Consider the following 68896-nt stretch of genomic DNA (forward strand, 5'->3'; position numbering starts at 1 on the left):
CTGCCCACCCTCCCCGCCCCCGCCCCGCTCCACCCCTTCGTTCTGAGCAAGGCTCGGCCACTACCCACGACCCTGTTTCCACCCGCCCACCTCGTGGCCCCGCCCCGGGGTCCCTGGCCCCACCTTCTCCCGAGGAGCCCAATGAGCGTCCCCGCGCTCCCTCGAGCACCCGCCCCGTAGGCGGGAGGCCCCGCCCCATGGGCCGATTTAACCAATGGGCGCCCCACGGCCCCGCGGCCCCGCCCCACCCTCAGGTCCCTCCCCTGGCGCCCGGCCCTCCTTCCCCCCCAAATCCCCCCCCCACACCCCGGGGCCTTGCGGTGGCCGCGCCTCCGCCGCCCGCGCGGAGCCAGGTGCCGCCCCCTCCGCCGGTCCCTCCCCCGGCGGCCTGGCGCCTCCCTCCCTCCCCGCCGCGGTGACTCACGGAGCGGGAGGCGGAGGCTCTGGCGGCCGCTCCCGCTGCTGCTGCTGCCGCTGCTGCCGCCGCCGCCGCCGCCGCCACCGCCGCCGCCGCCTCTGCTGCTGCTGCCGCCGCCGCGGCTGCTCGGGCTGAGCGCGCCCCGGAACAGGCCGCCGCGCGCCGTGCGCGGACCCGCAGCCCCCGCCGGCCCGGCCGGGTCGGGCGGCCCAGGTAAGCGCCGAGGCCGGCCCCGCGCCCACAGCGCCGCGCCGGGGCTCGGGGGAGCCGCCGGCCCTTTGTCTCCCGGGGAGGGGCCGCGGAGGGCGCCCCTGACCCCTCTCGGACCCCCTGGCTGGCCCCCGGCGCGGCGCCCTGGTCTGGGCCCGGCCTCCTGGCCCCGGCTGGTCGCCGCCGCCTCCCGCCGCTCGCCGCCCCCGACCCCGCCACAGACCACCCTCCAGCCGTCCTCACCTTCGCCCCGGGGGCGCCTCCACAGGTGTCCGAGCCACCCACTCTGTGGTTCACCCCACAGCGTCGGCGCGGTTGTCACCGTCTGTCAGCACTCCAGGTCCCGTGCCCTCCTGACCGTCCCCTCACTTGCTCCCCACGCTCAGCATCCCGACCCTCTGTATAGAGCCCCTGCATATTTCCCCAAAGTAAATGCTGCCGAGGTCTGGCCGCTGGGCCGCCCTTCCTCTCTCTCGTGTGCCTGAACTGTCGCTTCCCCATTCTACCTCTCCCGGTGAGTGTTCCTGGAAGGTGCACATTGCGGGCACATGTTTCACCTGTATGGCGGGTGTGCATGCGTGAGCCTGCAAAATGAACCACTGGGAGCCCCAAACTAGTTGCACTTGTCACCTCCTTTTCGTCACCCCCACCCAACCACCTTCCTTATTCTTGAGCCTGGTAACCTGGACACCCAACCTCTGTTAGGCCCCCCATGCCTCCCTCTCTCGTGTGCTGAACTTGTCTGAGCAGTACCTGCTGTCAGGTTAGCCCCTGGGAAGGCGGGGGAGGCTTGCCTTGGCAGCAAATCAAGAGTTTTATGCATAATGAGATGTGTGGCTTGCAGCACCTCCTATCTGAGAATCTAAGTATGCTGTAGCTGTTAATATTTTGTCTCCTGTCGCTCAAAGAACTTAGCGAAGTGTGCCTGGCCGGCTGCTGGGTAAATTGAGGCACGGGCTGTGTCAGTATTGGACCTGGAGGCAAGTCAGAGTTTGTCCTGAGATTTTCTTCCCAAGTGCCTTGGATCTTAGCTCCCTGCTGCAACCACTGGGTTCTCGTTTCTGGTTTTGGGTAAACTGAGGCACGGGGTATGTCAGTATGGGACCTGGAAGCAAGTCAGAGTTTGTCCTCAGGTTTTGTTCCCAAGTGCTTTGGATCTTAGCTCCCTGCTGCAACTACTGGACTCTTGTTCCTGGCTTTAGACCCTAAGTAATACTCATCTTTTGGGCCATTAAAGTGTCCAAAGATACCAGTTTCCTCTGATTTAAAGCAGGACTTTGAATCATAAAAAAGGTGCTGGCTGTTAAATGTCAGTGTGTCATTCATGGTTTTCTGGTGGAGTTAGTGGGCCTTGTAAATACAAGTTGCCTCTATAAGATGGAGACTTATCCATCCGTGGTGAGTGCTCACTATGTGACATGCACCATGCTGAACACTGGGGCTCCAGAGGTGAAAACAGACCCAGCCCCTGCCCGCCCAAAGCGGACACTCTAAAGAGGAGGGAGTAAACAAATAAGCAGACAAAATAATTTTAGTGGCGTTAAGTGCTATGAAGGACCAGTTTGGATCTTATTCCAAGTGCAGTTAGAAGTTGTTAGAGGATTTTAAGCAGAGAGGTGATAAGATCTAAGCTTTCAAAGATCCGTTCTGGCTGTTGTATAGGGACTGGATTGTAAGGCACAAAGGTAGAAGCAGGGATACCAGTTGGGAGATAGACTAGTGCACCTTCTGGGCGAGAGACGGTGGTGACCTGGGGGACCAGGCTGGGGGTAGTAAAAGTGAAGTGAAAAGCAAAACTTCAGGAAACATTGACTCGGATTTATACGTCTAGCAGATAATTTCTAGATCATACTCAGGTTTAGTTCAGCTAACTTGCTCAGCCCCATATTGTGAGCCACGTACTGTGCTAGACTCTAGGGATATAGACAAGAACAAGGTGAATAGGGAGTGGGCTCCACGTTATAACAATGTGCTCACGGAAGGGTCACCCCCTCCTTGATGGAAGAGGGTTTGTGGGTTTAAAAACCAGTTAGAGGTGGAGGAGCGCAGAACACACTGGGCTTCGTTCCCATATCTGGCTGCATTATGGAAATGAGAGTATTTTTATTGCCCTGCCGATGCTGTAAGATGTTGCTCAGAGAAATTGGGACTGTTCTCATGGTAGATGAGACGACCAGTCAGTGGCCATGTACTTGAACTATTAACCAGAATAAAACTTGATCTCTGTACTGCTCCCAAACTGTGCTGTCAGAACATGTGAGAGGCAGAGGACCTTGGGGGTTGTGTAGGCCAGCCCCCTCTTTTCTGGCTGGGGACCTGTGGCCCCTAGAGGCTATGTGACTCCTGAAATCCCATAGCAGTTTGTACATTTTTTAGTGGCACCTGCCAATGTCGACTTCTCTTTCAGCTCCAAATGTACCTGCATGACTCTCAGCTTTCTGAGGCTAGGATCTCTGGTGGATTCATCTTTGCGTCGCTCCTAACATCAAGATCAGTGTCCTGCACAAAAAATAAACTCATCAAATATTAGTTGACTTGTCTGGGTGTCTCAGCACCTAGAACTAGAAGCCAGGAATCCTGGCCCCGTCCCTGTCTTGTCATCAGACCACACTTCCCTGCAGATCCCTTCTCATCCAGGGAGCAGAACGCTGGTAAAGCCAGCTGTCTCCACCTCACTGAGCTCACAGAACAGGGCAGCCCCTCCTCGATGGATCTGCTCTCTCTCCAGCCCTGCCTACAGAGAACAGCTGTGGGGGCCGCTGGCCGAGTCCTTATTCAACACTCAGCAAAGCTGAACTGTAGCTCTTCTTTTTTTTTTTTTTTTTAAAGAATTTATTTCTCGCCAAGCAGGGAGCCCGATGTGGGACTCGATCCAGGGACTCCAGGATCATGACCTGAGCCGAAGGCAGTCGCTTAACCAACTGAGCCACCCAGGCGCCCTGAAGTGTAGCTCTTAATCAGAGCATGGACTTTGTGCCGTGACTATCTGGGTTTGGATCTTGGTTTCTGCCATTATAAGCTACGTGACCTTCAGCAAGTAACTTAACCTCCCTGTGCCTCAGTTTCCCCATCTGTAAAATACTAATCCTTCAGGGAGTTGTTGGAAGGATTAAATTAGGTCATACCTATCAGATGCTTAGAACAGCACCAAAGACTTAGTATGTGGTTGGTTGAAGTAGTAGTTATCGTTTCACTGTTATTTATCTGTTTCTTATTTGCCACCAGAAGCTCTTTGAGGGCAGAGATTTTGTCTTTTTTTTTTTTTTTTTTTTGGTCTACTGTTGTAGTCCAGTGTCTAAACTTTGTAGGCACTCAGTAAATATTTGTTAAATTGAATGACGTATTGAACATCTACTTTATGCCAGGCCCTGTGGTAGGTGCTGGGGATAGAGCCAAGAATAAGATCACCAGGATCCGTGGTCTAATGTAGATTATATTCTGGTGGGAGAGACAAATAGTAAATAGGTAAACAAAATAATACAGGATGGTGAAAAGAGATATGGGGAGAATAAAACAGGGCACTAAGATGGAGATGACTGGGATAGGGGTTGGGATCAGAACTCTAGCTCGCTCTTAGGAGGTGACTTTGAACGGGGACCCGGCTGATGGGCACAGAGGACAGCAGGAGCCATAAGTCCAGTGGGGCTGGAGTGTGGTGACCGAGGAGTTGACAGAGGCTGGATCTGTGGCCATGGTGAGGAATTTGGATCTTACTCATCAATTCTGAAGTGGGAAGTCACTGCATGAGAACTCTTCCTTGAGGGTTCATGCTAGGACAAAGAGCAGGATGCTAGCAAGAGCAGTGAGTGGGTTCTCCTTGTCCTGAGAAGGCTTTTGGAGGCCAGCAGGCTAGCAGTGTTGACTTTATTCCCATCAGGTTCCTCATTTCTCTCATTTCTGTGTGTGTGTGTGTGTGTGTGCACGCATGCGCATGCACACGTATGTGTATGTCTTGCAGATTCCTTTGAGCCTTCTTCCCCCCCCCCCCCCGCCAAGAATGAGGATAATCAGTTTCTTGAGTTGAATGAATGAGCATTGCCAGCTCATAGCATCTTGCCTTATACCGTGGCGTGTCGTATGTTCTCTGCTCTTCTCTGTAGGAGTTAAAGCTTCTTTTTTTTTAATTAAATACCTCTCCCACCTTTTTATTTTTTTAAAGGTTTTATTTATTTATTTATTTAGAGAGAGAGCACAAGCAGGGGGAGCGGCAGGCAGAGGGAGAGGGAGAAGCAGGCTCTCCGATGAGCAGGGAGCCCGATACAGGGCTTGATCCCAGGACCCCAAGGTTGTGACCTGAGCCAAAGGCAGATGCCTAACCGACTGAGCCACCCAGGCGCCCCGAGTTAAAGCTTATCTTGGCAGTGACACTGAAATAACGGAGTTTTGCTGTTGGTCTCCATGTGTGCATCAGGGATGTCCACACACATGTATGTCACAGCATCTTTGTTGAGATTGACTAGGTAGCTGTCTCCCCCCAGCCCACCACCACTTCTCTTCCAGGCCCCTGCTCAGTATCACCTGGCCCTCTATAGAGGGTTTGGCCACACCTGTCACCCATGAACACCTGTTTGAGCAGGAACAAGGTGCTACCTAGAAGGCATTGGCTGTCTTTGGTCTGGGCTGAGTGCAGCTGGGAAGCTCAGCAGAGCACTCAGAGAAATGGCATTTAGAACCCAGGGGTTCGGTTGGCCAGGAATCCAGGGTTGGCCTCGTTAGACGGGGTGCTGTTGGCTGGCTTCTCATTCAGGCATCCCCTTTGTCAGTTGGTGTTCATGATGCCACTTGCTCTGCTAACCTTGAGGGGCCAACACACGTCAGCGGGGATCTAAACTTGGTGTTGCAAGTCACTTTCAGGCTCCTGGGACATTTCATTGGCAGAATCCAAAATGCCTGTTAGTTGTATGTCATCTGCAGCCTTGTAAAAACTAAGCCCAGGGTGGGTGCAGCCCTTTTTTCAAGTAATTTTTTTTTCAATGAGAGTGATGTGTGCTCATTGAGAAAATGAATGAAAATGGCATTTTACATACATTATCTCATTTAATCCTCACCCTGGTTTTGGAGATCGCACCATTAGTTCCATTTTACATATTCAGACGCTGAGGCCCGCAACAGTTAAGTAATTTGTTAGAGATCAAGCTAGTCAGGAACAGAGTCAGGATTCAAACCCAGGCAGTGTGTCTCCTGGTCATGAGCTCAGAGCCCCATGTTAGATACTGCTTCTCAGCAGAAACAGTAGAGAAGAGAAAAGTCTCTCAAGCCCAGCATGGGTGACACTGTTCAGGTAGCCAGAGTTAGCTGACTGCCTGCTGCAAAGGGTTTGAATCCTATACCCTTTCCCTGTCTCATCTGACCTTGGGCAAGCTAATTAACCTCCCTTTACCTTACTTTCCCCAACTGTAAACGGGGATAATGATACTTGTACCTTCAGAGGTCCCAGGGGCATTGTGATGTTTGAGCCAAAGTGCTTTTGAACTTCTTTTATGAAAGGGCGCCGAGCACCAATTGCTGTTATAACTCGGTTATTAAAGACCCATTATGCCCTGATCCTCCATGAAGCCTTGTTAAAAGGGAAAGACAACAGTCCCCAGAGGGAGAGGTGTCCTTGCGTGGTGGACACAACTGGACCAAAGCATTGTTTTCCTCCTTCCGAAGTTTCGTAAGGATTGAGGGTCATGATTGTTTCTTTGTTTTTCCTGGTTGTGTCGTAGTGTATAAGTTTCTGTAAGCAGATCTGCATGCCTCATAACATGATTGAGGACTACTGATGGCAAGGCAGAGAAGGGGGATAAAGGGCTTGGTTTCTAATCCTGGCTATGATGTCTTTATAAGATAAGCCAAAAACACAGAGATACCAAGAAGTGATGGACTTCCTCCATTTGTCCTTCTTCCTACCCTCCTTCCTTCTAATGAATCACTGATTCAATTAATAAATATTTACAGAACTTTTATTACGATCTGGGCTCCATGGTAGGCACTGGGGATATTGTGATGAGCAGAGTAAAAATAGTTCTTCCCCATGCAAAGCTTACAGTCTAGGGCCAAGAGGCTTATTATCTAGATAGAGTCATGTGAATAAAGAAAGAATGTGTTGGTGAATGTTTTGAACTCTCAGGGAAGAGTGAGGATATAATTTCCAGGTGTACACGTTGGCTCCCCTGGGTACCTGCCCTAGGTGGGCCTTAAGGTGGAGGACTGTGTTTGGCTTCCCAGAAGAGCAAGGGGAGAGCTAATAGATTAGAGCCCTTCTATGTCATGCTTAACAAAAGCTGCACTTGGTGTGGGCAGTAAGAACTCATTTCTACTGAAAGCCTCAACCCTTTGTTACATGAGTTCAAGTCAGGAGGGAATGATCATAGGCTCTTCCCAAATTTTTTTTTTTTTTTTTTAATTTATGCCACCAATCTGGTGCCTTTCTTTATGCCTTGTCTCTCCTGCCTGTCAGGTCTCCCTCTGCCAACTCTGGAAAGCAGGTATATGGCAGCGGGTGGGCTGTGGGGCTAGTGCTTGGTGCTCTCCGGCAGGCCCACGGGGTTCCCGAGGGGACTGGTGCCTGTAAACACCTGTGTGGGGTCAATTTATGCACAGTGGGGTGGGAGGGTTATTTCTTCCCCAAGTCTTCCCAGCATCAGGCCTCAGGATCCCTTCAAAGAGTGAGGTCAGGGAGGCCCAGCAGGTCATGGGAAAGCACACAGCGTTCTTCCTCTGTCCCTCCAGCAGGGCTGGGGTGGAGAGGGCAAAGGACTGGCAGAGGCATCTGCCCATATTCAGAGTAAGAGGAAGACCCAGGACAGCATACTCCTGGGTGATGTTACTTTCACCCGGCCCCTAACATGTCACTGCCTTCCTGGGGCTAATCAGCTGCCCCTTCCGCCTGGGGGCTCATCACCATTTGCTGCCGGATCAGGAGGAAATGGCCGGCCTGGCAAGAAGGCCAGGTCACTCAGTGTCCCTGGACTTTTTTTTTTTTTTTAAAGATTTTATTTATCTATTTGACAGAGAGTGACAGCCAGAGAGAGAATACAAGCAGGGTAAGTGGAAGAGAGAGAAGCAGGCTTCCTGATGAGCAGGGAGCCCGATGCTGGGCTCGATCCCAGGACCCTGGGATCATGACCCGAGCTGAAGGCAGACACTTAACGACTGAACCACCCAGGCGCCCCCCCCCAGACTTCTTTAAGTGTGGCTGGAGCCCACAGTGACGCTGGTTCAGCCGGGAGAATGTGACCCACTTCCATGTCCTCTCCCATGTGGAGAGCTGGGTGGGAGGCTTTTGGAGACCAGCTCCAATTAAGGTTTTTTTCAGGCCCGAGTATCTCCTGAGTATCCCACCCACATGTTTCTTGCTGCTGGAATCCTGTGGTCCGTGCCCCTGAGCTGAATAACAGCTCCAAGACAGATGAAGTTACTGCCTCATCATCCCGCAGTCCTGGATTCTGCAAGCGAGGCTTCCTGTGGGAGTCAGGATCCCTGTGGGTTCAAACACCTTTCCTGATGTGGGCCCCACCCTTGTTCTTCCTGCTAAATCACCAGGCAAACCAGAGGCCTGGTTTCCAAGGACATGGGTTTGCCTTGACAGCCCCCCTACCCAGACCAAGGCTCACAGCCCCCTGCTCCAGGCAGCCCTGGCTTCCCACAAACCCCTCCTGACCCTCGCCTCTCACAGAATGTTCTTCTGCTGCAGGAATATGAACTGAAACGTGTTTCGGACCTTCCAGGTTTCTTTTATTCTCTTCAGGTAGAGAACATTTGAATGATTTTCTCTTTGTGATTTTGTTTCTCCTGTGGGGATGGGGGGGTGGGTGGAAGAAGGCTGATTTATAGCCATGGAGATGTGAAAACTACCAAGATGATTTGGGGGTTTTAAGCAGGTAAAAGTGGTAGTTCTGAGCCCCGGAATGATCCAATCGTATTTACAAAGGTGGGAGCAAAAGGTGGTAGGGCAACCGCCAAGGTCAGCTTGGGTAAGCCATGACCTCAGACCGTGTGCTCAGCTTCCCAACTGAGACAGAGACTGTGTCGTCTCCCCCTCACCCCCCACCCGTGTCTGTCCCCGCTGTTGCCGCTGCCCAGGGACCTCTCAAGGCACACGGTGTTCCTCCAGCCGATCGCTGGAGTTGGAGGAAGATGGGGTGCCGGTGATTTTTAGGAGGACGTGGTGGGGCCTACAAGCCCGCAGGTCGGCTGTGGGGGTGTCTCTCCAGGGCCCTGGCTCTGCTTTCCTGCACAGAGCAGCCTTCTGGAGCTCACGGGAGAGCGGAGTCGGTCAGGACAAGTACAGAGTCCTTCTGTACCCCCCAGGGTGAAGCGGCCGCTCTGCCCGAGAGGCTGTGTGCCCCGTCACCTCATTTTTGCCGCAGCTGTCGGCTGCCCACGTTCTGTCTCGTAGGGCGAGAAGAGGTTTGTTAGGCCTGAGAGCCACGACAGAGGAGCTTGAATGCCCCCCACTAAGCACTTCCTGGGCCGGTGGGACCACCCAGAGGAAGAGCTCTCTCTTATTCTTGTCTTCGGACCCCCTTCCCCTTCCTTTAAAAAATAGCATTCATTTCTTTTGGCCTGGGTCATCGAGACATAGTATAGAATTCAAAAGGCCATATAGTCTTCCTTCCTGGCTTCCCAGCCCCAAAAGAGACCGCTCTCAGCCAGTGTCCTGTGTGTCTTAACCAGAGGCATTCTACATGTGTGCGCATGCTTCGTGCACAGGCGTGATCACACACGCATGCCTGACGTGCCCTGTTTGTTTGCACACCCGTCATACACAGTGTTCTGCATCTTGTTATTTTCACCTCACAATAAGTACTGGAACTCATTCTGTACCAACACCGTCATCACTGTCATCATTCAGCTAATACCTCTCCAGCACTTCTTGTGTGCTGGGTATTCCTTTCTTTTCTTTTCTTTTTTTAAATAGACTCCACGCCCTGTGTGGGGCTTGAACTCGTGACCCTGAGATCAGATGCCCCATGTGTGCTGGGTATTGTTAAAAGTGCTTTACTTATATTACTCATTTACTCACAAAAGTCCTGTGAACTAAGTACTATTATTGTCTGCAGTTTGCAGATGAGTAAACTGAGGCATGGAGAAGTTAAGTTATATCTAAGGTCATTTAGAACTGTCTTACTCATTTTAATGGTTCCATGGCATTCTTTTGATTGGTTGTATTTTATTTTATTTTTTTAAAGATTTTTTATTTTATTTATTTGACAAAGAGAGAGCACAAGCGGGGGTGGGTGCAGGAGAGGGAGAAGAAGGCTCCCCACTGAGCAGGGAGCCCGATGCGGGGCTCAATCCCAGGACTCTGGGATCATGACCTGAGTCGAAGGCAGACACTTGACCAACTGAGCCACCCAGGCGCCCTGATTGGTTGTATTTTAATTTCTTAAAACCAGTCCCCTGTTGGTGAGCTTTTAAAGTTTTCTTTTATTACTATTAACAAGGAATATTCTTATATACACATTTTTGTGCACTTAAGGGTATCTATAGGATAAATTCTAGCTGAATTGCCAGAGCAAAGGGTGCATCTGTTTAGATTTGCAGTATTGTCGGGGCGCCTGGTGGCTCAGTCGTTAAGCGTCTGCCTTCGGCTCAGGTCATGGTCCCGGGGTCCTGGGATCAAGCCCCGCATTGGGCTCCTTGCTTGGCGGGAGGCCTGCTTCTCCTTCTCCTACTCCCCCTGCTTGTGTTCCTTCTCTCACTGTATCTCTCTCTGTCAAATAAATAAATAAAAAATATTTTAAAAAATTTAGATTTGCAGTATTGTCAACTCATTCTCATGGAGATGGTAACATTTTATATGCCCATTAAAACTGTACATGAATACCTATTTCCCCCATCCCTTGGCAGAAGTTGTCAACTTTTTGGGGGGGGGGGGCGCCTGGGTGGCTCAGTTGGTTAAGCGACTGCTTTCGGCTCAGGTCATGATCCTGGAGTCCTGGGATCGAGTCCCGCATCGGGATCCCTGCTCAGCAGGGAGCCTGCTTCTCCCTCTGACCCTCCCCTCTCATGTGCTCTCTCTCTCTCATTCTCTCTGTCTCAAATAAATAAATAAAATCTTAAAAAAAATAAAAAAAACACTTTTTTTTTAAAAGATTTTATTTATTTATTTGACAGAGAGAGAGAGTACAGGCAGGGGGAGCAGCAGGGAGAGAGAGAAGCAGGCTCTCACAGGGAGCCCGAAGAGGGGCTCGATCCCAGGACTCCGGGATCATGACCTGAGCCAAAGGCAGATGCTTAAACGACTGAGCCACCCAGGCACCCCAGCTGTCAAACTGTTTAATTGTTGATAATCTGATAGGTTAGAAATGGTATTTCATTATCATTTTAATTTGCATTTTCCTTATGAAGAAATAGAGGAATTTTTCAGTTCATAGCTTCAAGAGCCATTTATGAGCAATGTGTTACACTGTTAGCTCATTTCTTTCTTGAGCTGGCAGTCTTTTCTTATTGATCAACAGATGTTCTTTATATATTAAGAAAGTTTGTCCTGGGGCGCCTGGGTGGCTCAGTTGTTCAGCAATTGCCTTCGGCTCAGGTCATGATCCCAGGGTCCTGGGATCGAGCCCCGCATCGGGCTCCCTGCTCAGTGGGGAGCCTGCTTCTTCCTCTCCCACTCCCCTGCTTGTGTGCTCTCTCTCTGTCAAATAAATAAATAAAATCTAAAAAAAAAAAAAAGTTTGTCCTATGGCTGTGATATACATTACACATAGCTCAACAATTGTCATCATTCTTTTGATTATATATTTCTTTCCATGCATAGAGTTTTGATTTTATACGATCAGATTTTAAAAGCTTTTATAATGTTTGGGTTTCATTTCATACTATTTTCTTGTCCCACTGTTTTCCTGCATTTTCATGCAATATACCTACCCTTTAGTTTAGATATTTATTATTTTTTTATAAGATTTTATTTATTTGACAGAGAGAGACACAGCGAGAGAGGGAACACAAGCAGGGGGAGTGGGAGAGGGAGAAGCAGGCCTCCCGCGGAGCAGAGAGCCCGACGCGGGGCTCAATCCCAGGACCCTGGGATCATGACCTGAGCCAAAGGCAGACATTTAACGACTGAGCCACCCAGGCGCCCCTCTATTTTAGATATTTAAAACTTTGTTCCACAACCAAGGGATCAAACCTGGCATCACCAGAGATGGGGCGAACCAGGATTGGGTGCCTCCAGTGGGGTGTTGGCAACAGCTGTGATAGCTTCTTGCCAAACAGTTAGTCTTATTCTTAATTCTAGGGATTCTTAGGCAAATCTAGATTGTGGGATGTCCTAAAGACTACGTTCCTGGACTCTAAAAAATGTTCATGTCATGATAGACAAAGAAAAGCTGGTGAACCATTCCAGGCTAAGGGAGGTGAAAGAGCGTGGGGATTGAATGCACTTGAGATCCTCCATTGGATCCTGGATTGAAAACCAGTGATGGCCGGAGCGGGAAGCCTGCTTCTCCCTCTCCCGCTCCCCCTGCTTGTGTTCCCTCACTCGCTGTCTGTCTCTCTGTCAAATAAATAAATAAAATCTTTATTTAAAAATAAATAGATAAAATCTTTAAAAAAATTAAAGAAAACCAGTGATGGCCACACAGGGCGGCTTGGAAACTGGGACATGGGTGTACATCACAGAATACTACTGAGTCAATATGAAATTCCTTGGGGGTGCAAATAGTGTCCTGGTTATATGTGGGAGGATGGCCTTAGGAGATAGCAGTGAGACATTTAGCAAAGTATCGTGATGTCTACAGCTTACTTTCAAATGGCTCAGGAAGAAAAGCAGGGTACACACCCTGGTGTGCCCACAACATGGAGAGACATGAGTGAGACGAATGTGGCAAATTGTTAGCGAGCGGTGACTCTAGGGTCAGGTATTGGGATGTTCCCTGTACCAATCTTTCAGCTTTTCCATGGCTTTGACATTTGTCACAATAAAAAGGTGAGGAGAAAAAAAACCCCAACTTTGTTCCATCTGGAATCTATTTTGGTCTGGTTCTCTTGGCTTTGCCTGGCGCTCCTGGGTTACCGTCCTGGATTTCTGGCTTCTTTCCCCTTCTCTTCCAGCGTGCACAGTGGTCTATTTCCCTTTCTCTTAGGAACCTTTTTTTTTTTTGGTGGGTTATTCTTTTTTTGGAGTTGGAAATTTTTATGACCTCGTATCTTTCTGGCAGACTTACGTGGCTTTTCTAGAAGCAGGTAAGAAGCGGTGCGCATTGGCGCTGGTATTCTTCTTTTGTTCCTACATTGCATCACGTGCTCCAGGTAAATTTGCAAGGAAGTTTAGTTCTCTGAGACCAAAAGCCTCAGTCCGTGAGAATACCCTCAAACTAGTATGTAGTGTCATTAACCTCTCCCTCTGCAAACCTTGATAGAAGCTTTTTCTTCTCAACTGAGAGTTTTTGCAAGAGGTCAGGCTGCACTTGCATTATGTAGATATGGTAAAAGACTCCTGCGTCTCATTTTATGAAATGTGATGGTCTTGGGGCGCCTGGGTGGCTCAGTCGTTAAGCGTCTGCCTTCGGCTCAGGTCATGATCCCAGGGTCCTGGGATCGAGCCCCGCATCTGGCTCCCTGCTCCGCGGGAAGCCTGCTTCTCCCTCTTCCACTCCCCCTGCTTGTGTTCCCTCTCTCGCTGCGTCTCTGTCAAATAAATAAATAAAATCTTTAAAAAGAAAAAAAAAAAAAAAGAAATGTGATGGTCTTGGGTGGGTAGCTGGCCTGTAAAACCAGGAGCCTTTTTGCCAGGGGAGTGGTAACAAGCCAGTTTTGCTGGGAGCTTCTGCTCCCTGTCCGTGGCTTGGTGACTAATGGTTTCGTGGCTTTGGGAATGAGGGATGTCGTTACAAGCGGATGATGGGGATTTGGCTGCTGAACTGGATTATCTGGGTGTGCCTGGCCTGGGTGTTTATGCCTACACCCATTGGGAATGGGGACAGTTTCTCAGCCCCTGCTCGGGCCCCAGCAGCCTCTAGTCCATCTCGGTCCACTGTTCTGAGCTTCTCTGGTGGCCCTGGCCCTGAGCAGACCCTCTAGGTGACCGTGGCTGGATTCCTGCTGTGTTAGGTGCTGTGTTTTCCCTGACCATCCCTCACCTCTCCAGCCGCCACCACATTTGTCCTCAGGCAGGAGCTTTGTGGCCCCCATCCGGGAGTTCTCGTCTTCATGTTACCCCCCTTCCCCCACCCACCTCGAGCTAATGGAATAAATGCATATGGATTCTGGAGTTGTCTTTGTTTGAAACATTTTTGTTTTTGATTATCAGCTTGTTAAACATTTAGAGAGGGAGGAAACTGAATCTTCACAGCCTCTTAGGGGGAGGTTTCCTCCTTCCTTGGATTATTTTTTTGTTCAGAGGTAGCTGGAGGGCAAGGAGAGGGGAGGCTACTGCTTGTGTCATAGAGAGCAGAAGCAGTTATCCAAACAAACAGTGTGGCTAATGGCACGTGTGGGTAGAATGGATCCTTGCAATTTGTAGCAATGGTATGCGTATGGTTTTGAGGTAAACAAACATGCCTATGTTTTATGCAAATTAACGCACACCTATATGTTGAAAGCTTACAGGAGAAAGGAGGCAGTAATCCTATAGCTTCTTCTTCTTTTTTTTTTTTTTTAAAGATTTTTAAATTTTATTTATTTGAGAGAGAGAGCGAAAGAGAGAGCAAGCACACAGAGGGAGGGGAGGGGGAAATAGGCTCCCCGCTGAGCAGGGAGCCCCATGCAGGGCTCGATCCCAAGACCCTGGGATCATGACCTGATATGAAGGCAGATGCTTCACCGACTGAGCCACCCAGGTGCCCCCTAAAACTTATTTTCTTAAGGGTCTGTAGGAAGAATTTTCACCCAGGAGGCCATGCTTCGAGCCTCCCAGCCGGATCCCAAGGATAGTCATCCCCAGAGCTGGGCGGTAAGGACCTGCAGGCTCTGGAGGCCAGGAGGCGGCCAGCCTGCTGCCTCTGGGGGAACTGAGCCCTCGCCCCAGCAGGCGACCCCATTGATTTAATGACCTAATTCTCACAACAGGAAGTTGGAGGCCTTCCTGGCCCTGGGATTCTGAGGGGATGCAGTGAACCCATTCAGGAAGCTTATTTACTTGAACCAATTATAAGAGAACTTTAATGGAGGGAAGGGATGGAGGGAGAGCTGAGGCAAAGGAAGAAGAGCTGGAGAGGCCAGCGCAGGGAGGGGCGGGGAGGGCCGGGCTGGTGCCATGCTTTTTGGCCTGCCATTATGAGGGTGGCATGAACGCGTCCATAGGCTTCTGAGTGAAGGGACCTCATGCAGCTCCTGAGAAATAAATAGCACTGAATAAATAGTCTTTCCCCTTCCTCTTTAGAAAAAAAATCTTTTAAATTTCTCAATTTAATTAAAAATGTTAAATGGTGACCTGCAGGAATTGACATAGCTGTGGGCTGTGGGGTTGACAGGACTTCCATGGGTTGAGATTACCATTCTCGCCTCCTTCTCTGGAGGTGACACAGGTCTGTGAAACCTCCTGGCCAGGCTCCTTCCCACCAGGCCTGCAGTGGACTTCAGCTTTCTCCCTCAGAACACTGACCAGCGATGCAAAGTGAGTTTTCCCTCGGTGGAGGGGAGCAGGGGCGTCAGCAAGCTGGGGGGCATCTCAGATGTCAATCTAGGTTACAGGAGAGAAAAAGGGTCCTTCTGTCATCAACTTGCACAGGGTGGCTTCGGACTCTGCCAGGTGCTCAGCCCATGGTGAGGGTCCTCCAGCCTGGGAGACCTCCTGCCCAGGACGGGGCACAGAGTGTGCTTGCACCCATTCGAGAGCAGAAGCTTCCAACTCCTCCATTCACTTATAAATAGACAAGGGCTCTGGAGTCTGCATTACCCACTCCCTGGAACCTGCCAGAGGCCGAGGGTCACGAATCAGACTGAATCAGAGGAAGATCCGGAGCCGCGTTTTGTAGGCGCGCTGGTTCCTGACTTCAGGTCTCCGGCTCTGGCTTGGCCGGGTTTCAGGGCTCCAGCCGTTCTCTGGGAAGAAAAAAGAATATTTTAAAATTAGGTCAAAAGATGCTTTTTTCCTTCTGTCCTCATTCCCCTGTTGTGCCGAGAGAACACCACCACCACCTGTGTGTCCCTTGGTCGGAACCACAGCCTCGAAACTTAGCCCGGGATCAGGAGTGTCCCCGTGCAGCTGGGGAAACTTCCTCCGGCCCCTCCGCATTCCCTTCCTGTTTGCATTGTTCTCAGCTGAACAGCAGGCCTGCCAGGTACTCTTTCTTAGCTGTAAAAAGAGGGGCTTCACGCCAATCAGGACTTGAAGAGACAGCAACATCCGAGTAACTTATTTTTATCAGTCAGGCAAAATCATAGGGAAAAAAATTTTTTAAGCCTGAAGTTCTAAACAGATGCCTTATATCAGTGCAACCACATCAACATTATATAGTCTATACATATAGGCCCCTTCTAGTCCTCGATGTCTCAGATTCCCTGTGGGGACAGCATTGGGGCTGGGGGCTCCTTTGTGGTTCCCAGGTGACTCTCTCAGGCTTCCCGAATCTGTTCATTCACATAACAGAGCCCCAGATGTGACTGGCGGCACTGTTCCCTACCCCCCGTCCAGTGTATCAGCTCCCTCTATGAGTAAGAGAAGAATTATATTTAATGAGATGTGTGGGTTCATTTTGATGTCTCTGAGAAAACGCTGCCTGGGGCCTGCCCGCAGATAGCTTGCAGGTTGAGGTGGGAGGAGATGTGCAGACACCCCAGGGTGGGGGCAGGGGGGGATGTCAGGCGTCTTGAGGCGGGAAATTTGGGCAGGTGTAAACCCAGGGCTCAGGGCAGCCCAGGGAAGGTGCTACCGAGCAGAGAACAGTAAGTAGGAAAGGGCATTCTGGGCCGAGGGACCTGCAGCTGCTAAGGCCCAGAGGTGTTGAAGGAACCCCATGCAGCTGGTAACTCTGAGGTTACCAGAGGTAACTGAGGTAACTGAGGGAAACCACGGGCATCCCAGGGCCTTCGGCAGCATCCCTGGCCCCTGCCCACTAGCATCCTCCCCATTACGACGACCAGAAATGTCTCAGACATCACCAGATGCCCCCGACTGAGCACCCCCGCTTCTCAGGGACGTGGTGGACAGCTGGTCCTACTACCTGTCCCTGCCCAAGGCAGGGTGTGGGGGGAGGCCCTTTCTTCTCGCATCCTGTCCAGCGTGCAGGTCCTGGGGAGCCCTCTCTGGGCAGATCTGTGCCTGTCCTGCAGCCCTTTGTTGTTATCATTTAAAGATTTATTATTTATTTTGGGGAGAGAGTAGGGGAGGAGCAGAGGGAGAGGGAGAGAGAATCTCCAGCAGACTCCTCACTGAGCGAGGAGCCCAACACGGGGCTCCATCCCTGGACCCTGAGCCAAAATCAAGTCAGCCTCTTAACTGACTGAGCTGCCCCCCACCCCCCACTCCCCCACCGTCAATGCTTCCAGGCGCCCCCTTCCCAGCCTAACCACGGTCTTCTCTGTGGCTGCCTTCCCCACGGTTGTCAGGACAGCTGGGCAGGGCGGCCGCGCTCTGCTTGCTGTTGGGTTGTTTTGAATCAGGTCCCATGGATTTGATTTTAATGCTGCAAGAACCTTCACCCAAGGGCCTTCATCAGAGTGGTTCACTCCTGGAACAGGATGCACCTGCCGCATTGCCGTGAAGGAGAGGTTACAGCTCTGAGGTGGGAGGTGTTTGGCGGGGGGGAAAGCCCAAGAGTTTGGACTCACTCCTGTGCCCACGAACCTGCAGCCAGAGAGGAGCAGGGCTCATCTGTGTTCAGGCCTCAGAGCTGCTCCCCACTACGGCAGGGCCTTCAGGTTGTACTACACATAGCTCCTCGCACACACACCACCCCTCCCAACCCCAGAGCAAGGGCAGGCCTCTCCTACTGCCTTGCTTGACCATTTCCCAGTGGCTTTTCAGTGTTTTCCTGACTTTTCATCTTGATTTCAAATCTGCAGAAAAGTCGAAATAGTAGTGAACTCTGACCTTTACCTAGTGTCACCAGTGTTCACCTTTTGCCATAGTTGCTCACGCACCTTCTGTGCACGCTCACACGCACTTAGGCACACACATTTTTCCCCCCTGAACCATTTAGGAGTAAGCTGCAAGCATTGAGATGTTTCACCCTTATGTACTCCAGCCTGCATCGCTTAAGGGCCAGGGTATTTTCCAGAGCACCCAGGATAAAATCACATTCAACACACGCAACATTGATACAATACCATTATCTAATCAATACTCTCTAGTAAACCTTGCCTAATTGCCCAATAATGGCCTTTATGACTCCTTCCCCCTCTCTCTCCGATCCCATCAAGGACCATTCACTGTGTTCAGTTGTTATGCTGTATTATCTTCTTTTCTGACTGGCAGGAGTTTGGGCCTCTGGCCTTTTTTTTTTTTCTCTGAAGTGGATTTTCATTTTCATTTCAGTTAAAATGGCTGACGCTTCTCTCAACTCCTGAGCCAGGAGGCGCTTGATAGGATGGAGGGAACTCATGCATTCAAATTCGGGCCCTGTCTCTTCTTAGCTCCTTGGCCTTGGGCAGGTTACTTAGCATCCCTGAGTCGCAGTTGTCTTATCTATCAAATGGGAGTAATTCTTACCTTGCAGGCTTGTTGCAAGGACTAAAATTAAACGAGACAAATGTGATGAATGTGACTGAAGGTGTGCCTGTCCCTTGGAGAACGCTCCAGCAACAGCAGTAATTATCATTGTTCTGCCATGTAGCCTGGCTTCATAGAGCAGGAAGGAGCTTTGGATCAGGTTTGAACTTGGGTTGGCGACCTCAGGAGGAACTCCTTATCCCCAGCTCATCTCCGGAAGAATGATGCCACGTCCTGCAGACTCCCTGACTCACCAGAGCTGCCATTAGACCTGTTTTGCTCATGCTGGTGGAACATGGTTCGGGAATGCTGAGCCTGGCTCTGGATTGAGGAGGCTTCAATGTGGAATTTATTAATTAAGGCAGTTGCTCATGAGGCCCCAGAGTCCAGGAGGTTGCAGCTTAATTACCGAGAGCAGAGCTTGTGGAAATTCTCTCCAGTGCCCTAGTTTTGATGTCGCTGAGGGTCTGAGCTGCCGCCTGGTACGGAGCTGCAGACCGGGCTCGGGCCCGCCTCCCTCTCCTTGGCCCTGAGTGCTTTCTACCCATCTACACGTATCCTGGATAGCAGTGTCGCATAGTGGTTCAGAACTTGGATGATCTGGGTTTGAATCCTGCCTCAGTGCAGAGTAGGACAGACTGGCTGAGTGATCACTGGGTGATCTCTGCATCTCCGTGTCCTCATTTGTTGAACCTTAACAAGGATGTTTGCTCCGAAGCCTGAATGATTTATGTACCTGCAGGGGTGAGCACAGTACTTGGCCAATAGTTAGAATGTGTGTCAACTATTTCTTTAGAGGAGTTCTCAACCTGGGGTGATTTTGCCTCCCAGGGGACACAATGGCAACGTCTGGAGACATTTTTGGTTGTCACAACCAGGGAGGGGCTGCTCCTGGAGTCTAGCGGATAGAGCCCAGGGTTGCTGCTAAATATCCTACAATGCCCAGGACAGTCCTCACAACAAAGAATTCTAAATTCTCCATCGTGCCAAGGTTGGGAAACTCTGCTTTAAAGCACCCCCAGTGATTCAGGGCGGCGTGTGGAACATGGAGGTGGGGTCCTGCCCTCCCCGCCGACCCCATAACTCTTCACCTCTGATCATTCCTTTGAGCCAGTTGGGGGCCGATGGGTGAACTGGGAGGGAAAAGGGAGGAAAGGAAGCTGGGTATGTTAAGCCTTTGAATTCTTACTGTTTAGTCTTATTCCCACCACCCCCCATTCTATAACAAAAATACCCCTTACTCGCGTTGCCTATTATCATCTTGTGATCTTATCATTAGAGTAACTAGTGTTTATTGAGCGTTTGCTGTGTGCCACATACTATGCCTAGTGCTCTCTGTTATCTTATTTTCACAGCCCTGATAGGCAGGTGCCATTATCATCCCCATTCTACAGATAAGGAAACTGAGGCTTATTGATGGGAAGGCTCTAAGCTGTCTGAAATTCAGCCCCTGGTCCTTTTCCAAAACTGTTCCACCTGCATCTCTCCCATCTTGGTTGATAGGAATGCTGCCTTCAGTTGCTCAGCCCCCAGAACTGGGGGTCCCCATCCCATGTACCTGCCCCCACTGCGTGCGGCACCCACTGGCCCTCCTGATGTCCCGTCCACTCCTTTTGCCTGGATTCCCACCACGCCCCCCCCCTGCTTCTGTTCTCAGCCCCCCACCTCCTCTCTGTGTCTGAGTCAGGGTGGACCTGCCAACACCCAAGTCAGGCCAGGCTACACCTCTGCTTGCTGCCCCTTCTTACAGGTCCAGGTCAGGTTTCCCAGAGGCCTCAGTGCCCTGGGCCCCTTGTCCCCGTGCGCGTTCCCTTCCTGTGGCCTTTCTTGCTCTTCCTCCAGTGCACCCCACCCTGGGGCCTCCGTCCAGCTCTGCTCTGGGTTCCCACGGCTCACTCCGTCACCCCGTTCCAGTCTTTGCTCAGGAAGGCCCACCCGGCCACCGCACGTTCCTGATCCCCTCACCCAGCTCGGTTTTTATCCTAGCACTTCTTGGTCACCTTCTTCCATCCACACTATATTATTTCCCATTGGTTGATTTTTATTTTGTTTTGTCTGCTCTCCCCTCTCACCAGAGTATGTAGGGACTTTTGACTGTTTTTTCACTGATATATCCCAATACGTAGTAGGTGCTGAATACATTTGTTGATTGAATGACTTCCCCATGGCCACCTGGCTGGTAATGGGGTCACCAGGATGCCACATCTTCACCTTCATGCGTGTTGCTCCGTCCTCCCCACCCCGTCCAGGGCAGCATCTCCCAGATCTGGCTGCTCACCACGTTTTGACTCTGTCTCCAGAACACTTTGCAGATGTCCACTGTAGGAACGACTTTATCTGAAGGGGTTCTGCCCTACTTGCCAGCCCCCGTGGGCTTCTCCGTGGCCTGTGGAGTCCAGCCCTAGCTCTTCAGCCTGTCCTCAGGGCCCTTACCAGCAGGCCTTCTATGCCCCTGACTTCAGCCGCCGTGCCAGTCCACGCTCTTACCCAGCTCCCATCCTGCCCTCCCACCTGCCAGCGTGCCCCCACCCTTCCCCTCACCGTCCCTTCCCTGTCACCCCCCAGCGCAGGCCCTGGCTCCCTCCTGGTCCGGCAGGAGCCCCCCCTCCAGCTCTGCCCCAGAGTCTTTCCCACTGCTGCCACAGTGGCCTTGTGAAGCTCAGACCTTACCTGAGGACCCCCTGCTTCAGCGCCTCTCCTCACCCCTCCTGAGACCCCTGGGGCCCAGTACCAGCTCACCTTGACACCTCTCACCCGACACCTTCTTCTTCCTCTAGGTTTTCCAAAGACTAAATCTTCTCTGGATGCCTCCCCGCAGGGCTGGGTCAGACTCCCAGCTGCGTGTCCTCGGGGCACCGCGCACTTACCCTTTGTGTCTGCACTTATCCCAGTGTCTGTGGGTGCGCCTACCTGGGTGTGACTCGCCCGGAGCCCCTCATCACAGGCAGACCACGGCTGTTTTGCTCAGCTGTCTATCTTCGAGGCCTAGCACAGGGCCTGGCATGCAATAGACGCTCAGTAATCGTTCAGACAACATCCCAGTGCCTCCAGTGCCCTTCTCCTTCCTCTCTGCCAGCAAACTCCTATTCATCCTTTGAGACCTAGCTCCAGTTTCCTCTCCCCGGAGCTCCTCTGCGTTCTCGCAGAGCTTCGCACATTCCTTACTCTGCCACTTACTCCCCTGGGCGCAGGCCCCGGCCTTTCCCTGCTGCTACGGAGCTGCTCAGGGGCGGGGGGCCGGCGCGATACGCGCATCTGACACTCTGCTGGTGTTTGTGTCTCAGCCCGACCTACGTCCTTGGCTCGTCGTTGCTGTTTGTGTTGTTTCCCGTTTGCTTTGTGTAGTATGATTTCCTCAGCATCATGGTCGCTTCCTGGAAGGAGGTGTCACAGCCCCACCTTTGTATCTCCTGTTCCCTGAGCCTGACACAGGGCTGGGTACCCCAAGAAAGGTTTTAGTGAATCCTTCTTGAGTCAGTGTCACGTCTACTTCAGGTTCCAGGGCCCATGGCAGCTTGAGAGGCACCTTGACACTCTTTTTCTCATTCTGGACCAGCTTTATAATTTGCGGGGCCCCGCGCAGGGCCCCTTGTTCAAAAATGATGAAGCGTTTCAAGACTGTGATAGTAGAGCTCTAAACCAAGGATGGGGCCTTCTAGGCCTCAGCTCATGAAGCCTGCCCTGATCTCATTGTATCCAATGAGGGAAGACATGGTAGAGGTCATGATTTCCTTTTTACAGAGGGCAAAATGAAGGGCCCAAAGGGCAGTGACCAACCTCAGGGTGCACAGCTGATCGGCAACAAAGCAGAACTGAAAACATGCCAGCTCCTGGAGCATGCTTACTGCCTTCCACTGGCTCAGGGGCCCCCAGGACTTCTGAGCCTCAGTTTTCTCTGTAAAATGGGGACATTGACCTGGTCATAAAATGGCAACTAGAACAGCTGGTCGCAAATCTCCGGACAGTCCCATCAGGAACAGCACTGCAGCCTTTGGATGCCTTCCCCTTAAAGTCACTAATGCAAAGGTACTCTCTGCTTCTTGGAAGGACCTGAGTCCTGTAGACAGTAGGAGGCTAATTGGCTGTTGCGGTAGCTGAAGAAATTAAAGCCCTCAGAGGTGGGAGAAGGCTGTCTCTTCTCATCTCTTTTTGAAGGAATGTGGGGACTTGGGTGGAAGTTTCCCCAGGGAGCCTTGGTATTTTGGTGCTTTGATATCTACAGGAATAAAAGAGCAATTAATCGCTAAAGATGCTTGTTCCCGTAGGGATGGCTGTTCCCGCAGTCTGAAGGTGGAGGGAGTGTCCCCATAGGGGCAGTCTGAGGGCAGAGGGAGTGGCAGGGGTGGGTGACAGTTCCTCCATCCGAGGGCCCTTGTTGCTTGAAGAGATACGCAGACCAGAGCCCCAGAGGGTTCGAGCTTTTGAAATCTCACTTTCTCCGGGAAACCCATTTTCTTTAGGGCCCCGCCCCGACCGCGAGTGAGCGTCTTTCGTTGCCGAAAGACAGTGGAAGAGGGGTTTCCCAGCTGTCCTTGGTCCTGCATCTCCCGCAGAACAGGTTTCTCAAAGTGTCATCCTCAGACCTCTGTCCTCACAGCAGGGCTGAGAGTTGGGAGTCCCCCTGTTGGAACCAGGGGCTCCGAGATCAGTGCACACAGCGGAGGAGGTGGCCGGGCTGGTGCGGTGGGCACCGCTCCCTGGTGCCCCCCACCTGCCTCCGCCTGTGCTCCTGCCAGAGTAACCTGCACGGGACCTCAGTGATGAGGCTGGGCGGCAGGGGTGAAAGAGAAGACGGTGTTCTTTGATCCCTGCAAGAGTTGTGTTAGGGGCCGGGAGACATGCGGGCAGGCCGGTAGGTTGTAAATGACCTGCAGCTGTGTTTTATGTGCATGGGGGGCGGTTAGTTTATGCTTACACGTCCAGCTACAGATGTTCACTAGGCACAGGACCGTCAGAAACGCACGTCTGAGCGCAGAGCAGGTGGAGAACCGCGGTGCCCGTGCACGTGCCCGGCTCAGGTTCTGTGTGGTGGCTGGGACGCCTTCTTGTGCAGGTGCAGGACCTGCCCGTCAGCTGCCTGGAGTGACTCACCTCTGGGGCTGCGTCTCCGAGCGCAGCTCTCAGTTGGACTTGGTGACTAAGCCGAGGCAGGAGGGGGTGTGGTGACCTGCTTCAGCTGGAAGTGGCAGGTGAGCATAGCTGCAGTCCGCGCCTGATCCCAGAGGTGTTGGTGCAGGTTCCCTGGGCTGGCCAGACACACAGGTATTTCCGGATCGTGGCAGAGCCTGCTGCCAGGATCTTCCCGCCAGTGTGGTGGGTCCATGGGCGTGGGGCGGGAGCTCCAGCTTCGACTCCGGCAGCCCCGTGGGCCCTCCCGGCTCCTCCCATGACCCGTGTTCTGTGTTTCCGCAGGGCCCCACCTTCCTATTTCTCCCCGGCCACAGCCCGTCCATCACAGTTGAGCAGCTGTTTGCCTGAAGTTAATTTCCAGAGGCAGGTAAGGACCCCAGGGGAAGGACTTCTGGTGGCAGGCCACAGGGCAGTGCTGGGGAGCGGCTCTTGGGTCTGGGCTGCGGGGCTCGAGTGGAAGGGAGCTCCTCTCGCTTCCTTCTTCCACCAAGCCCGCTCCTGCTCATTTCTTCTGCCGCTGTGGGCCCTTCTCGTCAGTGCCGTGGCGCGGCTCATTTCTTTTAGGCTGAGATGTGTGCAGTCTCTGGACTAATATTTTGTGTCAGTTCTGTGAATCACAATTATATGATGTTGTTTTACATTGCATACATGTAAATGTACCTTTTTTAATGTGAGCATTTAAAATATATCACAACTTTTTAAAAAAATGGATAGAACAAAAGCCAAGTGCTGGGACCCCTGGAGCAGAGGTGGATTGTGTGTGTCAAGGACGCTCTGGCTGCCTGGCCCCAGCCTGAGGTGACTCACTGTTTTCCAAGCAGGTGTAAGACCACCCCGGGTATAAATGTAAATTCCAGTTTTATAAATGTGGGTATTCAGACAGCATGAGCTTCAAGTTTATAAATAAGAATGCGTGCAGGTGGCTGTGTTTGTATTCGGGGCCACTTATGCCTGTCCAGAGGAGGCCAGCTTTCAAAGCTGTTTATCAGAATGGGCCTGATTGCCGCAGGGGACACTCGGCGGTCCAGCTCTGGGGTTCCTCCTGCGCCACGGTTCTTCTGAAGTGACAGCCACTGCTTCAAAGCTGGAGACTGAGTTCTGGGAGAGGCTAGGTCCCGGCAGGGCAGGGCAGGAGCATGCTATCTCGCCTGTGGCCTGGTGTCTCCCACAGAACGCAGTGTGGCCTCTGAGGCCATGGGCCACTTTGTCACTTAGGATTCCTCCTAGTGGTTGGGATCCCCATCCCAGTCAACCTTCCTCCCACAGAGATGCGGGCTCAGAACCAACAGGAACATAGCGGGTGTGGTAGGGAGTGTGTCTCTGTGTGTGCACTGAATGTATGTTCCTTGGTTTCCCTTTATTGCATTTGTCCCATTTGCAGATGTAAGTTTCTGGACTCCTCCCCACTTTTTGCATAACACGTGGCTATCTACAGCAGCATCTGTAGCCATGGGCCCCTGCCCTCACCATTCATTTGGGTAGTTGATGGTTTCCTGTTTCTCTCTGTTTTCATTTTCTGGCTCATCTACATTTTTCCCTAGTTAGCTCCCACAGTGGTAGCGAGGAGAGGGAGCAGGTCTGTCTCTGACTTGGGCCGTGAACACCGAGACATTTTCTCAGGGCTTAGAATGGAAGTGCCGCCACTGTAGATGATGGGATGTTTCTGGAGCAGCTGGGAGACCATAACTGAGAAGCACTGTTATCTTTGCCTCTCACGGCTCAAGACTATACAACTACTGTGTCCAAATTACTTGCAGTTTGGACTTAGGTGATTCAGACACATCTCACTGGAGCCCAGTTCTTCATCCAATACGGATTTTCAAATGAAGTTAATCTGATACTTGTCAGAATGGTGATGAAAATTTAATAGCATGTTTGCTGGGATAGGCACCAAACCCAAACATGCTTTAATAGACTGGTAGCATATCAGCGACTGCAATGTCTATGTTGTTTGGGTTGACCATGGTTTACTCTCTTCAGTTATTAATTTTCTTCACATCGACCCCCCGATGCAGATTCTGTTTAGGACAGAACCATGTAAACCAGCCATGATGTCCTCCTCTCTTGGGTGGGCACATGCACTCATGGCCCCTACATTCTGCCCCAGATCCAGCCCTGAGTGTTTCCCCTTGTCAGGCAGCAGGGCAGAAGCAGCTTGAAGTAGAGCCCAAAGAATACTAGAGAACCAGAAGTTTTAGAAATGATGAGTCTGCCTCAAAGCAAGACTGTCTCTGCCAAGGAAGCTGAGGTGGGAGTAACCTGGCCCCAAAGATCCATTCAGGCCCCATGACACCCTAGGCCCATGGCTGGGTGGCGAACCCCTCCCCCTTCAGTAATGACAGTTTGAGTGTGGGGGTTCCCCCCAGACGGTAAGGCTTGAGTGGAAGACAATGGAATGACATCCATTTGTACAGGATGCCAGGATTGTTGGACAGAGCAAAATTCTGTAAAAATGGACCATGTAAAATGATTCACACACAGTCAGGCTCATGGTCACACTCACACACTTCTGCAGGTTCCGAGCCTACCTCTCTATTGGAGGAAGCTTGGCTGGTCAGGAAAGGACAGTGAGGAAGGTGTCCCCAACCACGGGGAAGCCAGGACCCCTAGGTCCTGGGATGTGCAGCAAAACCAGATATGTATTCTTGCCTGAGTAGGGCCGGCCCCTGAATGAAGAACAGATCTTGCTGTGGGCCTGGGGTGTGGTTTGTGACATAGGATGAGAGTAAGGGCTTGAACCAGATGGGCCTGTTGGGGAGTTGGGGTGGGGGCAGGCGGAGAAGCTTGCTGGAACTCTGGTTCTTTTGTGTGTGGTGACACCTAGTGGCTGGGCAGCGGTCTTCAGTGCTGCCTTTCACAGAGAGAGCAAACTGACCATTAGCCCTTGGACACAGGATGGGGGTGGAAGATTTTTACTCCCCGAAGCCCTGACTCCCAGTTTGAAGGCTTTGTGGAGTGTTTCAGAAGTCCTCTGGAGAACAGGATAGCCCAAGGCACTCCAGTTGCTCGAATGGGAGCCCTTTTTCAAGACTCGGTTGGGTTATGGAGACTAGGTACTCTGGTCAGTGTCAACATGGTGACATTTGGCCCTAAATCAACATGGATATTGTAGAGAGGGAGAAGCTTAGACATCACAGGCCGTCCTGATTTTCCAATCAGCCAGCCAGGTGGTATGTCTTAAGTACCAGGCAGGGTGCTGGGCTATGGAGGATGGGGTGAGCTAAGTGGGCCCTGGCCCTCTAGTCGGGCAGGGGAGAGATGATAAGCAAGTACTCCAGCAAGACCCTCTCAGAAAATTGGGACTGGGCTATGTGACCCAGAGGGTGTAGGGGTTGGGGGGGTGGACACAGAACAAGAGAGGTTCCCTGGGAAGGTGTCTTTAAGCACATTGAAGGATGAAAAGAAGCCAGCCCGGGCTCAGGGGGACACCCAGTGCAAAGGCTGCCGGGGGAAAGAGCTTCTTTGTATGTTCTAGAAATAGACTCGGGTTAGGAGGGCAGGGTGCAAGGGGAGGTGTGAGAAGGAGGCAGGGCCGCCCATGCAGGCCTCATGGGTCCTTGTGTGGGACAGTGGAGTGGAAGGAAGTGAGGAGGGGTCCATGTGAGAAGTGATGTCCCACAACTGGGCTTTCCCACTCAGCTGGCTAGGGAGTTAGGGTTGTCCACTACACTGGGGATGGTGGGGCTGCCTTCCATCAGTGCCCCTCTGGAGGTGGCTTACCCCTTTTCCTGGTTATAAGTGTTCATTAGGCTTTTTTCTGAGCCCAAAGGAGGTGACAGGTGAGAAGACAGTACAATAGGGAGCCTGGCGGGGGGGAGGGGGGGGAAGGATGTGGGGGGAAGGAAGGCCCCAGAAGGAGACATGCTACATCAAGTATACAGCTCTAAGTAAGCCCCAGCTTGCCAGCTTTTAGACCCTTGTGGGGACTTTTAGGGCCAGAGCCCCTGTGAGCTTATGGGGACTGAGCAGTTGACGGGGACCTCCAAGGAGGCACTGCCCAGGGCTCTGGCACATTTCTGAGTCTGCCCTCTGCACAGAGAGCAGGCCGGCCTGGGAGAACCTGCTGGTCCAGGGCTTGCTGGCCCCTGAGGGATGGATGGCATGAGGAGTGTCCTTGGCTTGCAAGCCAGGTTCCCTTGGTCCTCCCAGCACAGCTCCTTGGCACCAGGGCTGCCGAGGCTCCACCCCCACCAGCTGCTGCGTTATTTCTGACTCATCCAGGGGTTACAAGTGTGTAACCCAAACCCCTCCACGCCCGGCTTCCTCTCCGCCGGCTCCTCCTGGAGGGGGGAAGCCCTAGGACTTTTCTCCTGGGACCTTTCTGCAGGTTGGGTCCCTGCTGTCCCTGGACACAGCTGCTGCCTGCAGGCGCTCCCCTCTGACGGGGGGGGGTGGGTGTGTGAGGGTGACGGCAGTGAGCTCAGGTGGGTATCTGTGCCCCACAGCCCCGGCCTGCCTGTCTGCATCGAGGGACTCCTTGGAACCCAGCCCAGGCACCGGCCTCTTGAATTCGTCAGGGGCTTTTGCGGAGGGGGGCCGCCCTCGTGTTCGGGGCTGGGCCCTGATCTCTCAGTTTCTCCAGCCAGGAGCGCCGGCCGGCTGCCTCTGGTCATGTCACTTCTCCTTGTGGAAGTTGCATGCTTTGAAAACCTGGGACACTTCAGGCTTCATTCAGCACATCTCCAGGGGCTCACCGCAGGGTTGTTCCTGAGGGGGTGGCTGGAAGGTTGGGCTGGCCAGAAGTTCTGGGTCAGCTCAGTGCCCTGGGCCCAGCAGCTCCTCACAGAGGGTGCTGGCCCCCAGCGCCTGCTCCAGGCCCGAGCCGCTCAGTCTGGCGGACTGGGGCCTGCAGGGGTGAGGCAGGAACAGGCAACTTGCCACCTGCTCTGGGCTCTCAGAAGCGGGACCCTGAAGCCCCGTGGGCTGCCTGACAACTCCCGCCGAGCACCCGGTCTGTGTCTGGTGTGTCTCGTCCTGACCCCCGCTTCAGTGCCTCTCCTTGCCCCGCAGGAGTCCCCAGGGCTGGCCAGGGAATGAACCGCGAGGGGGCTCCCGGGAAGAGTCCGGAGGAGATGTACATTCAGCAGAAGGTCCGAGTGCTGCTCATGCTGAGGAAGATGGGATCAAATGTGAGTGCTTCGGGGTGCCAAGCAACAGGTCCCCCAGGGCGGGTGCCTGATGTGGGCGGAACAGAGATCCGTAGCCACCTCCTGTGACAGCCCTGCTCTGGGAAGGGGGACGTGGGGCTTGTGGTTTGCCTCCGTGGCCAATTCTTGTCACCCAGAGCCCTGCCCGTCCAGTTCCGGGGGGACTGCTGGGGCGGCCTTCCCATCCCTGTGCCGAGTGTGACCCGGGGGTGGGGTGTGTGAGCCCCTACAGGCCCTGACCTTACTCTCCTCCTGTCTCCCCAGGAGCTGTCCAAGGGGCGCTGGGCAGGATGGTCCCTAAGAGGACAGCATGATTCAGAAAGGGATGGGCTCCCTGGGCAGGCCCCGTGCTGCACGGAACCCAGTCTCAGATCTGATCTGAGCGGCAAGGCCTGGGGGACCATGGGCCAGACTTCAGGGTGGGGGCAGGGGGTGCTCGCTCCGGAACTGAAGGGTCAGGACTCAGGAACAGGGACCCTGGGATGAGAGGAGGAGGTACGTTTGGGGAGCCCGTGCGTGCCGTCCCTCACCCGTGGCTGTCTCCCCCTTGCAGCTGACGGCCAGTGAGGAGGAGTTCCTGCGCACCTACGCGGGGGTAGTCAACAGCCAGCTCAGCCAGCTCCCCCAGCACTCCATCGACCAGGGTGAGTCCCAGCCAGGGTGCCCAGCCACGCCCTTCCCAGAGGTGCTAAGTTGTGGCTCCTGGGGAAAACTTAGCTCCTGGGGCCCATGAGGAGGGGCTGTAGCCGCCTCCCATCCAGAGAGCTGAGCCCCAAGCGTGGGCCCATCTCTTTCGCCAGATGGGAGCCGAGGACCCCCTCAGGTAATGGTGGGATCCCCCCTTTCTAGGCCCGGAGGAGCCAAGAAATCGAGGCATCTGGGAGCCCCTGTGACTGCAGAGGCTCTGGGTTTTTGCATTTCCTCAGTCTTTGGCTTGACCCCCGCCCACCCAGCACCTGGTGCAGGGAGAGCGTGAAACCACCCTCATGGGCTAGGACCTGTCCTGGGCACGGCTGTGAGGGGCTTGTGTGTTCCTGGCTGTACCCAGGCGAGAGGCCCCAAGGGCTCTGTGTGCCTGAGGTCTCCGTCTGCCCGGGGCAGTCGTTTCCATTTTGGGTCCCCTCACCTGATCATAATAATGGTGGCAGGTAACACTCAGGTATTTATCGTCTAGGAGGCACCTGCTGAGTGCCGGGCACACATCATTTCATTTACTCGTAGAGGTACCAGTGGTATTACTTGCACTTCACAGGCAAGGAAACGGGTTCCGAAGCAGTAAGGGATCGCCCTGGTCTTGCAGCCCGTTAGCAGAGGGCTCGGGATGCACAACCTGCTGCCCAGCTCAGGGCAGGGCTTGTCACTGTCTGTCCTGGGGTAGCGGGAGGCTGGGCACTTACGGGCCCTCCCGTTCTGGAAGGCTTACTCTCACCCTGAAGCCCACAATGTCCTCACTGGCTCTTCCATCTAGTCCTTTTATTTTTTTTGCCTCATTGGCATTACAGGCCATGAAATAGTGCGGCCGGGGGGCGTCAGATGTGAGCTGGCTCCCAGCAGCGGAGCGCCGAGGGGCATGTGGCTGATCCATGGGGCCCAGGAGGAGAGCAGGTGTAGCACAAGGGGCCGCTTGTCTTGAAGCTGTCCTTGCTCTCCTGGAGATCACAGGCCTCAGCTCTGGCGCAGGGCCTGGCTCCCCGGCTCTGACGCTGGCTGTCACCTGGCCTGTGCACTCAACTCAGCAGAAACGTACCGGGCGTCCCCGTGGCTCAGGCAGCTCCTGGGACAGCCACTCGCCAAGCACAGCCTGCCTGGGTCACACTCATGCCGCAGCTGGTTCTGTACCAACGGCCAGGGGTGGAGTCTGCCCCTCCTGGGGTTTGTTTCTTTCTCACCCACGGCTGATCTGGGTTTCCAGCACGGGGCTCCCCAAGGCCCCCAAGCTCCTGAACCATATCTCCCTGAAACCCTCAAGCTCCTGGGTCCTTAGGACATTGCCTTTTCTCCCTCCCCCATTTTAAGTCACTGAATCAACCAGAATTGGGACTGGGTGATAAGGATGCCTCGAGTAGGATGCTCTTAAAGGAAAAAAACCATAATAAGTTGTAGAACTGTATGTCATTGTAGAAAGCACCCCCCAACACACACACACTCACTCATGTATGTGTATGGGGGAAAAGCTGGAAGAATATAGACCAGGCTGTTAATAGGAAATTTTAATAGAGAATAGAACTGTGTAAGGGACTTTAACTTTCCAAGTCACACATTTTTTTGAAAACTAATTTTTTAACATTGCCCATGCATTTCTTCTGTAATAAGGGGAAGTTTAAAAAAGCATTGAGAGAACTCTGTCTCACCTAGCTAACCCAGCAGTTGAGAATAAAAATGAACCGTGTGGAGTTAAGGTCATGATGGCCTCACCTGGCCTGAAACTGCTGAGCCGTCAGGAGTGAGCCATGGGCATGTGGGTATGACCCCAGAATCTGGGCCCTCCTAGTTGTGGGGTGTCCGAGGGACAGCCAGGCAGGCCTCAGACCTGCCCCCCCCGGGAGCAGGCTTCTGGAGCTGCACCAGGGCCCAGCTGGTGGCTGGGGTGATTCTCTGCTGTTGGGGCCCCCTGCCTCCTGCCCTGGGTCCCCACGGACTCCCCTGAGCTGAACTGCACAGGAAGACACTGCTGCAGGAAGTCCTGAGGATTCCTGTGGACTGAGTTGGGGGCGAATGGGCAGCTGTGCCTGGAAGAGCTTTAGGAGCGTAGCATTATTTTTGTGTGCCTAAGGACACTGTAGACAGATGCACAACAAAACAGCAGTTGGTACAGTCTCTCCCGTCATGGGGGCACAACCCCGGGAGCAGGACCCTGCGTCTCTGCCCACACCGGGGGGCCAAATGGGTCTTGGTTAACATTCTAGCCTGCCCACTTATCTGTTGGCAGGGCCGACCTTAGCTGATGCCACAGGGATGCTGCTGGCAGGGGCTCAGGTGCTGTCCAAGTGGTAAAAGTCCTGGATAATTGCTCCCAGCATAAGGCCCCCCCCCCCCCCCCCCCAGTAAAGGCCTAGGAACAGTCAGGGTGACAGTCTGGGCTTGGACAGTCTGGCAGAAGTCTGGTGTGAGCACCTCCTGCCACGAGGTGGCACTGTGTCTCAGCAAATGCCCAGCACTATCCTCCGCAAGAGACAGAACAGACTCCTTGAGTTCCCTTAGTGGGGGTCTGAGGCCACCCACCAACGGGACAGAGCTTGGCATTGGTCTACCATCGTTAGACTCACACACGCTTCTCCTCTGGGGCTGGAGGGGTCTGGTACTGGGAGCCCTGCTGGCCCTCCCTAGCCCCAGGGAGGAGAGTGGGCTGGGCATCCCTCGCCCCATGCCCAGGCCTCCCACCCTCCTGGTCTTCCCTTGGTGAACTGTGAAAGTGTGTACAGTATCTGCTGGGTCCGGGCAGGTGCTGGAGACCATGCTGCGTGGGCCTGCACCATAGGGACTCCCTAACCAGTGCTGGCCTCTGCTGGTCTGAGACCTCCCATGATAGCCTCCTTCTGGAAGCCCTCCTTCCCCTCCCTCGTCTTCTGTGATACACCTCTCTCTGTCTCTCCATCTCCCCCAGCTCATCTTCTGCCCCCTCCTCTCACTGTCCGTAAGTGCTCCTTTTCCCACACCCCACTGGTGCTTTCCACATTCTGCCCTCCCTTCTGTCACACCTCCCCCCTGGGGGTCTCACAGGCTCTGGCCAACACCCTCCAAATATACACCCTCAGCCCAGACCCTCTCCTGACCCCCCAGAACTTTACGTGCAACTCCCTCCTGATCATCTTGCCACAGACAACCCACACTCAGATCCGGATTCATGCTCTACCCCCACGAATCTATTCTTCCACCTGTATTCTCAGTGACGGATGTATCACCAAATAACCAGTGTGCCGGGGACTCCTCTTTGAAGACCCGAGTGTCCAGTGAGGTACCAAGTCCTTGTAATTCTTCTCCCTTAATGCTCCTCAAGTCTGCTCTGTCTTCTCCACCTTGGTTTGAACCCTCATTTTGTTCAGAGCTCATTTTTGTCGTGATCCCTGCAAGCAGTTCCTGGCATCTTGCCTTCTCACCTTGCCCCTCCCGTGCACTTCCTACCCCTAACTTAGCAGGTCTTTGCCCAAGTTAAAATCTTTCAGTGGCTCCCCACTGCCTTGCGGCTGAAATCCAGCCCCTCACGTGATCAGCAAGATCCCCTGACGTGGTGGCCTCATGCACCGTAAACAGCCATAGCGAATGGCCTTCAGCTCCTGTCTCGGGCTGGTCTTTGTGCCTCTGCATTTTCCTCTGGGCTGCTGGGAGCTCAGCCCTGACCCCCAGCCTTCGCCTGCCTCTTGCAGGCTGGGCCAGGCCTCCTGTGGTTACCATCACACACATGTACCCCAGCTGTGCTTCTCCCCACACCATCTCCTGGTCCGTCTCTTGAGCAACTCTGAGCCCCTTCAGCTTGGGACTGTGGCTTCCCCCATTTTGTATTTCTGGGGCTGGCCCCCCATGAGGCCCAGGGCATGCTTGTACAAATGAATGGACCAGGCTGTGGGTCTGAGGGCCCACCGTCCCCCAGAAAGGCAAGAACGTGGAGCCAATTCTCTGAGCACTGTCTCCTGCTCCCCCAAGGTGGCCAAGCAGAGCTGCCAGCCAGGCAGGACTGACTCTGAGCCAGAGGAGATCAATACCTCTCTGGGAAGGTCGCCTCGGTGAGAAAGCCAGCTGGAAACATGGCGGTCGAGAGCTGTAGCTTCCAAAAAGCAGGCTCGACAGAATGCTGAGTTCATTCCTTTCTTATTGCTGGTGCTACTCTCTCCATAACACATATTGATCTTTTTTCCTGGTTATAAAATAATGTACAGTCATTGTTGAAAGCGGGGAAAGGGAGAAGTAGCAGAAAAGCTGGACGGATTGAATCCGACCACACAGCTCCAAGCACTATTACCTCCTGCTCATGTTCCCATCAGCCTTTTAAAAATAGGCTTGTATTGGGGCGCCTGGGTGGCTCAGTTGGTTAAGCGACTGCCTTCGGCTCAGGTCATGATCCCAGGGTCCTGGGATCGAGTCCCACATCGGGCTTCCGGCTCAGCGGGGAGACTGCTTCTCCCTCTGACCCTCTCCTCGCTCATGCTGTTTCTCTCTCGCTCACTCTCTAATAAATAAATAAATAAAATCTTAAAAAAAAATGTTTAAAATAATAGGGTTGGGGGCGCCTGAGTGGCTCAGTCGTTAAGCGTCTGCCTTCGGCTCAGGTCATGGTCCCAGGGTCCTGGGATCGAGCCCCGCATCGGGCTCCTTGCTCCGCAGGAAGCCTGCTTCTCCCTCTCCCACTCCCCCTGCTTGTGTTCCCTCTCTTTCTGTGTCTCTCTGTCAAATAAATAAATAAATAAAATCTTTAAAAAACAAAATAGGCTTGTATTTACATCATAAATTTGGGACAATACGGTATAAACATTTTAGTATCCATTTTAACATCCACGTTTTACTTATGGTAATTTTATAGTATTTTCTTAAAGATTTTATTTATTTATTTGAGATAGTGAGCATGAAAGGGGGAGAGGGGCAGAAGGAGAAGGAGAAGCAGACTCCCCACTGAGCAGGGAGCCCGATGTAGGGCTTGAACCCAAGGCCCCGGGATCATGACCTAGCCAAAGGCAGACGCTTCACCGACTGAGCCACCCAGGCCCCCCAATAATTTTATAGTATTTTAAAACAATTTTCTTTTTTTTCTTTTTTTAAAGATTTTATTTATTTATTTGACAGAGAGAGATAGAGCACAAGCAGGGGGAGCAGTGGAGGGAGAGGGAGAAGCAGGCTTCCCGCAGAGCAGGGAGCCCAATGCAGGGCTCGATCCCAGGACGCTGGGATCATGACCTGAGCCGAAGGCAGCCACTCAACCAACTGAGCCACCTAGGCGCCCCTTAAAACAATTTTCAAGAAAACATTTTAGTGATCACATAACATGTGGCCACCTGGCTGTGCTGTAATTCGTTGACCAGTCCTTTCCCATTGGACATTTTTTTTTTAAGATTTATTTATTTATTTATTTGTCAGAGAGAGAGAGAGAGAGCACAAGCAGGGGGAGCAGCAGAGGAAGAGGGAGAAGCAGGCTCCTCACTGAGCAGGGAGCCCAATGCGGGACTCGATCCCAGGACCCCGGGATCATGACCTGAGCCGAAGGCAGTCGCTTAACGACTGAGCCACCCAGGCGCCCCCCCTCCCCCCCCGTTGGACATTTCGTTCTCGTTTTTGCTATTAATTACAGTAACAGCAAACACCTGGTGAGCTCCTCCTGTGTTGCCTGGCTTCCTTGTCCCGTAGCACACAGTGTGACCCCGTGAGTCCCCGAGACCGTCCTGTGAAGCAGGTGCCGTCGCGGCCCCGCCTTGGAGAGGACAGGACGGGCCCGGAGAGGGTTAGGCCGGCACTGGGCTGCAGACTGTCAGGGCGGGCACCGGTGTGCCAAGCACTGAGCACCCATCCTTGCCCATAGCTCTTCCTCGTCATCATTTATTTTAAGGTGAATTCTCGGAGTGGCTTTAAGGTCATGTGTGTTTTTAAGCAGGGCTGCATTTTATCTGAGGAACAGGGGTGATTTAGGCAATTAATGTATTTCAGGAAGGTGCAGAAAACATTTGGAGTTTTTCTCTGCCTTTTAATCCCAGGCCCTTCACCCGAGGTGCCTTTGAATGTGCTGGTTCTCCGAGCGCTCTCTCCCGGCCCCCCCAGGACAAGGTGCCCACAGAACTCTCGTCCTCGTGCAGTGCCGTGGATAGGCTCTTGTCCAGGTGTCCCGGGGCACTGGTCTAGATGTGGCCCATTTTGTGAAGGAAGCTTCTGTCCCTTCCCCGCCCAGGGGCCTCAGGACATCCTTGGTCTGCCGCCGCCCCCCCTTCTTGGCCCTGGGAGTCACAGTGCTGGCACGCTGGCTGCTCAGGCCTCTTCCAGCCTCCGTCTGATCACACTCCTTCTCCAAGAGACTTTCCAGGGAAGGTCCCCAGGCTGGAGCCAGCTGGGCTGTCCCAGGGCTCTTCTGGCTTTCCCCCCTGGAAGCCAAAGCTACTGCTCAGGGTATGCTGCCAGAGAGCCTAAAATAGGTCATTTGGTCTCAGGGTTATACCGGGAACCTTGTTAAAATAGTTGTGGTCACAGGCAAACCCGCAGGAAGCCAGTGACCCCAGGGGAGGGCCCACCACCGCGCGGGCTTCACGGTTGACCAAGGGAGTGCCCTCCTCTGCTCATCCCCCCAGCGAGGTCCTGGCACCGTGGGCCCTATTCCACAGCCAGCCTTCTTCCTGGAGTCCTCTCCCACGCCCTCCAGCTTCTCTTTTACCTCCTCCACGGAGCCCTCTCTGACTCCTTCCGGGGTCAGCCTGGGCCCCCCTCTCGCTCCGGAGCTCCCTGTGACCTTTCCTGCAGTGTTGCTGCTGTTATGTCGTCGGGAGCCCTTTGGGACCCAGGTGTGTGCTGTGTTCCCGTGACACATGGCAGCCCCTTGTCCAGATTCTGGCACAGAGCCGGGGTTCCCTGAATCCTTGTGCAGGCCTGGCCTCCAGCAGGCGAGTCCTGTAGGAATGGGGACCATCTGCTGGGGGTTCTGCGTCCTCTCTTCCCCCGGGTGGGGCTGCCAGGCTTCTCCCAGGGGCTCCCGGCGGTGACAAACTCTGGGCTGAAATGGCAGTCAGGCCTCGGGAGAATTCCAGTCTAGGGGACGGGAAGATGATTTTTTTTTTTTTAACTTTAATCAACATTTAGAGGAGAATTACCTGTAACCTACTACTAATAAAATTGAACCAAAAAGATCACATACGCATTGAATCAGACTGAAAAGCCAGTCAGAAGAATTGGGTATGTGATAACCCAGGTCACAGAGAAAGAAAAAAGCATCCCAAGACCGGGTGAGGGATATGCTGAAATGTAGGGCCAGTTGCCCCGTCCAGCCTCTGGTCCTGGCCTGGGAAGGGCTGCTTTGACCTTTCTTTACCCAGCCTAGTGGGTTCTAGTGCACAGAACTAGAACAGGGGCGTCAGAGGTCTCAAAGCCCCTCCCGCAACACGGCGTTGACCTCTCAACACCCCACCAAAGACAGACCCCTGTCCTGGAGCGGAGCGTCAGGGGGCCGCTCAGTCCAGCATCCATGGGACAGTGTCGCTCCTTTTGGCTCATCAATCCATGTGCTGGGCGTGGTGCCAGGTGACAGCCCCCGCCCTCGAGCTGCCAGTCCAGCGGGGCAGACGGATGCACGAACAAATGCACAGATTGAAACATGACTCATCCTGAGGGGAGGGAAGCCCACCCAGAATTGCCTGAGCCCTGATGGATGTGTGGGAACGTGTGTAGGGGGAAATTGGAGGAAGCCTCAGGAGCCCGCCCAGCGTGAGTGTTGGGTGTCTTTGTGTCCCCTTAAGAGACTGGTGGGGTAGTGGCCAGGTGGGTGGTGAGTGGCCGGAAAGGCACATGGGCTCTGGACAGAGTTCATCTTGAGGACTGCAAGGGGTCCCCACGGATCCGAAGGGGAGGGATGGCTAGGTCAGATTGTCATCCATTTAGGGCGAGCGCTGGGGAGAGGTCACAGGACAAAGGGTAAGGCAGGAAGATAGCTGGAAGGTCACAGTGACACCCACGTGTGAGGTGATGCAGATATTTTTCAGAGGCGGGACATTCAGGACCAAGGACCTGCAGGCAGCGTGAACAGGTGGGGTGAGGTTCGAGACCCAGGGCGGGAGCTGCTGTGGGAGGCAGGAAGGGGAGCTCTGAGTGGGAGGTGCCTGGGGCTGTCTGGTAGGGGCAGGAGCCAGGTCAGAGCTCAGGTGCAAGGTGGGAGCCGGTACAGGAGTGTGGGCCAGGGGGAGGCGGGGAATCAAGGGAGGTCATACAGGGAGAGTAGGCAGAGTGAGAGGAGGACGGAGCCTGGTGAGCACAGCACTGAGGGCAGCAGGGGACACAGTGCAGCTTTGGAAGGAGGGGAGGGGCAGCAGGGTCATTGTCAGGGTCCCCCAGGCTTGTCACGAAAGGGTCAGTGGCGACTTTCCTAAAACAGTTTCTGCGGAGCCCGGGCTGGGAGCCAGATTGCCGTGGGCCTGGGATCAGTGAGGAAATGGAAGTGGGAGGACAGAAGTCTCTTTCAGAATGCTGGTGGACAAGGGACATCAGCTCAGGGGTGGGGGTGGGGGCCAAGGGACAGTCTGCGGCATTGAGTTCTCGGCGTACGGGCCACAGACCACCACCCCTGAATCACTGAGGGTATTTGTTAAAAATGCAGACTCCTGGGCCCCACCCCAGCTCTGCTGAAGCAGAGTGCCTGCCAGGTGAGCCTGGGAATCTGCATTTGAAATAAGCGCCCCCAGGGTGATTCTGATGCCCACTGGAATTTGAGAATATACCAGGGCTTTAGATGAAGACTTGGTCATTCCTGACCCCTCCCACCCACTCCTCCTAAGTCCTGTCCCTTCCGCGTACAGCCAAGCCCTCTGGTTTAGGAGAGCTTACATTTTGGGGGGGACCGAAGAATTTGAGGAAAACAAGTACCTCACCTGGGAAAACAAGCCCAGAGGTAGAGGGTGTGTGTATGTGTTGGGCTCAGCGGGGGTGTGGGAGGGTGTGAGGGTGGGTGGGCGTGAGGTGGGTTTGAGGGAACTTGCCTGGGATTAGAGCAGAGCAGGTGTATTAGAACTCCCAAGTTGTGATGCCCCCCGTGGCCCCCCAGAAGCTGTTTATGATGCTTTCTGCTGCAGATCCTGGCTGGTCAGATGGGTAGGCTAGGTGGGATCCGTCACATTTCACAGATGAGAAAATGGAGGTAGGTGTGCGGGCACGTTGCCCAGGTGGGCAGGGTCAGACCCAGGCCCAGGTGCTGGGGTGCCAGGGTCCACCGAGGGAGCCTAAGCCCAGGGAGGCCCTCGGTGGCTGGTCAGGAGGCCCAGCGCCTCTGCTAGGAGCCCATCCCACGTCTGGTACTGTGTGCTCACCTTTGGGCAGCCTGAGTGCCTGGTGATGTGGTTGTCAGTCTGGAGCCCAGTAGGCGCCACAGAGCCTGGAGCCTGGTTTGGCTGCTGAGACCTTGGTGGATCTGTGGCCGCTGTCCCCATGGCAACCAGCATCGCTGTCTCTAGGTAAAAGCCATCCCCTGGGAACTTGAGGCGTCAGCGTTGAGATGTATAGAACCCCCGGGGCTCCTAGGCCGTGGCTGCTAAAAACAGCGCGTGCCACCCAGCGGGTTTGTCTGGGAGGAGGCCTAGCCCAGGGTGGTACTGGAACCTCAACCCCATGGAAACTTTCCCCCTTGGAGGAGGGCCTGGGACCTGTTCTTCCAGAAGCCTTGCTGCCTGGCTCATCTCCCTGGAGCTGGTAGCTGAGCCACCGCAGTCTTGGGTAGCTAGGTAGCAGACCCTAGCTCATATCGACAGCAAGCTCCTGGGGCTCAGGAGGAAGGACCGCAACCGACAGTCCTCGGTCAGAGAAGGGGCAGACTGGGGAGGTGGGAGTTGCCCTGGACACTTTGGAGCATGTGGCCATGTTTCCTCTCTAGCCCGTCAGCCGTGTGTGTGGAGGATGGCCGGGGTTTGGCAGGCCAGATGCCCGGGACTGTTTGGAAGCCCTTAGCCGAAGCGAGCTTCCTTGGTCATCTCCAGCTTCCAGCAGCCATGGGAATTTGAAATCTCTGAGGTTTCGGGGTTCCATTTCTGAGTTTCCCAGGCCCTAGTTGTTCACTCTCACGAGGAAGGTGTGAGGCCCCTTCAGAGGTCAGGAGCTCCCTGGCCCTAGAACATGGGACTCTGGAGCAGTCCTAGGAAGCTCTGGCCAGCGAGGGGTGCAGGGGTTTCAGAGCCCTCCCCGCGGTTGTGGGAGGCGGGGTCTGCACGAGCTCATGGCTCCAAGTTGGGTGATGGGGACACCCCCACCAGTGACTGATATTCCTGGGAGTCCCCCTTTATTTCAGTGACATCTATGCAGGGCTGTATCCTGGACCGTGGGGCCCAGGGGCCAGCTGCCTGTGGGAGCTGGACCAGGCTTTCCGTACCATGGGACCGATTTCTAGGCAGGGTCTGCCCTAAGAGCTGTCTTCCCTCCCCATCCACCTTTGAGTGCTGGTTCTAAGGTGGCCTTTGCAGCATCCAGAGCTGGAAGAGCTCTCGGGGTCTGTTTGTCCCCCTGCAGCCAGGCGCTTTGGTGGAATGCAGGCAGGAACTGTGTGGTCGGCTCCTCAAAGCTGCCTAGGAGGCCTCCCCCCCCCCCATCCTCCCATGCCTGCCTCTCGCTGGGCAGGGTCCCTCCTGGAGAGGGAGGGTGGGATCCGGAGCCGACCTCATCTGCCCTGAAGCTTGCACTCCAGGATCTGTGCATTTCTGAGACCAAGCTCTGCCTTTCCTGGAAAATCGTGAGGGGCTCCACTAGGATTTCTCCAGACGGGTTTGTGCTACAGGCCATGTGCACCCTGTGCACATCGGCCTCGGGGCTGCAGCTATCTCCTTGCTCCTCTTTCCTGTTCTTTGTCATCCATGATCACCGAGCTGGCTAGAAACAGACAGCTGATAGGAGAGTGTTCTGGCCATTCAGGAAACATATTGAGGTGCTTGTGTATTAATGAAAAGACCTTTGAGAGACTTTATGTTAGAGCCTCAAAGAGCAAGAGGGATTCTCCAGACGCTGGGGGTTGTGTGTGTGCCCCTGGGCGTTCCCCATTCCATGCTGCCCCCTGCCCCCAGCGCCCTGCACCCTGTAGGGAGCCACACTTCTTGAGGGCCAGGTGCAAGTGCCTCCCTGAGCCGGGGACACGGCTGAGGGTGGTGCTGGTGCTGGTGTGAGGAGCCTGTTCTGGGCTTTGGATTCTGCTGCTGTGAATTCATCCTGAGCTTGCAAACAGACCAGTGAGCCCATTGTCTGTCTCCCACCCCCGGCGGGGGGTCAGCTTCTCTTTTCTAAGCTCCTGCATAGTTGTCATTTTTCTCTGCCCAGTCACTTGACTGGACTCTGTTAAAGGGGCAAAGCTGGCATCGGGCGTGGGACGGGTGCCGTGCCCTGGTTCAGAGAGCTGTGTTCTCACCAGCGCCTTGGCCGTTTCCATGGCAGGTGAACCATGGGACTAGGGAGACATCTGGCAGAGCCCTAGGCCAGGGCGGGGAGTTGGGGGCTGGAGGCAGGGGTCTGGGCTCGGGGGTCCTCCCGGGGTGGTGCTTTGGGCTCCATGTTGAATTCTCTCCAACTATCCGAGAGCTGTTTTGGTGGTGGTCTTTAAATCCTGGGTCTTGGGTCCATTCTGTTGGGGGCCGAGGGATGGGTCCAGTCTCTGCTGGGAAGCCTGAGACGCCACCGTGCCCTGGGTGACTGGAGCAGGTCAGCTATTGCCTTCTCCTGAGGAGAAATGACGGTGTGTGGTAGCGGTGAAGGCGGGGACTTCAGGGTCTAGGTCAGGGTCCTCCCTGTGCCTCTGACTCACCGAGTTGCTCTGAGTCTCTGAGCTTCAGGCTCCTCATCTATAAAATGAGGATTCATCCTGTGTCCCAGGAACTCTCTAGGTGCTTCGAACGTGTGAGTGAACAGGATAAAGTCCCTGATTCCATGGAATGTGCTTTCCAATGGGGAATCAGATCACATCAATATATAACTCTGTAGGTCATGCTGAAGCAGGCTACAGCCCCCTGAGGGACTGACGCAGGGCACTGTTTTAGAAGCTGTGTTCAGGGAGGGACTGAGGAGCTCATTTTGCCCAGACTCTGGCGTGAAGAGCAAGAGCTATGACATGAACTTGGGGAAGAGCACCGAGGCAAAGGAAACAGCAAGTGCAAAGGTCCTGAGGTACAAGTTACTTGTGCCTAAAGGACAGAGAGCTCAGGAGACCCATGGGGCTGGAGTGGAGTGAGGAGAGGGGTGTGTATAAAAGGTGAAGAGGCTGCCAGAGACCAGAGCATGTTGGGTCTTACAGGCCAGGTATGGAGTTCGGAGTTTGCTTTGAGTGCAGTGAGAAATCTTGCATTAAGAAGCCTTTGGAGGGGCACCTGGGTGGCTCAGTCATTAAGCGTCTGCCTTCGGCTCGGGTCATGATCCCAGGGTCCTGTGATCGAGCCCCGTATCAGGCTCCCTGCTCCTTGGGAAGCCTGCTTCTCCCTCTCCCACTCCCCCTGCTTGTGTTCCCTCTCTCGCTGTGTCGCTCTCTGTCAAATAAATAAATAAAATCTTTAAAAAAAAAAAAAAAAAGAAGAAGCCTTTGGAGAGTTTTGAGCAAAGCAGTGGCAGGGTCTGACTTATGTTTTTAAGAACTTTCTGACTCCTGTGTGGAGAATGGACAATCGGAACCAGAGTGGAGAGATCCAGGAAATGGGGTACAGGAAGCTAGCGAGGGACAGTGGTAGCCTGGACTGGGTGGTGATAGGGGAAATAGTGATGTAATAGTTTAAAAGTAGAGCCCGGGGCCCCTAGGTGGCTCAGTCACCGGTAGTTGAGCATCTGACTCTTGATTTCGGCTCAAGTCGTGATCTTCGGGTTGTGGGATTGAGCTCCGTGTTGGGCTCTGCTGAGCACATAGTCTGCTTAAGATTCTCTCTCTCTCCCTTTGCCCCTCCCGCCTCCCCCACCCCCTGCTTGTGCTCTCATTCATGCTCTCTCTTTCCCATACATACATACATACATACAAAGTAGAACCAACATGAGGCACCTGGCTGGCTCAATTGGAAGAGCATGCAACTCTTAATCTCAGGATTGTGAGTATGAGCCCCACGTTGGGTGTAGAGATTACTAAAACAAAATAAACACAAAAACCGGGGCGCCTGGGTGGCTCAGTTGGTTAAGCGACTGCCTTCGGCTCGGGTCATGATCCTGGAGTCCCTGGATCGAGTCCCGTATCGGGCTCCCTGCTCAGCGGGGAGTCTGCTTCTCCCTCTGACCCTCTCCCCTCTCGTGCTGTCTCTCATTCTCTCTCTCAAATAAATAAATAAAATTTAAAAATAATAATAAAATAAAAACAAAAACACTTTAAAAAATAAGAGGGGCACCCGGGTGGCTCAGTCGATTGGGCGTCTGACTCTTGATTTTGGCTGAAGCTGTGGTCTGGGGGTTGTGAGATCGAGCCCTGCGTAGGCTCCGCACTAGGTGTGGAGCCTGCTTGAGATTCTCTCTCTCCCTCTCCCCCTCCCCGCTCTTTCTCTCTCTCTCTGTCTCTCTCTCAAAATAAAATCTTTAAAAAATAACAATAGGGGCGCCTGGGTGGCGCAGTCGTTAAGCGTCTGCCTTCGGCTCAGGTCATGGTCCCGGGGTCCTGGGATCGAGCCCCGCATCGGGTTCCCTGCTCTGCGGGAAGCCTGCTTCTCCCTCTCCCACTCCCCCTGCTTATGTTCCTGCTCTCGCTATGTCTCTCTCTGTCAAATAAATAAAATCTTTAAAAAAAATAAAAATAAAAATAACAATAAAAAATAACAATAAAAGTAGAGCCAATAAGATCTGCTGCTGTGCTATAGGCAGTGTGTGCGCACACAGGACGGGGGTGGGGGTGGGGAATCAGGAAGTACCCCCCACGCAGGGGTTTTGAGCAACTAGAGGATGGCTGAGGGTGGAGTGGGCTTGGGAGCCGCACCATTTGGCATTCCACCAGCACCATATGAGGGTTCCAACTTCTCCACCTCCTCCCCAACTCCTGTCATTGTCACTTTCTGATTCCAGCCATCCCAGTGGGTGTGAAGTGGTGTCTCATTGTAGCTTTGATTTGCATTTCCATAGTGACTAATGATGTTGAGCAGCTTTTCGTGTGTTTGTTGACCATTCTTATATCTTTGGAGAAATCTCTAAGTTCTTTGCCCATTTTAAAAATTGAGTTGAGGGGCGCCTGGGTGGCTCAGTTGTTAAGCATCTGCCTTCGGCTCAGGTCATGTTCCCGGGGTCCTGGGATCGAGCCCCGCATCCGGCTCCTTGCTCTGCGGGGAGCCTGCTTTTCCCTCTCCCACTCCCCCTGCTTGTGTTCCCTCTCTTACTGTGTCTCTCGCTGTCAAATAAATAAATAAAATCTTAAAAAAAAAAAATTGAGTTGACTTTTTATTATTATCGAGTTGTGTTGTTTATATATTCTAGGTACTGGTCCCTTACCAGATATATGACTTATATATCTTTTTTTTTTTTTTAATTATTTATTTGACAGAGAGACACAGCAAGAGAGGGAACACAAGCAGGGGGAGTGGGAGAGGGAGAAGCAGGCTCCCCGCAGAGCAGGGAGCCCGATGCGGGACTCGATCCCAGGACCCTGGGATCATGACCTGAGCCGAAGGCAGTCGCCCAACCGACTGAGCCACCCAGGCGCCCCTATGACTTATATATCTTATATACAGATATATTGTAATTTATTTTAATTTTGTTTTTTTAAAGCTTTTTTTTTTTTTTTAAGTTTATTTATTTAAGTAATCTCTAAACCCAACGTGGGGCTCGAACTCACCACCCTGAGATCAAGGGTCACATGCTCTTCCGACTGAGCCAACCAGGTGCCCCCCACCTTTTCACTTTTTTGGTAGTATCCTTTGAAGCATAAATGTTTTTAGGTTCGAGAAAGCCCAGTTTATTGATTTTTCCCTTTATCACTTATGCTTAGGGTGTCATATCTGAGAAATCATTTCCTAACCCAAGGTCATGAAGATTTACTCCTGTGTTTTCTTGTAAGAGTTTTATAATCTTAGCACTTATATGTAGGTCGTTGGTGCATTTTGAGTTAATTTCTGTATACGGTGCAAGGTAAGGGTCCAACTTCGTCCTTGACATGTGAATATCCAGTTGTCCCAGAACCATCTGTTCACTTCTTTCCCACCCAATTGTCTTGATACCCTTCTCAAAACTTAACTGACCCTAAGTGGGAGGGTTTATTTCTGAACTCTTTGTTCTGTTCCATCATCCTACATGTCTCTCCTTATGCCAGTCCCACCACATCTTGTTTGCTGTAGCTTTGTAGTAGATGTAAAATCCCCAAAGTGTGGGTCCAACTTTGTTCTTCTTTCTCAAGATGATTTTGGCTGTTCTGGATCCTTTGCATTTCCCTACGATTTTTGGGAGCAGCTTGTCAATTTCTGCGAAAAAGGCAGCAGGGATTTTGATAGGAGTTGTGTCGAATTTCTTCCTATGATGTTTTTGAACAGTGATGTTTTGTATTTTTCCGAGTACAAATTCCATACTTCATTTGTTAAATTTATTCCTAAGTGTTTTATTATTTTTTATGCTCTTGCAAATGAAATTGATTCCTTCATTTCATTTGCAGATATTCATCGCTAATGTATAGAAATACCAGTGGTGTTTGTTTATTGATCTGGTATCCTGCAACTTTATTTGTTATAATAGTTTTTTAGTGGATTCCTTAGGATTTTCTGTATACAAGGTCCATGTTATCTGCAAATAGAGTTTTACTTCTTCCCCTTTTTAATTTGGATGCCTTTTGTTTCTTTTTCTTGCCCAATTGCCCTGAATTGAGCTTTCAACACAACGTTGAATAGAAATGGCAGGAGTGGACATCCTTTTCTTCTTCCTAATCTTGAATGGGGAGAGCTTCCAGTCTTTCACCATTAAGTATGATAACAGCTGTGGGTTTTTAGTAAATGCTCTTTATCAGATTGAGGAAGCTCCCTTCCATTACTAGTGTGTTGAGCGTGTTTCCGTGAAGCGGTGTTGAATTTTGTCAGATGTGTATTCTGTGCCTGTTCAGACAATTGTATGGTTTTTGTCTCTTTTTTCAGGTGTTAAAACACCCTTGCATTTCTGGGATAAATCTCACTTGTTCAGAGTATGGAATCCTATTTGTATATTGCTGTATTGTTTGCTAGTACTTTGTTGAGTATTTTTGCATATCACAGGTATTATGAATATCTGTATTCGTAAGAGAGACAGGTGTATGTTCTCTTTTCTCACGATGCCTTTGCCTGGTTTTGGCCATCTTTATCTTTTGGTATGTCAGAGAGTGTTGAACAGGAGAGGCTGCTCAGCTTCTCCCCTCCCATGCTCACCTGCGTCAGGTGGGGAGGGATGGCCGGAAGCTCTGAGCCCGAGTCCAGAAAGTGCCAGCAGAGCTAACAATGGGATGGACACAGCCTCATGTGTAAAATGGTATAGGAAACTAGCCGACAGCCTGGAGGCATGGGCTGGGCCTTCCTGTTCTGAGCTTTGTGATTGCCAGCAGGAAGAGCACCCAAGGGATCTGCCACATACTGGACTTTAAGGGAGCAGGAGGGACCGTGGGGATCAACCTGAAGCCCCCAGCTCTAAAGCTCTAAGAGCTCAATTTACAACAGCTAACTGAGCAGCGCACCCTCCCTGTTAGGCTGCTGGCCCAAATTTCATGGAGAAGAGGAGAGAGAAAAGCAACATCCTTGCCTAGAGGCCTGCACGTTCCCGGTCAGGCCCTTGTGGAATGACGAGTGCAGGCTAGCCGATGATAAGGACAGGTCAGACAATGCTCTTGCAGGGCCTGTCTCCTCTTGGTGAGGCCTGGGAAAAACAGCAAGTCCTTTGGGAACGGAACAGGGCACAGGATGGGCAGCAGCTCTGTGGGCCCTTTCCGCACCCGGCTCCAGCAGCAGAGTGGGAGGCTCTAAAAATGGAAGCTGCCGATTTCCCCACCCCAGCCGGGGCCGGGAGACCAGCCGGCACCATGGCACCAGTGGGACTCTGGCAAATCTTGTTTCAGGTGTCTTGCTACCCTGTGTGACCTTGAGGAGGTCACTTCCTTCCCCAGCTCAGAACGTCACCCCGGCACACATGGCGGGCAGGCCGCGGTGTTGGGAGTCCTAGCCCCTGGTCTGTTCCCTCTGCAGACTCACCATTCCCTCCTCGGGTAGCCAACGCTATTTCTGTGCCTGCAGCTCAGTAGAGAGGCCTCAGGTCCCTGCGAGAGAGCCCACGAGGCAGGCAAGGAAAGAAGCAGGTGGGCTGCCACCGCTCGTGGCTGACCACTCCCCTTCCCCAGCCCCCGCCGGCCCCTCTGGAATAGCGAGCTGGGCAGGCGGCGCGCGCCTGGGAAGAGCCAGCGTCTGGTAGGTAACCAGCTCAGCTGCTCTGCAGGCAATGATGTCATCTTGGATTCTGTGGTTGCTAGGAAAATTCTGCCTGCAGTGATATTTCATGGTCCTAGGACCGAGGCGAGAACAGAATGTTCCCAAGAAGACAAGGGCAAGGATTTGTAGGACTTCCCAAGCAAAGGAGCCCCCATCCCAAGAAGCAGATAATTGGAGCTTCTTGCTAGATGCTTATTCCCCTTTTCAGGAATGGAAGTTGTGCTGGTAACAGCAGAACCCCCTCAAGGCAGATTGGGGTGCCGGTGGGGGGCTGGTTCCCTTGGCAGGACCTTGGTGCGCTGGTGGCCAGAGTGAAGGCCCATCTCTGTGATGTTGCGTCCTTGTGGGTGAGCCCTCCTCCTGCAGCACCCACAGCTGGGTGCCTCTGCCAGCCCTTGGTGTGTGGTGGGACGGTTAGGAAGGGGGAGGGGGAGCTCCTCTGTGGTGTGGAGGATGCCGGCCAACACCATGCCTGAAACTCCGCCATGCACCACGCACACTGGCCCCCTCTTCTGTGGCCTTTCCTCTGTCGGCCCTTCCCATCCTCCCCTCCTGGGGAAGATCCCTCCAGTGGTCTGGAAGAGAAGTATGTCCCAAAGGCCCTGGCCGCTGATTCTTATTCAGGGCGTGGTGAAGAACCATCCGTTAGAAAAGGGAGAGGGGCGCCTGGCTGGCTCAGTCGGTAGAGCGTGCGACTCTTGATCTCAGGGTTGTGAGTTTGAGCCCCACATTGGGGGTAGAGATGACTTAAAAATGAAAATAAAAAATTCTTAAAAAACAAATACTATGGAAAGAAAGAAAGAGAAAAAGGGGAGAAAGCAGTAGGCCCCAGGGAGGGCCAGGGCCCAGGACGGGGGCGGGACCTGCTGGTCAGCTCGCCTTGCCCTGCAGCCTCTTCCTGCCCGAGCAGCCTTGGGTGGCTGAGCTGCTTTGGGTGGCTGCGACAGGTCAGTATTTTGAGCTCTTTCCCTCCTCCCTCTTGCCTTTTCTGGCTGCATGTCAGAGCCTGTCTTATGGAAAACAAGACAAAGGAAGTGATTTCATGAGCGCCTGGACCAGAATCTCAAATCCATGATTAAAAATAACAATAATAAAGATTCTGGCCATTATCTATCTCTGTAGGAGGCAGGCCGACTGCATGCTGGAAATGGGCCCGGCTGTGCTCCTTTGAGCAGGTGCTGGATTTGGGCAAAGAGGGATGGCTATTAGAAGTCCTGATGAGAGGCACCTGGGTGGCTCAGTCGTTAAGCGTCTGCCTTCAGCTCAGGTCATGATCTCAGGGTCCTGGGATCGAGCCCCGCATCGGGCTCCCTGCTCGGCGGGAAGCCTGCTTCTCCCTCTCCCACTCCCCCTGCTTGTGTTCCCTCTCTCACTGTGTCTCTCTGTCAAATAAATAAAATCTTTAAAAAAAAAAAGCCCTAATGAGCAAGAACCTCCAAAGGGATCAAGACATGAGCCTTGAGAAGAAAGACGGAGGTTCCCAGCGCCCCTGGCTTTGGTGACCTTGGAGCAAGGGATGTGAGCAGAGCCCTGCGCTAGGACAGCAGCCCTGGATTCTTGTCATGCAGGCCTGCAATGCCATAGCCTTAAGCAAGCCTCCGAACCTCACCCCTACGGCCCCCCTGCCACCCTACCGCAGGGTTGCTGGCATGTCCCCTGGCCAGGCTGTCAAGAAGGCCTAGAGAGGAGGTGGGCTGCCTTGGAAGCACCGGGTACTGGGGAGGAGCGCCCTAGGCGGACCAACGCTGCAAGGGGCCCCAGCCGCCTTGCGTTGTCCCGTCCAACGGTTCTTTCCCCCTGGTCTGCAGGTGCCGAGGATGTGGTGATGGCGTTTTCCAGGTCGGAGACGGAGGACCGGAGGCAGTAGTGGTGAACCCCTTGGAACACCCTGGAAGCTGGCAAGGGCCAAGAGATCTGTGAGGACCTCGGCCAGCTGAGTGGCAGCAGATCACCTTCCCGATTCCCCCGCCCCTACACCCCCACCCCGCCCCACTCCACCGTCACTCAGCAGGGCTGGCCTCGAGGGAGCCACCGGTGGTGCAGTTACAATTGGCTTAAGGGGACGGACTCATGATTGGCTGCAGAAAGAAACCCTTTTATTTTTAAATCTTGACCAACAGAAACCTTTTATTTTTATTTCTGACTTTTTTTTTTTTTTTTTTAATTTGCGCCTCGGTATATGGCTTCCCAGGAGGCTCTCCGAGATCTGGTGCTTTATTTAGGTCACTTTTTAGGAATGTGAAGAGGCCCGATTGGCTGCTTAAACTGGAAGAGGATTTTGATTGGCCGGCTAGTGGGAAACGGGTTTTTTTCTTTGATTGGCTGCAGGTGTTCTGCTGATAGCAACAGCTTCTCTCTTTTGAATGCTGAAAACAGGGTTCGGGACATTGGTTGTTATATTTGACTTGAAAAGAAAAAAAGAAAAGAAAGAAAGAAACCAAGTGCGCTTTGCAATATTTATTACACAAAGAGCTTGTTGCTGCTTTCCCATGTTTTGTTTGTGTTTGCATTTGATTGGTTTTTGATACGTGTGTTTGGGTTCTCATTGGCTCGTCCAGGACTCCCGTTGCCATGGGCTTTCCCCCCACTCTGCCGCGCGCAGTCCCTCTCCAGACGGGGACCCACCTGGAGAGTGCATTTGCTTTAATGACCACACCTGGCTTCCCCAGCGGGGGGACCCCCAAGACCTCATGCAGGGTCTACAGCTGGAAAGCGGAGCCCCCAGAGAGGTTTGTGCCGTCCAGAACTCGCAGACCGCAGCTTAGAGGTGACCATTAGGCAGGATTTATGTGCATCACTTCCATGCGTTGGCAACCAGCCAGCTCCCTGGGGGTGGGGTGGGGGGGTGGGGGGGTGGAGGATGGAATTGCTGGGCCTCTCCAGCCTGCCCATGCCAAGCACAGGAGCACTGCACTGGGCGGCTCTGTCTTTTCAGCTCTTCCCTCCAGATCTACTTCCTGAGGCCTCATCTGGGGCTCCTCCTGCAATGGGCAGGAGCTGCTCCTGGCTGTGAGACCCCACAGTGGAGCAGAACTCCCTGCCTAGGAGCCCGGAACCCTCACAAAGCTTGGCTCACAAGGCCCGGGAGGCCTTTGGCTCTAAACCCCCAGCCCCGACCTCCGCCAGCCAGGCTCCCAAGGTGCCTGCCGCTGGGCAGTAGGCCCTGGCCAGCACTCGGAGTTCTCGGATCCCAGGCCTGCGCCCCTCACTGCACCGCCTTCAGAAGGGTCTCTCTCCATGTCAGCCTGGAATGGACGGAGTCATTATTTATGAAGTGCCATCTGAGACAGCTGGCTGGGCCTTCGCTGAGCAGGTCCCACCAGGCTGGCCCTCAACTCAGGTCCCTGGAAACACATTGCCGAGCAGCCGTATGTGAAGGGCTGAAAGAACCCCGGGTCTCTCCCACCTGTCCTCCCCCTTCCCTTGGGGGTAGTCCTCCCCCTGCCCTTCTCCCTGTGTCTCTCACCAGAGTGGAACCTGGTGGGTGGGGAGGTGGAGAAAGATGTAGGCCTCAGGGATGGGGAGCCTCTACGCTCCTCCTGAGATAGTAAATGGCTGAGGCCCTCTTTTTGCCCCAGGTATCCAGAGCCAGGGGAAGACTCTCGGAGCCAAATTTCCCCCTTCTCAGGGCTGGGGCTTCATGGATCACAGGAGCTGCCCTGGGACCATGTGGGCAGTTCATGCTGTGCTCTGAGCATCGTCTGGGCCTTTGCTCCAGAAGGACTTGTGTATCACAGCGTAGATGGCCCTGACCTCCTCCACACACGGGCCCCTGGCCCTGCTTAGCTGACCCGGTTAGGTTACCCTGCAAAGACTGTTGATCCCCCAGGAACGAGGACCGTGGGGCTCCAGCAGGGGCCTGAGAGCATCTTCTTCCCGGAGAGGTGGTGCGTGTGTGTCCTCACACACACACGCTCCCAGTCCCAAGTCCTGCAGCTCCAGTTAAGCCCCTGGGGAAAAATGAAAAATGAAAAAGCCCCTGGGGGCTTTTTCCCAGCCCCCTCCCCCCAGGTTATGACATCTGTCACCAGGTGCCAATGCCGTGTTGCCATTTGCCTTCTCTTTGTACCTGTAGCTCCCACAAAGGGTCCATGTCCTGGCCAATGGTGTGTTCTCTGCCCCAGCCTGCCCTTGTCAAGGTCACGGGTGTCCCTGTTGTAACAGCAATGACCCCGATCTGTCTTGTCGTCTGAACGGGAGAGGTGAAGGTGTTGCTGTGGCTCCATATTTCGACTAAAAATATATCTGTTGGAGAAAAAAAATTAACAATAAAGATTTTTAATAGCTTGGTGCGTGAGCTGAGTTATCTCCCTCAGAGTTGGGTGCACTCACTGATGTGGGGCCCTCTCTCCTCAAGGAGGCACCACAAGGAGGGTCAAAAACACCACATTTGCTGGTTTGTCTGCGACCTGGAGTGGAGCTTGGGCTTTGGAAGGATTCCGAGATTTACCTCGTGCAGCTGACAGGTCCATAGAAGGCTGAGCCCCCTTTTTGACCTGGAGGTTCCAAATATCATCCTAGACGGGACTGAGGTCAGTAGTCTTCAGAGGTGACCTCGCCCCTTCATGCTCCTGAGCGGACACGAGCACCCTGAGAGATGCTTCCTTCCACCCAGACACCCAGCATCCCGTGTGATGGCCGTGGTCTTGGGCTGCTCGTAACAAAAGTCCAAATAAAATATCCGGTCCTTCCATCATCCCAGAAGTGGGAGATTTATTGGTGTTCAGCTGTATATTCAAGTTTAGAAGCTGAAATCATTTCTCCTTTAGGAATTTTTGCTTTGGAAGCATTTTCTAGAATCTTTCATTTCTACCCTTCATCATCCCATTTTAGGTCTTTTTTTTTTTTTTGCTGCTTACATGGACTCACTGCTTCTATTTTCTTTTCAAAGAGTTTCACTGGGTGCTAAGCACTGTGGGGTTCATAGAATACGAGGACGGATGGCACAATCGACGTCATTCACTCTTAGTGTTGGGAGAGATGTTGGAGGTTGCCTAGCAGCCCACGCAGTGGCCAGATGTGTGCGTCACCTCTGAAATAGCTCTAAAAAAGACTTTGCTTGAATCCGCTCTAGGATGGGGCACTCACTACCTCACAAAACAGCCCATTTGACCTTCAGGTAACTTACATTCATCTTTACATTGAGTTGGCCTGCCTTTCTCTGTAACTTCCCTTTCCGGGAAGGACTTTATGATTCTTAAGAAACAAAAAAAGATAGTTATGTCAGCCAAACATCACAGAGACGCATCAAGGGCTCACATTAGGTAAATTATTTGTGTTCTGAGTTGCACTGTCGGGGAGTTAACCTCGCAGCCAATCTGCTCTTCTGAGCTGAGCCGCGGAGCAGAGGGAGGGGCTGGCTGGCTCTGGTGCCCACTGCCCAGCTCCCAGCAGCGAGCCTGGAACTGGAGCCCGGAGGGAGGGAGGCAGGCATCCTGCGGTGGGGGGCGGGGAGGGTTGTCTAACTAATGGGAATTAGGCCACCAAGAAAGAGGACTTGGGACCCCTCAACAGGCCAAGGAAAAATACTGGGGGCAGCACTGAGTCTTTGAGGGTCCCTCAGCCCGCACAGCAGGCAACCTTCTGGGTTCATCTTCCTAGGTACAGGTGCATGCAGCCAGGATTGACAACAACAGGTGGCCCTGGGACTGCTGAGGCCTGAGGCCAGCTGGGGGCCAGGCTGAGTCTGGGGGAGGTCAGGGATGGGCTGAGAAGGGGGGCAGGGCACCCTGCCTTTTGTTGGTGTTTCCCAGCCCTGGGGGAGGGTGGTTGAGAATGAAGGGCTGCTTTGCTGGTCCCTGCAGGTGCCTAGCAGCTGGGAGAATCCAGGCTGCTCCACCCTTTGAACGGGACCCTTTGTAGCAGGGAAACCAATCCCTCCATGGCACCTGGTTCGGTGGTGGGGGCAGGAATGAGCTTCCAGGGCCGGGAGCTCGGGGTGGGGGGGCCCGGGGACCCCACCACTACCCACCTGCCCCGCCTGCCCGGGGCACTCTCTCAATTTGCCTGTTGCCCATGGCACCCACCCCTTTCCCAGAAGATGAAATAGTCCCAGACTGACCTGAGGCCATGTTTAGAAAACGCTTCTCTGTCCAGTGAAGGAACTGACATTTCTTGAGCAATAACTGGGCATTTAGGAGATTTGAGGGGGAGGGGGCTTGGGGGTGACCATGGCTGCTAGTCCTAATTTAAGGAAAGGCCTCCTCAAAGAATAAGGGCGGTGAAATGCTTGTTGAATATCAGCCAGTGCTTTGCCTTCACTTTCCTCCTTGACCTTGGAACTGCTCCCTCACAGATGGTTTCCCAGAGGGACCTGCCAGTCCTGCTGGGCAAGCAGGCCAGGGGAGCTGCTGACAGGAGCCGAGCCACACCCTGCCCGGGGCCTCTTCCTGAGTCCCCAGGGAAGGAGCAGAGTGTGCAACAGGTGGCCTCCCTGTTTGCACACCTGTGGGGGCCCCGCCCCACATACACTGCCCCGGGAGGTGACTTCAGACCTAAGACCCCTGAGAGTTTCCACCTCCTTGGCCTTTGGCCTTGGCCCTTGAAGGAGGTGGGTTTTCACAAACATCTTTTATGCAGGTAACTACCTTGTCCCCGTCTTTTTTTTTTTTTAAGATTTTATTTATTTATTCATAAGAGACAGAGAGAGAGAGAGAGAGAGGCGGAGGGAGAAGCAGGCTCCCCGATGAGCAGGGAGCCCAATGTGGGACTCGATCCCAGGACCCTGGGATCATGACCTGAGCCGAAGGCAGATGCTTAACCCTCTGAGCCACCCAGGCGCCCCCTTGTCCCCGTCTTAATAGCACCAGGGATGTGTGTTGGGTGCCACCTGTGTGCAGGCGCACGCGCTGTGTATACGCCATCTTCAGTCGTGGGTGAGGTACGTATGGTATTATCCCCATTTTACAGATGAGGGAGTGGGGGGTTACATAGTTTGCTAACGATCATCGTGCTACAGTCAGAACTTGGACCCAGGTTGTCAGAGCCCAGACTCCATGCTTATAGCCACTACTTTGATGGGGGTGGGGGTGGGGGAGAGTAAGCCCTAAATCCCCTGGTTGCCCAGTGCCCTCTCTGTGACCCAGGACCAAACTGGGGTTTGCCCTTGTTCTCTAAGTCCCGCTGTGTCCAGCTATCGTAGATTGTTAAATATTTGTCGGGTGCTGGCTCCTCAGGCTAGCCCTTACCTCTGGGGTGAAGCCTCTGCCTTTCCAGCCTGGGTGTGAAGCTGGCCCCCCACCACCTCACGGTGCCCCAGCAGCTGCCGGGAGCCGGCCATCGAAACTCGTGCTCTTCACCTTAAACCCACTCTGATGCCTCACGTGGGGACCCAGCAGTTCTCCAGGCTAAGCTGGTTTTTCTAGAATAGTTTCCTCTTCCATTCTCCCTGCCTCTTTCTGTTCACAGCCCTGGCCAGAACTGACAGTCCAGCCTCAAAGCACACCTGTCCCCACGTGAGTCAGTGAAAGAGCTCAGAATTGGGGGGCTGCAGGCTAGGCTAGGAGCCCTGCCTCCCTGCTGTGACCTCTGTACTCTTGGGCAGGTCTTGGCCTTAATTTTCTCATCTGTACAATGGGAATAATAATAAAGTCCATTGTACCTTTGACAGATTCTACACAAAAAAGTGCTTTGAATCCAATAAAGCCCTAGATAAACACAGTTGTCTCTTGACCTGGTTTATACTGTTTAGTCCCACAGTATAAATCTTTATGTCCACGCAGGTGAGGGCTGGGGAGACAGTGAGACCTCTGGAGGCCGACTGGTGGGACTGAGAACTGGCCCTGCCCCTAGGCAGCTGCGTGACTTGGGGCAAATTATCCAACCCACTGGAAAAATGGGAACGAGAGCATCTATCCCATAAGGCTGTTGCTGAGAATTATGATATAATGCAAATGACCAGTTTAGCAGAGACCTGCCCACAATGGGTGGTCGGCACATATGGGCGTCGTTAAGTCACGTGATGGTGTCTCTCCCTCCCCTCCCCCCATCCTCTCTACTTTGAAGTCATTCAGAGCAAGGCCTGTGTGCAGCTCCTGGAGGGGAGGAATGTGGCCGCAGGTCCAGTCAGGTACTTGTTGAATGCTGCCTTTTTTTTTTTTTTTTTTAAGATTGATTTATTTAGGGCGCCTGGGTGGCTCCGTTGGTTGAGCGACTGCCTTCGGCTCAGGTCATGATCCTGGAGTCCCGGGATCGAGTCCCGCATCGGGCTCCCTGCTCGGCGGGGAGTCTGCTTCTCCCTCTGACCCTCCCCCCTCTCATGCTCTCTCTATCTCATTCTCTCTCAAATGAATTAAAAAAAAAAAAATCTTTAAAAGATTGATTTATTTATGTGAGACAGAGAGAGAGAGTGTTCCAGGGCGAGCAGGGGAAAGGGCTGAGGGAGAAGGAGAGAGAGGATCCCAAGCAGGCTCCCCGCCGAGCACAGGGCCCGATCCCACGACCCTGAGATCATGACCTGAGCTGAAATCAAGAGTTCGACGATTAACCGACCGAGTCACCCAGGCGCCCCCGTTAAACACTTTTTTGATGAGTAAGAGCTGAGATGATCCCTTGATAGCGGCTGAGGGAAGAGCTCCCTTCTGCTCCCCTGCCCACCCCAGACCGCTCCGTCTGCTAAGCAGCTTTGTGAGGGGGAAGGGCGTTAATGTGTGCAGTCCGTCGGCCTTCGCGCGAACCTGCGGGGCTGAGGGGGTCCCCCAGATGGACCTTGTCTTATCTGGGCAGGCAAGGAGGGGCCTTGCCCAGCCTGGGGGCAGGAGTCCTGTCTTCCAGGGCCCTCCTGCTCACTAGCTCGTGCTTAAACTCCAAATAGAATCAGAGCCAGCCAGAGAAGGGGATAAAATTAAATCCTTGATCATGATCAAGTGGTTAAAAAAAACCTCATCACAGCCAGCGGCTCCTTCCCACGGCAGCCGGCTCTGCTTCCGAGCAGACAGGCGGAGGAGGACAGGGGGGCCGCTGAGCCCTGAGCCCTGAGCCCCCAGCAGCCCGCCCTGGCTGCCCTCCTTCGGGCCCTCCCAGGTCACAGATCTCAGCCCCCAGGGCCTAACGTTACCCGTCCCACATTGAACCCCAAGGAGTGGGATGAAGCCCCTCTAGGCCTCAGGCGGCGCCTGCTGTCAGGGGAGGCCCTCCTGGGCTCTGGGCTCAGCTGCACACACCTGGGATCCGATTCAGCCTCTGACAGTTACAGGCTTTTTTTTTTTTTTTTGCGACAAGGTCCATCTGGGGGACCCCCTCGAGGGACTGTCCCAATGAATGCCCTTCCCCCTCACAAACCTCAAGGTTTCTCTCCCGCGTGGAGCCCGACTCCAGGCTCCCTCTCACGACCTTGAGATCAAGACCCGAGCTGAGACCGAGAGTCGGACGCTTAACTGCCGGAGCCACCCAGGCGCCCCTAGTTACAAGCCGTTGGATGGGGACGCATCACTGAACATTGTCAAGCCTGCTTCCCAATCTGGAACATGGGAGTAGTAATGGCAGGAGCTCTCGGGTGCTGCCGGGAGTCAGCGTGTGAGAAGCCGCAGTGGCCTGTCCCCCCGCCGCCCCCCGACACACACCCCGGCAGGCAATGGGGGGTGTGCCGGCTGGGGAGGATTTCACGACCACAAGACTGACTGAAGGCCAGGCTCCTCCTTTTTGTCTCCAGGACCCAGTAGCTCAAACCCTGGGGGCTGCAGGGCGGGGGGGGCCCCAATTTCAACCTCCCCCGAGGCAGGGGCTGGGCTGTTCCAGGGGTTTCTTCTGAACGGGCCGTGGGGGGAAAGGGCCATGTGTTGGGGGGAAGACAGGCTGCGAGGCCCACCGCGGTCACGGGGCAGGCGCCCCTCTGCAGACTGGGCCCGAGGCTGCCCCCGAGGGAGAGCTGGTGGCTGCGATGCGGACGCCTGGCAGGGCAGAGCCTGTAGGGTCAGGCAGGCCCCGGAGCCGGGGTGGGGGGTGGGGGGGGGGGGGGGGGGGGGGGGGGTTGCTGTGAGGACGGGGGACTGAGGTGGCCCTTGGCCTGGGAGCTCGGACAGGGCGCGAGGAAACAATGAGGCGGTAAAAATAGCTCTTTGTTTACCGTAGGCTGCACATCCTCCTGTGTCCCTGTGTTCGTGTGAAAGAAAAACACCGACCACCCTGGGGAGCCCGGGCAGCACATCCCGGCCCCAGGCGTGCTGGGGGGCTCGGCTGTGAGCGGAGAAGGGGCCTGGCGGAGGGGACAGCGGGACAGGTCCCCGGTGGGGCCAGCCTCCCCCTTGGCTGTCCCCCCACACGCCCCCACCCGCCGCAGTGCTCCAGGCGGCCTCGTGGGCCTCTCTGGCCTCCGGGGGCCGCTCCCTCCGCAACCCCAGCCCGCCCACCCGTGTCAGCCCACTGCTCCCGCTGGCTTGCTCCTTGGGAATCTGTCTGGGCGTGATGGGCCAGCATCCCAGGAAAAGGTGGTCTGTGGACTTTCCTCCGGCTGAATCACCCCCCACACCCCATCCAGAGCTGCCTAGGCGACAGACAAGCCATTCCCTGGGAGGGGCAGCCTGGACTCTGGTCCCTCAAGGCTTCTATCTGGAACCTTCCTTCTTCGTGGCTCTCACAGATCCTCCCAGCTGACGCAGCTTGCTCCAGAGGCGGGTGAGCCCTGAGCCATCTGGATGACCCCCAGGCTTCTCCAGACTCCCAGAGAGTTAACCCGGCCCAGCTGCACCACTGAGCCGGTCAGGACCTGCTGGCCAAGGACCTGCCGTGGGTGAGCCGAGGAGGCAGGGATGAGCGGATGCAGCCTTGCCCTGTGGTCTCCGAGGCCACTGGGCCTGACCCGGAAACAGGCTGCAACAGAGCAGTGTCCCGCGGGGAAGGAAAACCCTGGTCACCGAGGAGGCTTGTCCGCAGGGAGCTGAGGGGGTCAGGAGGGCCCCTGAGAACTCCTGCACCGCCCGCGGGCTGTCCTTCTCCTGGCCGTGCCGTGCGGCTCACGCTGGGGTCAGGGCAAGGAGGTGGCAGAGGCCTGTGTGTGCCCTGCTGGTCCCTGGCTCCCCCCCAGTAGCCAGACCGAGAGAGGGCAGCCGGAGAGGCCCCGGAAGCTGCTTCAGAAGGAGAAAACCTTTGCAGTGATGTGTCAGGGCAGGTCCTGGAACTCAGGCTGGAGCCTGGGGCTTGCAGGAAAACCAGCTGCACAGCGTGACCCGCCTGGCCTGGAGCATTCCTCCTGGTGCTGGATGGGCTTGCTCTTCTCACCCCCGCCCTCCCCAGGCTGTGTGATCTCCTCAGGGCCCCAAGCGTTTGTCCCCGGGGGGAAGGAAAGACAAAAGTACCCTGTCCCCACTCTGAGAAGCCAGGAGGACGAGCTCAGGCCCGGGTGTGGAGGGCAGAGAGGCTTAGGAGATTGAGCTCCTCAAGGTCATTTGCCAGCAGAGGAAGCTGGGGGGATGAGGAGGGGGTGGGGCCCTGCAGACAGGGCGCGGGACCACCATGAGTCCCCTGACCTTGGTTGATTCTATTCCATGTGTCTGAGCCTCAGTTTCCCAGCTGTAAAACAGGGTTGCTGCTCGCCTCGGTGCTGCTCCTCGGATCCTCCCGGCCCCCTACCTTCCAGGCATGTGGAAAGGTTGTGTCCCCCTGTCCCCTTTAAGTAAGTGTGACCTTGACTGGCTTTAGCTAATGAAGTATGGGTGTAAATGATGGGTCAGTGCAGGTAGAGCTTGAAGAACCACTTGGGAATGTTCCAGAGGCTGCTGCCCATCTGCCTGGGTCCTGGCAAAGCCCCAGGCAGTGCCCAAGTGAGCAAGGAAATGTGTGGTTTCGTTCCCTGGGGGTCTGGGGTCTGCCTGTGTCTGCACCATCAGCTGGCCTCTCCTGACCACTACGTTGCCTCAGCGAGCTCGAGCCTCTGAAGCTGGGTGGCATCTGACTCTTGTCGTACCTGAGAATACTCTGGACCCCTCCCAGCTCCACGGCTTCCCTGAAAGGCTGTGTCCAGGAGCCGCCGCTCGCTTTTCTGGGATCTGAGAAAACACCAGGAACACCTCCTGCCCCGGTCCCCGCCTTGGACTCTATAAGGCAGTGGCTGTCCTTTGCACTCAGGACACAAATCTCCCTTCCCTGTTGTGGGCGGCCCTGGGGGCTCAGAGCCCTGGCTCCTGGTGACCTCTGACCTCCTCTCCCACCGCTGTCCCCTCCTCCTGACTCGCAGCCTTATGTCCCTCAGAGCTCGCGCGCGCGTCCTCCCTCTGCCTGTACTGTTCTTCCGACAGCCCTGAATCCTCAATTTTTAGCTGTGAGCTTAAATGTCACCCCCCGTCTTAGACTCCTTGGGCTGCTATAACAAAATCCCACACACTGGGTGACTTCTAAACAACAGAAATTCATTCCTCCCAGTTCTGGAGGCTGGAAGTCCAAGATTAGGGTGCCAGTGTGGTCGGGTTCTGGCGAGAGCCACCTTCCAGGTTCTGTCTTCCCTCCGTGTCCTCGCATGATGGAAGGGCCGAGAGAGCCCTGTGGGCTCTCTTCTACGAGGGCACCACCCCCGCGCATGGGGCTCCACCCCCATGACCTGATCCCCTCCCCAAGCCCCACCTCCTAACACCACGACATTGGGGTGTGTTCAACATGTGAATTAGGGGGGACACGAACATTCAGACCATAACACCCTCCCTCAGAGGATCTTTTTTTTTTTTTTAAAGATTTTATTTATTTATTTGACAGAGAAAGACACAGCGAGAGAGGGAACACAAACAGGGAGTGGGAGAGGGAGAAGGAGACTCCCCGCCGAGCAGGGAGCCTGATGCGGGACTCGATCCCGGGACTCCAGGATCATGACCTGAGCCGAAGGCAGTCGCTTAACCAACTGAGCCACCCAGGCGCCCTCTTTTTTTTTTTTTTTTAAGATTTTATTTATCTGACAGAGAGAGAGAGAGCGCACAGCAGAGGGAGAGGGAGACGCAGACTCCCTGCTGAGCAGGGAGCCCGACGACGACTCGGGGCTCCATCCCAGGACCCCAGGATCATGACCTGAGCCGGAGGCAGACGCTTTGCCGAGGGAGCCACCCAGGCACCCCGCGCCCTCAGAGCATCTTAACTGACCCGCCCTATTTTGCTTTCTACTTTGCTGTGCTCTATTTTCTTTATGTGAAACATCTGCTTGTTTCTTTCTTGTTCCACCAGAAGGTCAGCTCGTGGGAGCAGGTCACCAGAGCCCCATGCAGGGGGCAGCAGTGGTCCCTAAAGGGAAGAATGCTGGGTGGTCAGGGACAAGCTGTCCACTCTCGGGCTCTGGTGCTGGCTGATCCTCTGCGTCAGGACACCCCACGGTGACACCAACCCTGGTGCTCAGCCAGCCTGCCACGGGGGAGAGGAAGAGCAGGGGGAGGAAGGGGGCCCTCCTATTGAGCTTGAAATCAGAGCTTGCTTCTTCCCCATTCGGACCTGGCTTTGCCAGCCTAGAGCGGTGCTGTGGTGTCATCAGCCCTGTCTGAAATGGCAGCTGTCCCACAAAAGTAAAAGAAGGCTGGAAAATGCATGCTGTACACATTCGTTTGGAGAGTCACAATGTAGTGAAGGTTCTGAGAAGTCCTGCAATGAAGACATCCATTTCATCTAGCTTCTACCTTATCTTTTTGACCACAGAACTCTTAAGTTCCTTATGGATTCCATAGAATATTCCATAAGAACTGCTCTTGTGGAGGAAGAGTACAAGGTGTAAAATCAGAACTCGGAACTTGAGTTTGTTATGGGTTATGTCTGACTTCTCCAAGCCTCAGCTTCCCCACCTGTAAAATAAGGGGGAATTCTTTTTTTTTTTTTTTTTTTTTCAGATTTTATTTATTTATTTGAGAGAGAGAGAGAGCACATGAGACGGGGGAGGGTCAGAGGGAGAAGCAGACTCCCCGCTGAGCAGGGAGTCCGATGTGGGACTCGATCCCGGGACTCCAGGATCATGACCTGAGCCGAAGGCAGTCGCTTAACCAACTGAGCCACCCAGGCACCCCAAATAAGGGGGAATTCTAACCCCCGCAGGGTTGTCGTAAGTGTGGAAGGAGAACAGGCCTTTGGTAAGTATCTCCTAAGCTGCAAAGTGCTGTGTGGCTACCTGACCATTATAACTGGCTTAACCTGGAAAATAACATATGCTGTTTACCTCACAAGGTAAGGGGACGCCAGAGGGAAAGAAAGTGACTCATCCAAGACTAGCCAAGGTGGTGACTGGTTCAGAGACGGGCTCGGAGGGGAGGAGGAGCTCTAGCAGCGGTACTGTGAAGAATGAAGGCCCAGGGGCCAGGAGAACAGAGGTGACACTGACGGGTGGCAAGCCCTGGGAACAGGTATCTGGTGGGAGGGAGGTACTGACTATCCCTGCTGATCCCTTCTTGAGACTTCTGAGCAGACAGCAATGCTGGTGTTCCCTCTCCTTGTCCCCCCGCCCCCGCACCCCCTGCCGTGGGGGATGCTCTGCCTGGAACAGAGTGGGTCTATGAGTTTGTTCGGCCCGCCTCAATGAAACCCTGTAGGTGCTTAACCAACAGAAAGGTACCGTCTCACGTCCTGGAGGCCAGAAATCCAAAATCAAGGTGTGAGCAGGGTTGGGTCCTTCCAAGGGCCGTGCAGGAGAACGTGCTCTAAGCCTCTCTCCTTGGCTTCTCCCTTGTCTCTTCATATTATCCTCCCTCTATGTGGCTAAATTTCCCCTTTTTGTGAGGACTCCAGTCATATTGGATTAGGTCCACCCCAGTGACCTCATTTTAACTCAGATGATGTCTGTAAAGACCCTGCCTCCAAAGATCACATTCCCAAGTACTGGGGGTTAGGACTTCAGCATCTGGTTTTTGCTGGGGGAGACTGGAGGGGGACACCATCCAACCCATAGCAATGGGCATTTTCCCAGTGGGCACTTCTCTCCATCTCACCAGCCCAGTTCCTTGGCCGGAAGCATGTGGATTCTGGCCTGCCAGAAGAGAGAGCCCATAATTGTGTTAATTGCCACAATACTAGATCTGCAATTAATATGCCATGGGAACAAAGAGCAAATGCACTAATAGCACATAATTGGACCTAAACTACACCCTCGGCAGAGCAGTGCAACTGAGCTCTGCTGTTTATGCTCCTTTTCAAATTAGCAGAGATGAGCAAATTAACATCCGCTTCCCCTTCACCCTGCTCAGAGGGGAGCTATGGGGGGAACCTTGGGATGGGGAACGGATGGTGGGGCACCCTGGGCAGATCCTGTCCAGAGCCAAGCACCCGGGCCTGACCTTTGGAACTAGAGGCAAGTGAGGGCTTTGAAGGAGTGAGGAATCCAGATCTTTCCTCAAGTTCTGACATCACGACAACCTGTCTGGGCCTTGGCTGATGCCCGGCCCTGGGATGGCAGGGATTCTTGCGATTGGGGCGTGTGGAGTGACTCACAGAACACTGCGATTATTTGGGGCCCTGGGGCAGGTTTGAGTCAATTTGGAGGCTTGAGGCTTAAGTGCCACACCTCTCCTCCTCCATTCCTGGGGTGGCGGTCAAGTCCAGAGGCAGGGGGCAGACCCCCTCAGAAAGGGCCAGTAGATGCTCTTGGCCTCTCTTCTTTCCGCCCTGTCAGCACGCAGGCCTGACTGCCCCGTGTCTCCGTGGCCCCGGCGACGGGCTGTCTGGGGCCTGCCCTGCCCATGCTTGTCTCCTTCAGCTGGAGGCGGCTGGCACGAGCTTTAGTCTCAACTCGTCCCATTGCCTGCCCAGCGAGTACCGGGCAGAGCCTCCCTGCCCCCCCACTGCCTGTCTGGGGCTCCTTGTCCTTGGTCTCCCCATGTGCCTCTCCCCCTGTGGACTCAGCCTGCAGCCTGCAGGTCAAGCACCCTTTCCTCGTCCACCAGTCACTGTACCTTGCAGGGCCTGTGAAGCCAGGTGGCCCAGCGGGAGTAGGATTAACAGACTCCTCAGCCGGTCCCCTCCCCTCCCCTCTAGGCCACTAGGTCCTGCCTCCTTGGACCTGGGCAGAGGGTGACGGCCCTACTTGCTCACCCCTCTCCTGCCATTTGCCTCCCTGCCCTTCCCGGGCTGTGCCGGCCTCCTCCCTGGCTCCTGCCAAGCCAGCCACAGCAAGGCTCATTGAGAATTCTCTGAGACCTATCTGCCCACTTCGAGAAGAGTCTCTTCCTCCAACAGACAGCCTCCTCATTTGCATCCCCTAAATCAATGCCCTCAGCGGATCAAAGCCCAGCACTACAATCTCAGTGAGGTTGGCTTGGGAGGGGAGAAGAGGCAGGACTCCCCTCCCCCTTTCCTGCTGCCCCTTAAGCCCAAGGGGAACTGGAAACAGGAGGCCCTTGGGAGTGCAAAAAGGGGCAGGAGCAGAAGTCCCTCCCTAGGTAAGGTTCTCTCCCCCTGCTTTTCCTGCAGGCTGAACAGACAAAAGGACAGTGCCAGGCCTGTATCAACAAGGCTTGCCGTGATGTTCCAGGCCCTGAACATGACTGGGGCCCTGGGTCAAGACCTGAGGAAAGGGAGGCTCTGGGAGGAAGCCACCTACCTCATCCTCCCCAGTCAGACATGCCAGGGCTCAGGCCTCAGGGTTCTTAAAGAACCAGCAGGATTTGGGGAGGCAGAGAGGAGAGGGTTAATCCCCCCACCATGTGTGACCAAAAACGTCCTCACTGGAATGATCACCAATATTGATGGAGCACTGACTATGTGCGAGGCTTAGTGCTGAGTCCTCCCGTGCATTATCACATTTAACCCACAGAGCATCCCTATAAGGCATGTGTCATTCTGATCCCCATTTTATAGATGACAAAACAGAGGAGAGGCCACTGAGCTGGGAAGTGGCAGACTTTGGGTTAAATGAGAGAAGGTCCAAGAAAGGCTGAGTAATCTGAAAAGAGCTACAGGCAGGGGAGAAGGCCCTGTCTGCTGGTGTGTGAGGGTGGGAGCCAGCGTGGGATGATCAGGACGGGACTGTCCTTACACAGAGGGGACGTCTTGGCTGCCCTTTGGGAGCAGGAGGCCTGGTCCTTGGTCAGGACATCTGCTTCCCTTCATGCCCCACTGAACTTCTTGGCTCCCTCCTGACCACCCACCATACCATGAGCCAGATGGGGATCAGCCAAGCAGTTCTCCCATCTTGATGTCTTCTGACTTTCCAGGGCCATGCAGAAACTTCTGCCATCAGGCAGCTTCTGGGAGATAGTAATGTCATAGGTAAGAGCCTCTGCTTTGGAGACAGAAAGATGTAGGTTCAAATCCTGACTCTCCCACTTTGCTGTGTGGCCTTGGGAAAATTACGTCACCTCTCTCAGCCCCAGTGTTGTGCTCCGTAAAAGAAGGATAATAACGGTGTTCCGTGCTGCTGGCACAGAATCAGACCAGGCTTCGGGCAGGGCTGGCCCACAGCAAACACTCACTGTGTGAGCTCCTGATCTCCGGGAGTGGTTAATCCCTGCTACCCAGATGAAGAAGGAGAAAAAGAGAAGTAATCCTGAGCAAGCTGGAGGCTTGAAAGGGCCAGAGATTCTGAAGTCTGGCTCTTGATTTTTATTGGTGCTTGCTGGTCCGGGGAGCTTGAGGGGCAAGGAAAAAGCACAAAAAGGCCAGAGGAGCCTCACCTGAGGCCAGCTGAGCTACTTCTCCACTGACAAGTCACTTAACCCCACTGAACTCCTGCTTCCCATCAGTTAAATAGGGATGAGTGAAAACCTCTACCAGGAAGTTTGCCGTGAGGCCCCAGAGTGTAGAGATGACCTTCAAAAAAAAAAAGAGTATGCTGAGCCAATCCAAACTGTAAAGTGCTGTGTGAACACAGTTATTTATTATTATTATTATTTTTATTTATTTATTTTTTAGAGAGGGAGAGGGGCGGGGGGGGGGTAGAGAGGCAGAGGGAGAGAGAAAAATCTTTTTTTTTTTTAAAGATTTTATTTATTTATTTGACAGAGACAGCGAGAGCAGGAACACAAGCAGGGGGAGTGGGAGAGGGAGAAGCAGGCTCCCCGCCGAGCCAGGAGCCCGATGTGGGACTCGATCCCAGGATTCTGGGATCACGACCTGAGCCGAAGGCAGCCGCTTAACGACTGAGCCACCCAGGCACCCGAGAGAGAAAAATCTTAAGCAGACTCCACACCCAGTGCAGAGCCCAATGTGGGGCTCCATCTCACAACCCTGAGATCATGACCTGAGCTGAAATCAAGAGTCGGAGGCTTAACCGACTGAGCCACCCAGGCGCCCCTGGGAAAGCAGTTATAACCATCATCATCTCCTCAGACCTTTTTTTCTTTTTTTAAAAGGTTATTTATTTGAGAGAGAGAGAGAGCACAATCAGGGGAAGCAGAAGAGGGAGAAGCAGGCTCCCCACTGATCAGCGAGCCCGATGTGGGACTCAATCCCAGGACCCCGGGATCATGACCTGAGCCAAAGGCAGATGCTTAAGTGACTGAGCCACCCAGGCGCCCCTGTGAAAGCAGTTATAACCATCATCACCTCCTCAGACTTTTCAAAGCATATTCATATATATCATCATCATGGTGAGAACAGTAACTGCTAATTGAGCACCTACTATGTGCCACACACGGAGCTAAACCCTTGATATGCATCCTCTCGTTCAATCTCCCCAGTAATCTACACGGGGTATTATTGTATGCCCATTTTACAGATAAGGAAACTGAAGCTCACAGTAATTAGGTTTTCCGGTCTTTTCTGCTAATAACTGGAACCCAGGTCTGTCTGAATCCAAATGATGTGAGTAAGACATCTCTCCTATTTTTTTAAACCACTTTATCCTACTCTACCCCCAATTCCAGGCAATACGATGGAACTATGGGTAGAACCTAGGTTTGGTGCTGCTTCTGCTATGCCCGAGGAGTGGCCGTGCTCCCTCGGTGGCTCCAGGGAAGCTGTGCTGTTTCTGCCCCTGCCTCTCCCTCCTCCCTTGCTCCTTCCCAGACACCTAGCCCCATCCTGTCCATTGGGATGTTGTGTGTAGACAGGGCACATCATGTTTGCCTTGTGCGTCCACAGAGGGATGATGCTTGTCTATATGTTGTCTGTTCGTGTCGTGCGTTGGGTATATAATTCATGCTGCAGAATGAAAGAGCCACCCCTCCCCTCCACCACACAGAAGAGTGAGTAGGTCCTGTGCCTTTCCCAGCTGTCTACCCAAAGAGAGGAGGGGACTATGCTGTGTGTCACCTGGGGGAAAGCATAAGTAGGAAACCCCAATCCTTGTCCCACCTTTTGAGGGTGCAAAAGCGAGCTGCCCGGCTTCTATGGGAAAGTGAGATTTTCCTTCTTTGGAAATTCTCAATAGCTAGTGATGGCTGATGTTGCCTGCGTGGGAATGCCTGCTTCCTTTGCAAATGGAGAGCCATAGAGAGCTTTAAAGGGAGTCTGAAACAAACCGTCAGGCCTCAACCTGACTCCCTGGAGACCACAGGGATGTCTCTTCCTAAGTCAGGGTCTCTGCCACTGCCAGAGAGGCACGAAGCTCTGAGCCATGGACACTAATGAACAATAATGATAGAGACTTGTGTGTTGGCTCATCTATTCCTCACTACCACCATCCCCACCCCCCACCCCACCCCACCCAGGGAAGCAGGCACTGACTTATCTCTGTTTTACAGATGAGATACTGAGAATGGAGAGATGAAGTGCCTTATCCAGGAGGTAGAAACCACACTATTAGCAAGAAACACAAAAAGGCTCACTGCAGCTCTCTTTGTGAAAGTAAGAGATTGGAAACAGCCCATCAGTGTGGGAGAAATAGTCATCAATAGAGGACTGATTCAGTCAATTCCGGTACGTCCACATGAAGGAAAACATTATATGTATGCATGTCAGATGTACAAACATGATACGTATGTCACACTTCTGACGCCAGATGTGTAGGTTTTCCACACCAGGCAATTCTCTGATTCTCTGTGGACACCAACTGCCCCTACTTCATTTAAAAAAAACAAAAATTATTTCCTGTTTATCTTTTTAAAGATTTTATTTATTTATTTGAGAGAAAGAGAACACAAGCAGAGGGAGGAGGCAGAGGGAGAAGCAGGCTCCCTGTTGAGCAGGGAGCCTGATGTGGGACTCAATCCCAGGACCCTGGGATCATGACCTGAGCCAAAGGCAGATGCCCAACCGACTGAGCCACCCAGGCGCCCCCACTGCCCCCACTTCAGGTGCCAACTGCAAGTAGCGGGTCCCCAGGTGACCTCCACTTCTGTCTAACTTGGCTACCTTTCCAGGGATTCCCAAGACCCCGTCCTCAGGTTCAATATTTTGCCATAAGGGCTCTCAAAACTCAGGGAAATGCTTTACTTACATTTACCAGTTTATTATGAAGACTATTATAAAGGAGACAAGTGAACAGCCAGATGAGGAGTACATTGGGCAAGGTGTGGAAGGGTCCTGAGCACAGGAACGAGTGTCCCTGTGGAGTTAGGGTGCACCACCCTCCTGGCACGTGGATGTGTTTACCAACCCAGAAGCTCTCTGCATCCTGTAGTGGAGGGATTTTGCAGCGGCTTCATCACCTTGGCATGATTGATCACTAATTTGATCTCCAGCGCCCCCCTCCCCAAATTTGGTGGGGAGGGGGCTGAAAGTTCCAAGCTTCTTTTTTTTTTTTAAAGATTTCATTTATTTATTTGAGAGAGAGAGAATGAGAGACAGAGAGCATGAGAGGGAGGAGGGTCAGAGGGAGAAGCAGACTCCCTGCCGAGCAGGGAGCCTGATGCGGGACTCGATCCCGGGACTCCAGGATCATGACCTGAGCCGAAGGCAGTCGCTTAACCAACTGAGCCACCCAGGCGCCCCTGAAAGTTCCAAGCTTCTAATCATGGCTTGGTTATTCTGGTGACCAGCACCCAACCAGGAGCCATCCGGGAGCCTGCCTAGGGTTCCCTCATTACAACAAAAGATGTTCCTCTCCCCCAGGAAATTCCAAGGGATTTAGCAGCTCCGTGCTAGGAATTGGAGATGAAGACCAACCATCTATTTCTTATTATATCAGAGTATCACACCGCACAAGAGAGTGCAATGCAGCTCTGAAAGGGATCCTGAGATGGAGCCATCTCCAGGATATTTTATTAATTAAAAAAAAGCAAGATGTGGATGTGATATGCTTCTTTTCATCTAAGAAAGGGGAGAGTACTGTATTAGAATCCTTGCTTGTATTTTAAAAACCCACAGTGGAAGGATAAGCCAAAACCAGACAGAATGGTAATTTTAAGGGCAGGAAGGGACAGGGAGGAGCACACACGAATGGAATCAGACATTTCCGAGCACCTCGTTTTCCGGATTTGCCTTTGGAGCCTTGTAACTCTTTAATATGGCCGTAAAACAAAATTAAATGGAAATTCTGCAAAAGGAAAGGAAATGGATAGAGATGCGTTTGAGCCCGGTGTGTGTGTGGGGGGGCAACTGGAGTCTCTGCTGCTTTTGCCCCTCATTAACTATCCCTTCTTACAGCCATGGAGACACCTGACCAGGCCACCAGAAGGCAGAGACAGGGCCAGATCTTAAAACTTCGGGGGCTCCAGGGGGACCCTAGTGGTGATGCTGGGGGTTGTGGTTTTAGTATTTTGGGGGCATTTGATTGGCGGCTCTCATCAAGATTCCCACAGCCGCATTCCGCTGCTTCCTTAAAGTGGGTCAACTTCCAAGCATATCATTCACAGTGGCCACAAGGGGTGCTTACTCCCTCTAGCTCAGTCCCACCAACACTGGCCTAGGGCACACTGTTGCTAACAGTCCTAACACGCCACCCAACAGGGGTTCAGCTTCCTGGCAAAGGGTTTTCCTGCATGCGAGCGACGTGTTTCCTCCTCTCAGCAACTCTGGACCTGGGAATGACTGTCTTGGTGAGAAACCCAGGCTGGATGAAAATGCCTCCCATGGCTTCAGAAGAGCTGCCAGGTGGCAGGGCCCCACCTCTGACTCTGGTGGCCCAGGCTGATGACTCCACGCTGCGGGATCCTGCACAGGGCGTTTTTTTCCCCCTTTGGTATTTGTTGTGTCATTTCACGTAGGGGCTGAGGCATTGTTTAGGGCTCAGACCTACATGAAATTGAATCCCAGGTGTCCTGCTTTCTAACAACGGGCTCTTTATCAAATGTTACATTTTCCTCATCTAGCACAAAAGTACCTTCTGGAAAGGTTGCTGGAGGCATAAATGAAATGTCCCCGGTAAAGAGCTTAGTGGAGACTGTTGTTACTAGCAAGAATCATTACAAAAGATGCAGCACCCTGGAAATTCTGTATTCTTCTACCTATCGCACAGATGGGTTGACTATATGCTCAAAAGCTCAAGTCTTCCTCGGCCTGGTTATCAAAGCCTCCTCCTTCTCCTCCCATGTCTGACCCTGACTAGGACACTCCTGGGGTGCTGCCTCATTTCCCACTGCTCTGGGACCCCCTGGTGCTGCTCTCTCAGCGGCTGGCT

At 53.7% G+C, this 68896-nt stretch overlaps 1 protein-coding gene and 1 long non-coding RNA gene across 3 annotated transcripts; one reads left to right on the forward strand and one right to left on the reverse strand.

Moving 5' to 3' along the window:
* Nucleotides 1-542: 542 nt before the first annotated feature.
* CTNNBIP1 (catenin beta interacting protein 1) lies at nt 543-49002 on the forward strand. 2 transcript variants are annotated; one of them, XM_035019841.1, is made up of 5 exons: nt 543-631; nt 23625-23709; nt 28353-28471; nt 29043-29133; nt 48321-49002. In XM_035019841.1, exons 3-5 carry the CDS (start codon nt 28376-28378, stop codon nt 48377-48379), a joined length of 246 nt encoding a protein of 81 aa, XP_034875732.1. In that variant the 5' UTR covers nt 543-631; nt 23625-23709; nt 28353-28375; the 3' UTR covers nt 48380-49002. The 2 variants fall into 2 exon arrangements, with proteins under 2 accessions (XP_034875732.1, XP_034875733.1); XM_035019842.1 differs by lacking the exons at nt 543-631; nt 23625-23709 and adding an exon at nt 27265-27766.
* On the reverse strand, nt 14803-21720 carry LOC118020027. Its single transcript, XR_004681794.1, has 4 exons — nt 21123-21720; nt 15459-15604; nt 14994-15242; nt 14803-14893 (listed from the first exon to the last, which is right to left on the reverse strand). It is a non-coding gene; the product is annotated as an uncharacterized LOC118020027 (long non-coding RNA).
* Nucleotides 49003-68896: the final 19894 nt, after the last annotated feature.

The sequence above is a fragment of the Mirounga leonina genome, unplaced genomic scaffold (assembly GCF_011800145.1).
Source record: "Mirounga leonina isolate KUSES-001 unplaced genomic scaffold, KU_Mleo_1.0 Mir_173, whole genome shotgun sequence".
NCBI classification, from domain to species: domain Eukaryota; kingdom Metazoa; phylum Chordata; class Mammalia; order Carnivora; family Phocidae; genus Mirounga; species Mirounga leonina.

What these genes read in the sequence shown, in the direction of transcription:
- CTNNBIP1 (XM_035019841.1), top strand. Translation starts at nt 28,376, where the DNA reads ATGAACCGCGAGGGGGCTCCCGGGAAGAGTCCGGAGGAGATGTACATT. An exon ending in TGAGGAAGATGGGATCAAAT is followed by an intron (nt 28,472 to 29,042) that starts GTGAGTGCTTCG and finishes TCCCCCTTGCAG; the next exon opens with CTGACGGCCAGTGAGGAGGA. An exon ending in CCAGCACTCCATCGACCAGG is followed by an intron (nt 29,134 to 48,320) that starts GTGAGTCCCAGC and finishes CCTGGTCTGCAG; the next exon opens with GTGCCGAGGATGTGGTGATG.